A 60948-nucleotide genomic window follows, 5' to 3' on the forward strand; every position below is an offset into this window, starting at 1 on the left:
GTCCTCGATGGTATGGTCATGCAATTCGTGAAAACGAGAATTCACTTGCCAAGATTGGTCTGAACATCGAAGTCGATGGTAAACGATCAAAGGGCAGACCTAAACAACGGTGGCTTGATACGCTAGATGGGGATTTGAAAGCCGCGAGATTGCACCCAGATCAGGCATTCGATAGAGCCAAATAGCGAAGGCGATCACGACGAGCCGACCCCGCTTGTGAACGAGACAAAGGCTGAAGAAAAAGAAGAACTGATAACTTTAGTTTAGTTTAGTTAACTGGGGGGAGCCGCAGCTCCGAGCACTCAGGCCAATTAGGCCCATTGTACTATCCCCGTAGTTCCCTATTCAATGGCTTCCCGCCTACGGTATTCGCAGGCTTTAGCGAATCTGAGAACATTCTCCAGAGGCAGAGAGTGTGCAGATTCTTCATTGAAGAAAACCTTGCCAAGGTGTCTTCGTCTGAGATCTGAGGATGCCGGGCAGCTGCATAAAAAGTGCAGGGCCGTCTCCTCCTCCTTCTGACATTGGCTGCATACAGCCGAAACCACTACCCCAATCTTGTCCATATGGTAGTTTAAGGGGTAGTGTCCCGTCAAAAGCCCTACTAGGGTTTTCATGTTCGACTTCTTAAGAGACAACAAAAATGCCGCTCTAGTGGCCCTAGGTTCCTTCACAAGGATTTTCGCTTGCCGGCAAGAGTCTAAATTTTTCCACTCGGTTGTGTGAATCCTTGCAATTTCACCCTTCAGAGTAGACTTGACAGTAGATGGTCGGATTCCAAGAGCTGGTTCTGGCCCCACCATTGTGGATCCAGACTCTCGGCGAGCTAGTCTGTCAGCCTCCTCATTGCCGGCGATGTTAGAGTGCCCCGGCACCCACATCAGGAATGTTTCGTTCAGTCGGCCAAGTTTCAGCAGCACCTGACGACAACTCCACACCAACTTGCTTGATATGTTGTTGCCATTTAGTGCCGATAATGCCGCCCGACTGTCGGAACAGATTCGAATGGTGCGACCCCTCCATTTTTGTCGCAGACATTCTTCTGCTGCCAATGAAATGGCATATATCTCCGCCTGGAATATGGTCGTCATTTTTCCGAGAGGTCGGACCCGTTCTATAATCGGATTCTCCGAGAACACCCCAGCACCCGATCCATCCTCCATGACTGACCCGTCGGAACTGATAACAATAAAACATTTACTTTAAGTTCACAATTAAAACACATATTCCATTTTTCCATCAAAGATCGACAAATATGGTAAATGTGCAAAAAGCCAAACATTCGTACCTACAATGTTTATTACGCATGTATAATACAAAATACACTCGTAGTCAACAGTCCACCCAATATCACCGAATCAGTCGATGTTCAAATCGAATCGTACTTAGCACACGGCTTCTAGTTGAACTTAATTTGTAGCATGCGCATCGTGGCAATGACTTCGTACTGCGTAATATTTCACTTCAACTGAAACCATTCAACATCGTCGACGCCTATTTTAAGGCAGTTCGTCTCTTTTGTGACGACTCTTACTTTGTCCTTTTGTGAAAAGCGTACAAGTTAGGACAAGGCAAGTGAAATTCTGACCCTAAATAGAGTGTGTCAACTACACCTACTCTTATCGGGGTTCTAACATCTAACTTTTGCGCTGTAAGTGTCACCAATATTTTGAGAAAAGTACTCGTATAGCTCCTCAATATGCACAAAATCTATTGAGGCAATCATCATTATGAACGGCGTAATAACCGGTACCCTGTCTAGGCCTGTCCTAATAGGGAACTCCAGAAATCCCGGCTCTGGGCCGATATCCACTACTTCGATATCCCTAAAAGCTGCCTGGTGTCATGACTTACGCCATCGCTCCATGTCAGGCAGGATCTGCCTCATCTTCTTTTCATACCATAAATGTCGCCTTTATATACTTTCCGGGCTGGATCATTTCTCATCTATACGGATTAGGTGACCCGAACATCGCAATCTGTTGATCCGAATTTTATCCACAACCTGACGGTCATAGCATCGCTCATAGATTTTGTCGTTTTGTCGTTATGTAGGTTACGGAATCGTCTATCCTCATGTAGGGGGCCAAAAATTGTTCGGAGGATTCTTCTCTCGAACGCGGCCAATAGTTCGCGATTTTTCTTGCTAAGAACGGAGGTCTTCAAGGATTATATAAGGAGTGGCTAAACTGCGTGATATTCCCCTTTTGGGGGACAGATAATACCTTGTTGCCAATCGTCAGTCTTTGATTCGATGTTCCACAACTTGAGCATCAGTTAATGATTCGCTTGGTGTAATTGGTCGCATTCATATTTAACCAATTTGGCTGTAATTCCATCAACTTATGATTTTTAAGCCGATGAATTGCACGGACTGTTTCTTGCATGCTTGGCAGTGGCAGTATTTGTCCATATTCTTCAGTATCCAAGTCGCCGATATTTTGGTTGTTTAGCAGTTCATCAAAATAATCAGCCCATCGCCCCATCCCTCCACATCTCATCCATAGAAATAACACCAACAGCCTCGCATTGGACTGAAAACACAAAGCCGGACCCATCAAATGAGAAGGACAAATGATTTGCGCATTTTCTCATGGAACGTGTACTTCGTGCACAGATCAAAAGCAGTTCAGTAGCTAGCCCATATCCTGTCCCAGTTTAAGGCTGATGTCACAGCTTTACAAGGGATGCAGAGAGAGAGAGATTAAAAATGACCGGTTTCCTGGAGAAGAGCAACTATATGATATGTAACAATGGCTATCCAACAGTCCTAATCAGCCAAAAAATGAGACCTGCTATTACGAGCTTTGAAACTGCTAAGCATTTTGTGCTTCAGAGGTGAATTTCGAAATGTAACATTCGCGACCTATCAAGTAATCTGCCGAGTCGGAAAAGGGCACCGTCTACTAGGCCTCGAAGCATGCATCAAGGATGATAACAAAATTATACTTGGAGATTTAAACAGCCAAATATGGACGAAGCCTGTATTCCGACTATACGTCACCTCCCATAAATTACTAAAATTATCAATTTTAACGGACTATGTATTAGGAACCAGCAGTGCCACACGAAATGGTTGCTGGAGATATTTGGTTTGAGCGGAATAAGACTCAAAAACAAACGTGGTTCTCTCCAGACTTAACCACTTGGACCTTAACTTGGATGAATCATCAACAGATGATTTCCACAATCACCTGAAGAACATTATCATTGGTATGTCTTCAAATACATTTAGCTTCAGTGGCAAAACAAATTGGTTGGACTGATTTGTTTAGTATACGTTAGTAATGGAACAAAAGACGCGCAGAGATATGAAATGAACTCCGTCGAGCGGAAAAGTGACTTTTCAGCCAGAAAAAGGAAATTGGGGGAACCCATAGTTTGTGAATTCCAGAAATACAGGGGGTAATCTCACCAAGCGCGGAAGTTTCAGTAACAAATCGGCAGGGCAAAACCCATCCGTTGCCACTTCCGTCCCATAATCAACGCATACACTGATAACTGTTTCAAAGCCGACTCGGGCCATCGTTCGAAGCTTGTTCGAAGCTTTCTCAAACCAGAGCACACCAACGACATGACATAGACAACTGTTATCGAAGGCTTAGAACTTTTGAGTAACAATCGGGGTCACTTTCAATATGTTGTTCAGAACCATTTGTCTAAGGTCCATTATTCGGGGGAGCGCAAACAGATGTGATGGTCGTAGTCGGGCGAAGAAATCTTCCAAAATGTGAGCGATAACAAAAATGAATGGTATCTGCAACAGAATGCAGCCCTCTCGCTTTGAATTGCAAAATCCTCAGAAATTTTGCTTGGATGCAGCACGTGATATCTTGCGCTATCATACATACATATGCCGCTCTGGTAATAGCCGTTCTGGAATGCCCCTTCTCCGTGGTGCGTGGATGAATTTCCTGTTCACAAAATATTTCTCGAAGTCGATGAAGAACAGGTATAGCGGAGTTTAGGACTCCAAACAATGTTCCAAAATAATTCACAGACTGTTGATACATCCAAGCCTGCTCTCTGTCGATTAAGCTTTTGAAGTGTTCTCTAATGTATTGCAGGAAAGATTGATCAGATTCCTAGGATTTACTGATGACTGGAAGAAGCTGCTTTGCAGATACACCCGGAGCTGCCATAAACAGTTCCGTGAGGAGACCGTCAAGACCAGCGGCCTTGCCCTGTTTCAGCGTATTTAATGCAGATATGATTTCTCTTTTGTTTAGATTAGCAGCCCATATCCACATCCGATTAGTAGCCGCTTTATCCAAAGAGGTGGCATTCCACCAGATGTTATACAGTTGAGTACTGAGGAAAAATACTTTGGCCCCTTCTAACCTGACCGTCTACCATTAGCGTCTCACACATGGCCATGGAGATGACCACCTGCAAATTTTTGCCCAATGCGGCTCCGTTTCGGGTCGTGGCCAATAACTCCACTTGCACTGAAGAGAAGAGCTCTTCCAACGGAGGCCTAGTTCTCATGAATACATTCTGACGCGCTGTTCACTTTTTAAGATAGTTTTCCTTTTCGAAAGATAGCTAGGGCTCGTGATTGGGAGGGAGCTTCACAACCCTGTGAGAAGATGTGCAGGCAATGTGCATTAAGTAACGGTTTCGCTCGAAGCCGATGCTAGTTTTCTTATTTCATATATCCTGAAGATAATTCCTAAGGTTAATGTTTTTAAGGTTTTGTTTGCAAAAGAAAATCGGTTCAATGTCTGTCTGTCTATCCGTCTGTCTGTCACACGTACTTTTCTCAGAAACGGCTATACCGAGTCTTACGAAATTTGGTAAAAGGGTGGGAATTGTGGATCCCCAGACATACAGTGAGTTACATCTTTCTATGTTGAGAGTAAAGGCGTCTTCATACATGCAAAAGGGGTGTGTAAAATTTTTTTAGCGAATATAGTCACATTTGGTATCAAGTAAAAGGTCTCGATTAGTATGATACTTTTCGATGCCAGTCTTAATTTTGGCATACTTACAGTCTTAGTTTTGCCGACTGACAGTACGGTAAGCACTATGCTCGACCAATATACCACCAATGACGAGGCAGTGGAAGCTATAGGGCACCGCAAACCTATCACAGTAGTCGTCCGTGTTACGGTCCGTGTTCCCTCATCATATGTTCGGGAAAGATTACAAGGTGGGTGAAGTAATTTAAATTATCCATCAAGATCGCAATATCCTTTTTAAGAAGACTCTCCTGCACTGCGTTGAGTTGCTTATAGGAGCCCACATGGCAAGTCTCTATCCATCTACACTATTAATATGTTGTTCATCCTGGCTGGACTGGAATTTTGCAGTAAGTATTCTGTGTAGCCCCGATGGTCAAGACAAGAGGACACACTTAGCGTTTGCGGTGGGAATCAGGCGATGGATCTAGCAAGACGTTAAATGCACAGTCAGCAAATTAACTTTAATATATATACCTGTACATAACTTCTCACCCAGCGGTGCACTTAGATCGCCGTGGTAATTGTGACGCCATTACATAAAACATCCCAGAACATCATTGGCCCATATCAAAGACGCTTCACTCCAGGCAAATCAGCAACAGATCAGATTTTATCTCTGCGGCAAGCGATGGAAAACTGTTGGAATATGGACACAAGTTGCATCATTTATTCATTGACTTTAAAGCCGCCTATGATAGCATAATCAGGGTAAAACTGTACACGGTCACGAGAGAATTCGGTATCCCGACGAAATTAATAAGACTGACTAGGCTGGCCCTGACCAATGTGCGAGGCCAGATAAAAGCAGTAGGATCACATCATCGACATCAACAACGGTCTACGATAAGGGGGTGCACTATCATGCGTCCTCTTTAACCTGGCCCTTGAGAAAGTAATCCGTGATGCTGAGGTAAATGCAAGAGGTACGATCCTTTTTAAGTCCACCCAACTACTGGCCTATGCTGACGATATCGACATCATGGGAAGGACCACCCGAGATGTACAAACTGCCTTCATCCAGATCGAGCAGGCGGCAGTCGGTGCGAGATTTTGGGCTGCACATCAATGAAGGCAAGACAAGGTATATAGGACAACTTCACCACCAAAAACTAACCAACCAACAACATCAAACTGCACTTGTCAAACGGGAAGAATGAAGATAGGAGAATACAACTTTGAGACTGTTAATATTTTCTCCTAGCTAAGGTCGAAAATCACAACCGATAACAGCTACGATGATGAAATCCGCGCACGGTTGTTGTCAGCTAGCAGAGCCTGTTTCAGCTTACAAAACTTGTTTCGCTCGAAACGTCTCACCATAGGGTCAAAGCTCTTACTGTACAAGACAATGATCTTGGAGAATGTATTCCTCGGAGGCTTGAGTTTTTAGCAAAAAGAATTGCGAACTCTTGGTCGCGTTCGAGAGAAGAATCCTGCAACGAATTTTTGGCCCCCTACATGCGGATGGACGATTCCGTAGCCTACATAACTGAGAAATCTATGAGCGATACTACATAAAAATAAATTGTTTTTTAATCGGAAAAATCAGTGTTTTTATTTACAATATACAGAACGCGGAAGTTCTCTTGTCCTTTTCTCCCATTCGGCCCCGTACACATTTCGCGCGCAATCATCCCTTCAATTGCCGCATTTAACATGGGTGCAATTTTTTTTAATCTCAGCCACCACTTTCTATTCACTTTGCAAGTGATTGAATTTTCCACCTCCCGTGGAGGTAACACGCAAATGGAGGCAACCTAAATGCTCTCTTGAAAATGTATTTTTTTGCACATCCGGAACAGAAGTCCTGAATCTAGTGGTAATCACCGTTTAGTCGATTAAATTATATTCATGCTGGCAGTCTTTTCAAACTGAAGTTACTTTTTGGTAGGCTCCACAGTCGAATCTGACCTCTTAGTGCAGGTGCAGAGCAAGATGTTATTAGGGCCCCCGTTGGTATTCTTTTCACCCATCATGATCACAATGTTACGTTTAGGAGACCTGTGCTGTACTACATTTAATTGCTATTTTTATTGGAAGTCTCCATTGGTGCTTAGCACTGTACTATCGAGATGTTCCTCACTCAAGAATCTTGCAGTAAGTATCCTGCCAGAAACCGGCTAATCGGAGTAATGGAGTTGTGGTGGTCATCCAACATCGGATTGACTCTTACTTCTCAGGCTTACCGAAGTACAATAGTGCAAGGCCGCAAGAGGAAGGGGAGAGTCCAGAGTCCCATTATCTTACTTAAATCTGGAATGTCCAATCGGTAGCACTGGAAAGAATATCGAGAAAACCATTTGATTTCCTTATACGACAGCCAACTGTCGTAATCGATAAATCCATCCTCATCCATATCGCAACAAGTTTCTATTCCTTTTAATCGCCTCTTACGGCAAGCAGAGAATACTTTGATTGAATTCTTAATCCTCACCTCAGAGATTAACAACGGATGAGATTTATCCTCTTACTCCTTTAGATGCCTGGGTATCCCATGACCATTCTATAGAGAGTTTGTATCTCTAAAAGTGAAAAGTTAGACCAATTTTCAAATAAGTTGATCATAAGTATACAAACAGGCACTTTCAGATAGATTGATACTCAGACCAAGAGGCAGACAAGATAGATAGCCAAATAATTTTAATAAGATTCTGTTTTACAAGGAGTTTAAGGAATGATAAATCGTGGTCGAGGAAAAATTTGAAGTATATTTAAGTATATGTATATACTTATAAAAATCTTTCAACTCACAGATCACATTTAAAGGAAAAATGTTCAAAATATACACTACTTGTATTTGCACGTTATTGGAAATTCCTGTATAGGAGGAACGTCTTCTAAGTACATTCCAATATTCGAGAAAACCGCTCCAGGAGCTAGAAACGAGATTGTTGCAAATAATTTATTGATAATAGTCAAAGAACAACAAATAGTCTAGACCTGATTTGAAACCAACAAGCAGGTGCTCATGTGAGAATCATATATTCCGAAAGTCGATACCAAACAAACCATTCCCTAAATACCTGCCATATTTTATTTAGCCCCACACAACCCTTTTGCAGTTGCTCTACTTGTTTTTAACAATTTTCGAGATTCACTCCAATACTTGTGTATTCCGTACAACAAACATATACGTGAACATGCATATATGTACATGCGTACGCGTTACATGGCAATGGCAGGACGAACTCATCGCTTCAAGGATGTTGGAATACAGAAATGCTTCTACACGACTTCCTGCACAGTTACTGTATCTACAGTAGCAAGGTAGCGGAAGTTGAACCAGTTCGAAAGATAATAAATTTTCGACGAATTGAAAATGTCAGTAATGTTGCCTGAGAGCTTGTGCTTTCGCATTCAGAAATGGAAGCTATTAAAAATAAAGGATCCAAACCAATTTGCTTCCTGTGTATTGATATTAGTTCTGTCGCAAAAAGGGAACCTGAGATATGTCAGCGTCAGCCGCATCAAATCGACAGCTTCGATATTAAGAAAGTTTCAGAGGATTTAGATTTAATGGAAAAACGGTTTAGATACTTTTTTAAAGGAACTATCTCATTAGAGAGGGCAAAGATAAATGCAGATGAGCACAAGCATGACAAAGTGGACTTAATGAAACGCTAAGCCTGCTAGAATATCAATGCAAAAACGATGAAATAGCAAATGGAAATGCTCCTCTATTAAATTTTCAGTATAATTTTCAAACCTTTCTACATACGAAGGATGGATGATTTGGATTATACTGCGGGAACAATTAAGCCTCTTTCTGAATTTTACGGCCATTTCCTGGTGAAGTAATCCCCGGCGTCCTCATGACATTGCATTTCAGCTATACCCTGGACTAAATGGATGGCCAAGAAGTCACTGCCATTAGGATATCGACAGTATCCGAGCCAGACAAAAGTTTTAGCGAAGAAGGAGTAAAAGGACCGGCATAGTTACGATACTAACACGAGAAAGTGAAAATAGGGACGAGAACAAGAGCTATTGTAATACCCTGTGTAAAAGTGGTCATTATTAGTATTTTACGGAACGTTAACTTTCTTCCATTAGATCATTTTATCGTTATACAGAGGAACAGAAGGGACTCTGCCAGCTCAGCATCCTGTCAAAGTTCTATGACTATCGATTGGTATCGATTTATCGAAGTTTTCCCTGGCAGAAAGCTTTTGTCTGACATGGAACTGACTGAGGGTAAGTATGGTAAAAAGTGAGACTGCATTATTAAGTGCCAGGTCCACGCAGCTGATGTCGCAAATTGGACTCGGGAAAGTAGCTTCTAAAAGGAAATCTGGTTCAGGGTTTTCACATAAAATGTAAATAACAGTATATAAAGAAGCATAGTTTCCCCGGAATATGATTCGGAACATAAATTTCTATCCTTCAATTGAGATCAGAGATTTGTTTACTCTTACAAAAAAAAAGATAAAAAGTCTGCATCTCCTCGGTCTGTGCACCAAAATTGCTTAGTAATTATTACCTTTTACCTTGGTTACAAGAACCTCCAAGGCATAGTCAAATATATAACGCCAAAAACCAGACCTGACGATAAGAGAAGAGCACGGGGGTGCTTTACCCCAGAACCGCAGTTTTCCGAAGGATCTATAATAGAAACTTTAAGAAAATTAGATAAATACTTCAGTAATATAGATGGGACTCAGAGTGACTCAGATTTTCTACCCACGACCTCACATTTGAATGCTTCGCGAAAGTATGCAAAAAGGTACTAATCAGACCGTTCACGGGAACAGTTGTGGGGATACATAACTAGTGCAACACGATCTCAAATCGACGCTGTTAAAAGAAGGCAGAATTTACATTATTGTTAGTGCCAAATGCCCAGAGCTATTGGTAGATATAAGCTGTAATGGAAAAATAAAATTATTTCAGCCTCAGTTTCTAAAGAGTCGTTCAGGATTTGTATTCTCAGATCACTTCCTAAGCGAATGTTGTTTTCCATGAGCAATTAAGTGCGGTTCAAAAGAAGCTTCCTAAACGTGGCATTGTGATGCAACAGATCTGACAACACCTTGCTCAAGTATGTTAAGGGGTGCTACGGTCTTGGCGAATAAAACCGTAATGGTGGGAGGTTCGTGGATTTCTGCAGCTTCCACCGCCTCGACATTGGTGACACATTGTTCGAACATAGCGCCTGCCATAAGGTCAGTCGAGTTTCAACTGACCAACGCTTTATGAGCTATCAGATCGACCATTTCGCAATCAGCAGTGGATTTAAAAGTTGTCTTCGTGCGTAACAGGAGAGGCGCTGACATCGGCCTGGAAGGAGATCATCATCTGATGGTTGCTTACGTTCGCTTTCGTGTTGCGTCGTGTTGGCCGACAAGTAGGCCGCCCCAAGGACACTTGGCGTAGAACAGTAAAGGAGGACTTCGAGCGTCTCGGGAAACCGTGAAGCAAGGTGACGGGCATTTCAGGTAACCGCCAGCGATGGCACGTATTTGGGGTTATATATGACTTCTTTCGGTTGTTGACGTGAGCAGTTGGAAATATTGGTGCAGATCGGTTATGAACAAATCCGGTTTCTAATTATTGGTAGTTGATGGTACAAGCACTTCGCCGAGAAGCCGGAGAAATTGCCCGTAGACAAGGTGGCGACAGTGAATTCTAAATCCTCATTCCACGCAGAGCAAATGCAGCATGGAATAACGATTATGTCGAAGTCTTTCTTTAGACTTTCGAACGCTGCCACCTATATATGCCTGTCGGGTCAGTTGAATGAGATGAATCATTTCCTGACAGGCTGTGCAGTTGTCTTGATGTCTAGATAAGGCAGTCGGTGAAGAAAGTCAAAGGCTGCTCTTCTCAAAGCTGAAAGCTTCTTTGACCATTCAAGCATGTCCGTTGAGGTGTGTTATCACGGAAAATTCAGCTATCAGTTGGTGGTAAGCAATTTATTAAATGCTTTCCTTGGGTCTCATGGGCGGCAGATTGGCTGGAGGTGTCATTATAATATGCTTCACTGCACTTGTGTATTTCGGATTCAAAACTCTGAGCACCCGTCCATGCGGATGGTTTACAATGTGGGGGTGGCTTAGCGGAGATTCATCAGGGCTCCACACTAAAATAATCGTAGTGCAACTCACCATGACTGAGACATTCATGAGCAGAAAAACCCTTTCAAGACCCAATACGTGAGCGATAAGCAGTTCGGATGGACCCCTTTGGGTCATTCAAGACTTCTCTTAGAAAGCTTTTTCTCACATCGTCACATCCAAGATAACAGAACGACTTTTACGCCTAGTAAGTTCCAAAAGATGGCGAAGGATCAAGAATTTCTTGTTAAATTTACTAATTTTTTAGTTTAAAAACAAGCATAAATTAAAACACGTTAGCCGCAAGAGTGGGCGTGAAATTTTTAAGTACAAAGTTGGGCAGGTTGTGACCTTTGGCGCTTCGCTGGCTCCTGTGGTTCCTCCTCTTAGTGTTGGCAATGGGGTCAAGTAGTTCTGCGTCGGGGGTGAGTTCCTCTTCGGTCGTGGTGTAGTTGGATTTCCGTACCCATTCGCAACTCTGACACGTTTCTGCTCGTAGTGGGTTTACGAGAATTCTTCGCTGGGCCGCTCGTAAATTCATACCATACGATTCATGTCATACGACAACAACGTTGCAGGTGCCCCACTGCCATATCCCTTGTGGCCGGCGTAACTCGGAGGCCTGGCTCGGCCGTTTGGAGGCGCAGTTCATCCTAGAAGTATCACTACTGATGCCACGCGATTTAATAATCGCTCTGGGTGAGGAGTCGATTAGGCTCGCCGCCGACGTGCTTGAAGAATTTTCTTACACGAAGTTGAAGAGCATCCTCGTTAAACAACTGTCGGTAAGTGAGTCAATAAAGCTCCCCGAGCCAACTGCTATATGAGATCAAACAATTGGGAGGGGTCGGTGTAGAACTTCTGAAGTTGCTGTGATTGCAGCGACTCCTCGAGAGCACCGAGCCAATCTTAAAGTGCACGGACTCGTCTTTAGAAGTATTATAGAAAAGCGCCGATAAGTTTCATGAGGTGGATGCACGCCCTGTGGTCCGTGAGGAGCAGCTACCGAGAAAGCAGCTTCACGCTGCTTAACCATCTCCGAAACTTCAAGCAAGCGCCATTACGTAATTGACACAGGCGCAGACGTCACGTTCCTCACGGAATCATGGAATGACAAGTTGATCCCTCAACCACTCAGACTAATGGTGAAAAACCTTTTAACAATACACACTCGCGGGTACAGGTAAGTGGACGTAAGTATGATTCCTTAACGATCGTTTTCATGGCGTTTTGTTATAGCTGATATCGGCAGTTCCATATTATACGCAGACTTCCTGGGCCACTATGGATTGCTGGTGGATCTGTAGAACTGACATATTTTCTATGCAAGGTATTTTGAGACAATCAATAGCTGCTGGTTTTCTTCACTATACATGGTATCAAAGCCGAACGACGAAAGGAAATCATGTGGTGGTTACAGACGTCTGAATACTCAGACCATTCCAGACCGTTACTCCATACCACTCATTCGCGACTTTGCACACAATCTTGCTAACTGCCATGTTTTCACGGTCTTGGACTTCGCCAAGGCGTACCATCAAATCCTTATAGCACTCTTCGAGTTCGCAGACGGGCTCTTCGAGTTCACACGGATGCCTTTTGGTCGGTGCAATCCGATGCAAACTCTTCAGAGGTTCCCCCACTCTCTCCTGCGAAACCTTCATTTTTGATTTGTATACTTGGTTGATGTTTTCGTCGCCATTTCCTCTAAGTCTGAGTATTCGGAACATCTCGAACTTCTCAAAACCTCCTTCAGACCCGTCTTCTACTTAAAGTTGAAAAATGATTTCGCCTGAGCGAATCCACCCGGACCCAGGCAAGTTTCAGGCCATCCACAGACTTCCCGCAACCGAAAGCAAGAACTGCAAAAGTTTTTGAGCATGTTAAACTTCTATCGTCGTTTCTTGCCCAAGGCCGCCCAAAATTAAGCGATCCTCAACGCCTACTTGTCTTGCATGAAGACCAAAGACTCGCGCGTCATTACATAGTCCACTGAAACCACCCAGGCTTTTGAACTAGCCAAATCACAGCTGGCGTTCGCTATAATCCTGGTATTTCCTCACCTAGATACACCTCTAGCCGTATTCGTCGATGCCTCAGGCATCGCGGTAGGTGCCTTTCGGCTAAAGGTGAACCAATTCTGGCTGCCGTTGAGGTTTTTTTGCCAGGCAATTGAAGACAGCTTAACAGAACTACACCTCTTATGATCGTGAGCTGTCAGCTGCGTACATGGCAATAAAGTACTTCCACAGTGTTCGCGGACCACGAGCCTCTTACCCTCGTCAACTCCGGCACCTGAGCTTCATAAGCCAGTTTACTTCGGACATCCAACATGTGTCCGGTAAGGATAATGTAGTTGCAGACGTTTACTCACGCATTTCAGAAGTAAAATCCCTGCCACGGTAGATTTTTCGGCAATCGCCGAGGCATAGAATGATGACGCAGTGCTTCAGAGCCTCAGGGATAACTCCAAATACAAATTTGAAGAGTTTCCCCTTTTCCGCTCAACCGGAATAGTCTTCGAGACCGCTGAAAAGGGACCTAGGGCACTTTCCGCAAGGAAGTATTCCATGCATTCCCAGGCATTCCCACAACGAATCAGCTTTTCACTAGTAGATATTTTTGGCCATCAATGAATAAGGATGTTAACTTCTGGGCCAGCCAGTGCATCACGTGTCAAAAATGTAAAGTCAACATTTCCTCAGTCTACAAAGCGTTTTCACACAATCCACATGGACATTATTGGCTCCCTCACAATTATCGATAGGTTTACGCGGTAGCCTGAAGCAATACCTCTGGCCGACATTTCCGCACAATCATGTGCCGATGGCCTTTGTTATGAATGGATCTTTCGTTTTGGAGTTCCGGCTGAAGCCATTACTGACCAGGGAATGCAGTTCGAATCTACCTTGTTCTCGGAATTGAGCAAACTCCTGAGCTTCAAACGCCACCGTACGACTGCGTACCAACCGCAATCGAATGGGATGCTGGAACGCTGGCATAGGACACTGAAGCTCGTTATAGTAGCACACGATGACTCCTCGTGGTCGCAAGTCCTGCCTTTCGTTTTGCTTGACCTACGTACAGCCCATCGTGGAGAATTTGCCGCCAGTTCCGCCGAGTTGGTATACGGGGAGAAGTTGAGACTCCCCAGCAATTCGACGTTCGATACTACGTCAGTCCTTTCTACCACTGCGTTTTTGCGTTTGCTCCGGGGTACCGTGGCAAGATTTAAATCACCCCCGCCATCCCGTCATTCTTCGACGAGAGTTAACACCCCCAAGGACCGGATGTCTACACACACGTCTTGATTCGCGTGCATGCTTCGCGGAGGCCGTTGCATCCACCATATAAGGGTCCATATGAAGTGCTGAAGAGAGGGGAGCACTTCTTTAGGCTTTACGTTGGTGGCAGGCCAATAACGTCTCCGTGTCCAGGTTAAAGCCTTTTGTTTCCGGAGCTGGGGTATCGGGAGAAGGAGTGCACAGCGCGTAAGATTTGATCTGCGCCCCTAAGGTTGGCAGTTCAGGAGTCGAGTTTGTCCTAAAGCACGTTATCAGCTGCGGGTGGGGTACTGTGGAGGCAGAAGCTTATTAGCGAGGATTAGTCCGGGCTCCACACTATGCGAAATAGCCGCACTTTAATTGTGGACCCTACAGTACTATTTTTCCTGATGTTTCCTTTTGAAAACAGAGGACTGCTCAAGTAATTTGGCCATCGCACCATCAATTCTGACATTAAAGTTATACCACTTGTTCTTATATTAGAAAGCAAGTATATGAACATTTAACTTTCTCATATTTTTCATGATGCCATTGATAGAGAATTCCGAGCACATACATCTACTAACCTAGTAAAGCTTTTGAAAATATGCAACTCTTCTTCCAGCTTAATGTGATGATGTAACGTCTTCCCTTTAAGCTACTTCAAAAATAGATTGCTTGAACTTCATTGAAAAAGGTTACGTTATTACCACTACAGCAATCAACTTAAATTTTAACCATAAGCAACCGACAAGAAAGTGGTTTACTTCCCCGTGCTGCAACGTCGTCACATATATTTCATACTCCTGCGGCAGCTCTGTGGAAACACCGTCTCGTGCCTGACATGAAATTAATTAGATGTGATTTCCTGCTGACATTTACAAATAATCATAATTTTTTTCCAACAACACCGTGGATACATTCCGTACTCATCTCGGGAAGATAAAGCAAGAAGCAGGACAGAGAGGAAATAGTGTGATGTACTTTATGATAATTATGACAAAAACGATAAACTTTCGCACCTAATAGGCGTATCGCATGGCTGATGGAAATTAGTACTTAGCCTATGATGGTGGCGCAGAATTAGTCTGTTTTTACTGCCACAATATTTGCTTAATTATGCGTGTGAGTTTGAAATGAATTCATTTCTTTAAGTGGGTCAGAAATTATGATTGCTCATTGATCAGAAGGGTAATCTACGTTGAAGGAAGCCAAAGGACAGAATTGGGAGGAAAGTGCCTCTATATGAACATTATTCTCATTGGCCTCAGTGGCTGCTAACTGAAGGCAAGGAAGGAAGCAAGTGCCCAACTTCCGGTTGATAGAGTGCACACTTTTCCCTCTAATGGGAAAACTGTTCAGCTTTTTGGTGTCGCTTCATTGAAATGAATTCAGGGGATGTTTTGAGCAGAAAGCTTGCCTTTTTTAAAAAAAAACCTTTAATGATATTTGTGGTGAATGAAAATTTGTAAACTATCATCATATTTACTCTGTCGAAAGAGTTTTCCTCTTTCTTTATGAGTTTCGTGACATATTTGATATTACGTACAATTTGCAGACATTTTTTTTCATGAAATTTACCCAGTGCTGCAACGAAAAGAATAAAACTAATAAATAAAATTATATTGTGGTAATTTCATTCGTAGATAGAGACAGACAAATAGATAGACAAACAGACAGCCGGGAGCCACACAGTGCAGGAGGAGGAGGAAGACGGAGCCTTCGGTGGTTTTTCCTCCGGTAATAACAAAATTAAAAAAATTACTGGAAAAAATTATTTCTATTACAATCTCGTGAAACCCGATCCATTCCATATGCTGCAAGTTGAATGTTGCCTTCTTTTAATCGACTAACACTTGGCAATTGTTTTAGTCTGCTGGTTAAGGGGTTGAGAGTTGGAAACTAACTTTCCTTTATACTTCATCACCTGGAATGAGATCTCCTTTCTTACTGTCGCAATTTTAAGGGTTCTGTGGTTGTTTTCATTTTTCATATACGAAGGTGCGTCGTTGATCACCCGTAGTATCCGGGAATGGGCAACAACTCGATTAAGGTATGCACGCTGAACCACACAGCTAAATTCCGTAAGTCCATATTAGAATTGCGGTAGAAAAAGTGTTGGTAGCCAAGTCCCAGCTTAGAATTTTCATTTTGAAGCCGATACATATTGTTTGTTCTCAGCTTTTTAATTGCATTCGTCTCAATATGTTTTCTCCACGTTAACGGTCTACCCAGGTGCAAACCGAGATATTTTACCGCATTCTGAGGAGGGATTGTTATGCCATTGATTGCCGCCTTAGCGTAGTTTTGCCGCTGCAGGGTGAAGGTGAGGTGACAGCAGTTAGTTTCGCTCACCCGAATTATCCACTTTATAAACCACTTTTTAATTTGTCGTAGGTAGGTATATATACAGGGTGCGACAGCATAACTTCCTTTTTCCAAAACTCAATAGAAACTATTGTATGCATCGGAAAATATTTATTTATTTTTTATAATGTAGGTACATGTCTAAAGTTTTTATTTACATTGTTTTGAAGATCAAATCTGTTAGGTGACGTCCCCCATTCTCCATACATTGCGTAAACCGATTTCTGGCGTTTGTCATGACTCTTGTTAGCATAGCAGATATTATGTTGGCAATTTCTTCTTGGAAGTTGGTCTTCAAATCTTGTAGGGTTCTTGGACGGTTCACATAAACACGGGATTTCAAAATATCCCATTGAAAAAAATCACAAGGGGACAGATCGGGAGAGCGTGTCGGCCATTCCAAATCGCCTCTAATTGAGATTAGGCGCTCTGCAAAGTGTTCCCTCAAAACAGCCATCGATGCTCTTGAAGTGTGTGCTGTTGCACGGTCTTGTTGGAACCAAGTGCCCTCCAAATCCAAGTTTTCTAGCCGTGGGAAAAAAAAATTCTGTAGCATGTTTACATACCGGTCCGAATTCACTGTCACTGTAACCTCATTTTCCTCAAAAAACCAGGGACCAATAATTCCAGCTGAGGAAATTGCACACCACACTGTGACTTTGGGTGAATGCAAAGGCTTTTGATGCAATTCTCGAGGGTTGGTGTCAGCCCAGTAGCGCATGTTTTGTTTGTTAACCGACCCACACAAATGAAAATGGGCTTCATCGCTAAAAAAAAACAATAGCACCCTCGGGAACGACATCAAGAAGAAGCTCACACGCGTTCATCCGAGAATTGAAGTCACGTTCTGAAAATTCCTGCACTATCGCCATCCTATAGGGATGAAAATGAAGATCATCATGAAGAATTCTTCTCACAGAACGATCGGATAGTCCAAGGGCAGATGCGTGTTTGCGCGCAGAACGCTGTGGCGATCGCAACATTGACGCTCTCACTGCTTCAATGTTCTCAGGTGATCTAACGGGCCGAGGGACTCCAGTTCTTCCTTTTGTCGCACTTGCAGTTTGTCTCAATGTAGTGGCCCATGTAACAATTGATTTGCGATCTGGGACGGGAGCCAACGGGGCTAAATTAAAGCGATTCCGAAATGCACGCTGTGTTGCAATAACCGAACATTCGTTTGAAAAGTAAACCTCAACGACAAAGGCACGCTTCTCGCTATTCCAACGCATGATGGCGACTGAACCATGTCGGGACAAAACTTTACAGTATCCCCTCTTGAACGAGACCACTAGCGCTCCGCTAGGACATCAACTAACTGAATGGCGCGCATTTTAAAAAAGGAAGTTATGCTGCCGCACCCTGTATAACTTGATGATCGGTGTGAACACTTAAAATGGTTGTATCATCTGGAAACGTTGAGAGTATCAGGTTAGGATCTGTTGGTAAATCCGAGATATAAAAGGAAAATAGTGTCGGTCCAAGGACACTGGCTTGTGAGACTCCAGGTTGTATGTTGTACTCGTAAGACGTGAAACTTTTGTATTTCAATCTTTACTTCCTCCCATCGCTCCAAGAGGAAATATTTCAGAATTCTATCAAATTGCACTGAAAGCAGCTTTATTATTTTCATTATCACACTTTGCACAAGACTTGTGCCACTTCTAAAACCCACGCTGTGCAATCTAGTGCACTTCTTATCTCAAAGATGATGCTGTAAACTTGTTCGATTTCACCATGCTTCTCTTCAACGCCAGACTGTTGCTGAGGAATCACTTTGTTTTCCACTAGATACGGTGAGATTTTTGAAAATAGTAGGTTTTAAAACACCTTTAATAAGACTTATAGGCCTGTAGGATGGAACCTGCATTTGGTTCTTCCTATATTTAAGAATCATTGCAACTATTGAAGTTTTGGGGAAATTGACGGAACGTAGAATTGTGTTAAATATATGAGTCACGTTAGTGATTGCGATAGCTGAAAGCCCGAAATATTTTTGCAAGTCTTAACTCCGCCTGCGGTAAATGGCAGAGGAATATCTTTTTCAGGTGCTTTCAAATCTCGTCCCTTTTCAGAACCACTTTTTACCCTAACGGCTAATTGTCTTTTTAGGTCTGGAGATCTGAAAGTCTGCCACTGTTTTCTCAACTTGCGCTTTTGCGTAAAACAAAACCTAATTTAAATCGGTTTACTGTCTGTCCGTCTATTTGACTGTCTGAGGAGGTGGAAATCTTCAAAAGACACTGATCTGGACAGACCCAGAACGACTCCCTCCCTGCCATGTGGAGCCACCGTAAGGTATTACATCACGGGGCGGAGTCAGCTCACTCTAGCTTAGTCACCTTTCTTCCATACACGACGTAAGTGACCGCGCTTTTTTCCTCTCCTCTGCCTTTCGAAATTTATTTTGGATAGGTGAAATCATGGAGTTGACCGCATTCCAGTTCTTTCGTTGTGCTACCGATTTCGGCACCAGATTTTCTGATACCAGCACCTCTCCTAGAGTCTCTTCTAGATTCCTTTTTCCTTCCACAAATCTCGGACATTGGAAGAATACATGCTCTGGGTTTTCGAGGACTCCATCGCAATTTAGACAGTCGGGTGAGGTCTCCAATTTAAACCTATGCAGATATTGGCGATATCCTCCGTGGCCCATGATAAACTGGATGAGATTATAATTAATCTGACCGGCTCGTCTCTCCACTTTCTGAAAAGTGTTCACAGCACCTACGTTAGTCAAAACTATGTCCATGTGCGCAAAAGCTTCTAATAAACTGCGCCCCCTGGCATATGATTCTCTACTACCCCACTCAAGGGCCCGAGCGTTGAAATCACCAGCATTGACCTTTGGACTTCGTCTGCTTGCGTCGAGAACAAGATTATCAAGCATTTCCTCGAATCCAGACAGTGTTAGACTTGGCGAGGCGTAGCAGCTCTATACATATATATACACCACTTATGTTTGCTCATACAAAGCCACTGGCTGCGTAACTTGCCGTAAATTATATAGCCTATCGACCGCACCAGTCGCGCCACCAGTCGAATCTGTGACCCATATGCCACCGTGACGCTTTCTATACGGTTCACTTGTGATGACAATTTCCACTTCAGATTCGAACGTGGTCTGCTCAAGTACATCCTGGGCGACCCTGCAATGATTCAGGTTTATTTGAATAAACCTCATTGTCTCATTGCAGTGAGTGCCTTCCTAAATTCTGGACATTTACCACTTCCGTCAATATGCCGATTATCCTGTCCCTCTTTCACCTCGAACAATAGGCATTTGCGGTTCCTATTGCACTCCCTGGCAATATGGCCCCTCTTTAGTGAAGCTCCAATAACTTCTGCGTTGTCTCCGCTGGTACCCGTATTGTTTTTTTTTTTTTTTTTTGGGGGTAGGGTAGGTGAATGCATTTACGCACACAGTGTTGGACTCCCGATTCGGTACGTCATCGGACTACCAACTAAACACCTCCCCATCGTCAGAGAGCTAGCCTGAAACCGTTTGTCACATTACTTCGGGCCAGCCCCCGAACTCTTCCACTTTGCGGAGCCTTCAAATCAGGGAATTCCTTTCACCAACGGGAGGGGAGAGGAGGAAGGGAACTGTCAGTTCAAGGAACCCCCTGCCATCCGGCTCCTCCACCGGTCGAGTTCTATCTTCTTAGCAACGAGAAGGGCCCGAACGTAATGGACAACACGGTTCCAGCTATCAGAAGTCCACAGCATCTCTTCCACAATGTTGTCTGGAGAGAGATCCCCTGTGTTTAAATAGAGCTGCTGACGAACCCCATCCCACCTTCCACAAGAAAAAAAAGTATGGTGGGCATCGTCCACAACTCCATTGCAAAACACACAATCCGGAGAACGCGCCTTTCCAATCTTGTGCAGGTAAGACTGAAAATTTCCATGCCCACTTAAAAATTGGGTAAGGAAATAGTCAGTCTCACCATGCTTCCGATTCAGCCACGCACCTAAGTTGCCGATGAGCCGCGCAGTCCATCTGCCTCTAGTTTCATTTTGCCAAGAGAGCTGCCACTCGTCTAGAGTGTGTTGCCGTTCTTCGCGAGCAACCACCTCCCTTGGCTCATCTCCCTTGCGCTTGTATATGGCCTGACGCTCCCCAGCAAGAAGGGCAACGGGGATAACTCCCGCGATCACCATCACGGCCGGTTCAGAGACTGTGCGGTACGCAGACGCCACCCGTAAAGCTCCCCGTCTCTGTACTTGCGCGAGGCGTCTACGATATACCTCCTTGTTAAGAGCGCCAGCCCATACCTCTGCGCCGTAGAGCAGGGCAGACTGCGTTGAGCTCATCAGGAGACGTCGCCTACTAGACGTAGGACCCTCAATGTTTGCCATTAGCCTAATCAACGCCGAAACTCCAGCCGCAGCCTTGTTCGCTGCTGCTTGGATTTGCTCAGAAAAACTCATCTTTGAATCAAGAGTCAACCCGAGGTACTTTACCGCCGATTTTGACTCGATTATCGACTCGCCGAACGATATGGGACGCAGGGTCGGAATTCTCTTCTTAGTCAGGATGACTACTTCGGTTTTTTCCAGTGCAAGGTTAAAACCATGAGTAGTCATCCATCCGCCTACTCGTCGCATCAATATGCCGAGTCTGCTTTGCGCCTGTTCGACAGTGCGTCCAGCAACAAGCGCTGCGACATCATCTGCGTAGCCGACCAGGCGCGACTCTTCTGGCATGTCGAGTGTAAGCAGACTGTCATAGGTAGCGTTCCAGAGGTCCGGCCCTAGGATGGATCCCTGTGCTACCTCCGATGTGACCTCCATCCACCTTTGACCCTCTAATGTTTCATAGAGCAGGGAGCGGTTCCTCAGATAGTCCCTCAAAATCCGTAAGAGATAGTTCGGCACGTTGAAGGTATTCTCTAGTGTGCCTAGAATGTCTTTCCATCTTACGGAATTGAAGGCGTTTCTGACGTCAAGCGTAGAGTTCGGCGGCTATGTGCCTCTGCTCGTCGAACGGCGTCCACGACCTGCATGACAGCATCAATTGTCGATCTCCCTGCCCTAAAACCAAACTGCCGGGGAGATAAATCTCCGGCAGCGCGTATCGCTTCAGCGAGTCTACTTCTGATGAGCTTTTCGAGCACTTTCCCAGCAGTATCAAGCATACATAGTGGGCGGTATGAAGACGGCAGTTCGGGATCGCCTTTCCCTTTAGGGATCAGCGCAAGCCTCGCAACTTTCCAACGAGCAGGGAAAATGCCCTCTTTCAGACAAGCGTTGAATGCGCCGAGCAGTAGGTCTGGCCGGTGTTGGAATACCAGTTTGTACACCTCTGCTGGAATACCATCGGGTCCTGGCGCCTTCTTGTTTTTCATGGAGAGCACTGCCTGTTCCAACTCTTTTCCAGAGAAAATTGGACAGTCCTCTGCGCTCTCCGCGCTGACGTCACCATCCCATACGGGGTGTGCAGGGAAGAGTGCCCTCACAATGCGGTCCATCTGCTCGGCCTTAAGTGAACAGGGTTTCCGCAGAGCCCCGATTTTTCGGGTTACAAGTTTGTAACCGAGTCCCCACGGATCCCCATTCACCTCGTCGATCAGGTCTTGCCAGCAGCGAGCTTTGGTTTTGTTTATTGCGCTGCTGCGGAGTCTCCTTTTGGCTGATTTGTACTCCATCATTGTGGTACATGCCTCCTCCCGGTCGCCTAGACGTTGTGTTAAGCGGCGGAGCCTGCGACATTCCTTCCGGAGCTCTGCGATTTCCACTGTCCACCAATACATGGAAGGTTTGCCGCGCCTCGATGTCTTCCTGGGCATGGAGGCTCCGCAGAACGTCGTTATCAGGTTCATAACTGAATTTACGACGGTGTCAGCGGCGGCGCCACCGCCCCCAGGAGTACTCTTCTGCGTGGCCCCACCTGTTCCCAGAGTTTCGACAAACTTCCCGGTGTTCACTTTCGCGACGTTCCATACACAGAAAGATCGCTGGGGTGGCGCACACCGAGAGTTTGTGTCCACCACTTCGAAAGCAATGTATTGGTGGTCACTTGCCGAAAAATCTTCCAGAACTCGCCACCCGTCCACCAGCGACACCAGTGATTCCGATGCGAAGGTTACGTCTGGAATGCTTCCTTCGCAGCCCGGGCGCCGGAACGTTGGGGTGGATCCGGTGTTTAGAACTACCAGTCCTGTTCTCGCCGCCATTTCCAGAATTCGTTTCCCTCTGGAATCTGTGTGAGGCATGCCCCATTCAAGTGCCCTAGCATTGAAGTCACCTCCGACCAGGATCCGCCCATCCGTGCTTAAGATAGCGTCCTCCAAAGCCTCAAGCCTCCGACGAAAGTCCGGCATCGTCTCATTCGACGTAAGATAGACACTAAAAGACGTTATCCCTGAACACCGAATCCAGACAAAGCCGTCCCCTCGGCCTTGGGCAAGAACCCCCAGGAGGGTGCCGTCCCGAACCCAGATGGCAGCGGTACCTGATATGTCTGGGTGCCATGAAACTGGGCCCTTGTTTCGGTACTGCTCACTGATGAGTACTAAATCAGCTTTGGTCTCCGCAGCGAACTGCGCTAGCAACTCGTGAGCGGTTGCACTCCGGTGCATATTGATTTGTAGGATGCGAATCATGTTGACCGTATCCTAGCTCTTTCCAGTTCTGCTCTGAAAACTGGACACCGCCCCGATCCCGCAGTGTGCGCAATGCTCTCATCAGTCGCGCCACGGTCCCTGCATAGGATGCAGCTTTCCTTTTCATTGCAGCTGTTCGCTTTATGGCCATCCTGACCGCATTTACGGCATGTTGCCCTTCTGTCAGGTCCCCGACAGTTTGCAGATGTGTGCCCATAGTCCAAACATCTGTAACATTTGGTTGGGGCGGCCCGAATTCGTATCCTACACACTACCCAACCAATTCTTATTTTCTCGCTGTTTAGAAGCTTCCTCGCGTATTGCTCGGCAACTTCCACCACAGCGAGTTTTTGGCCTCGGGAGTTTGCGGGGGTGATACCAATCCGGACATTGGTTACCTCCGGGCATTCGCGTTTGATGGCCTCTTCTACCTCGTTCTTTTCCGTGAGACAGTCAAGGTCTCGGATTTCTAAAGCACACATGGGTTCCAGGCTAGAAACCAAAGCTTTTTCTCCTAGAAGCCCCTTGACTGCTTCACAGAACGTGACTTTATTTATAGTCTTCGAGCCTAGTTCGACTAAGACTCCACCACCCTTCGTTTTACGTATGGAAGACACCTCCGCTCCGTTGTCTTCGGGTTTGATTTTGTAACGGATTTCACTGAGGACTTCCGCAAAAGTCTTGCCTCCCGTCGGCTTAATAAGCAAAGCTGGCGGTCTAGTCCTCCTTCGTCTCCCCACCTTTTCTTTTGGCACTCCGTCCTTCGTGTCCGCCTTAGTTTTAGGCAGAGGTTTTTCTGATGGCGCGACGTGTTGTTGTCTTTTGATCCTCTTCGCCTTCTTCTTTTCAGCCCTGGAGAGTACCTGAGTGAAGTCTCCTTCAGATGTCCCTTCCTCCTTTCGTTTTTTACCAAGTTCGCTCTGCCCGTACCCGTATTGTGGCCGTTTGAGTACCGCCCTAAGCTTTTCGTAAACCCCCTCAGAGGATCCCGCTCTTTTTCACGTACTCGTTTATTGTGCCTTGATCCAATGGTAGTACGGTTAGGCGCCAAATGGGTCGCTTGTGACCTTGTTGGTACAGCGGGGCTCGGCATATCCTTAATATTCTTTTCCTCCATCTGCGATCTATTATAGAAGACTCTAATACCCCTCACCATATTCTTTATGGCTTGGTGCACGTTGTGCTTGTCCTTGATAAACTCGGACAGCTCAAATATTTTCACTTCAAGCTGGATGAAGTGCAATTCCTCCGGATTAGTACTCTCTTCTCTATAAGGCCCGACGTATTTACTCCTTTTATACGCTCCTTCAGTTTTGGCGTTTATTGGCCATGCCTGTACATTATCCTTTACCATCTTTGGCATTGGTGGAAATCTCATAGTTGACGAGCTTCTTTGAATGGATCCCTTTCTTGGTCCAGGAGCACCTCGGTAAGGTTGCACTTTGTTTGAATACCGCCTTCTCCAGATCCAAATCACTTGTAGCATTATATGCCAAGGTGACCAAGTTTTCCACTACCGACGCATTGCGGTCGAGGGAAATCAACGACCGGGAGCCCGCTTGCTCACCCCCAAAAGCCGCCGGTACTGGGTTCCGAGCACCGGCACCGAAAAGTTTCCTCCTGCTCTCGTCTTCTAGGGTGGTTTTATGTTCTGGGTATCCTTCCCATAGCCATTTTGGTCCACGTACCAGAAATGAGCAAACACTAGCCCACAGTCAGAAAAGAAAGTGCATGAAAACATATTTCCACTGGGATTGCGCCTAATGGGATATCTGGCAACTCGTCACAGGTTTGTCTGTCTGTCTGTCTGTCTGTCTGTCCATCACACGTATTTTTCTTGAAGACGGTTATGGAGATTCACACCAAAGTTGGTAGAAAGGTGGGAACTGTGAACGCTCGCGCATACAGTGAGTCACATAACTCTACATCGAATTTAAGGGGGGTTCATGCAAAAGGGAAGTGAACATTTTTTTTCATCAAATATAGTCATATGGGGTATCCAATGAATGTTTTCGATTAGTACTTTGCGATTCCGGTCTCGAAAGAGAGCATGTCTTTAACGGGCCCATTCGCAGAAAAAAATCAAGAGGTCGTCACTATACGGTGCCTAGGCTCCGAAATACCCTCCATACCGATATCTGTTTAAATAAAGTTAATAATAGTATATTACTATAATTTCTAGTAGTAGCAGTAGTTATAATTGGTCAAAGTTGCCGCTTCTTTGCAAATCCAATATTGAATGTGGATATTCGCACATATATGTATTACGTGCTACGTACTAGTGGCACAAATGTACACTCAAATATCTTTATAAAGGAAATACACAAAACCTTTCATACCTGAAGCGTCCAGCTTCCGGTTTCCCGACTTGTTTGAAGATTGAAGATACATGAACTTGGGGTAGAAACTTGTGCAGGCGCGGTTGTTATTTCGTTGAATTTCAGCAGGGCATTTTCTATTTGTTCAAGACGCGAACTCTTAGCCGCGTTAGAGAGAAGAATCCTCTGAAGAATTTTTGGCCCCCTACATGAAGATGGACGATTCCGTAGCCTATATAACGACGAAATCTATGAGCAATGCCATGACCGTATCCATTGCGGATAAAATCCGGCTCAATAGGTTACGGTGGGCGCGTCACTTAATCCGTATAGATAAGGATGATCCAGCCCGGAAAGTCTATAAGGGCAATACCTATGGTAGAAAAAGAAGACGAGGCAGACCCTGCCTGAGATGGAGCGATGGCGTAGGTCAGGACGTCAGACAACCAGAACTCCAAGGATATGATACTTCTACGTCAACTTGAAGGCGAGATGTATTCCTAAATCGAGATGTTGGGGGTTCCGTTTCTGATAAGGTGCGTAGCGTGTCGCTGCCTATCTAACGTTCCTAGTGAACGTAACTAGGGCAGTTTTCCAAGCATGAGGCTCTAACTGCGAATTATCTGCACAGACGGTCATGCAGCTCTGTAAACTTCAAGGTCGGCTCAGAAGAGTTAGTCTCTTCGCAAAAATGTCTCCACCATGGTTGTTTAACCAACATTATGCACTTCTTTACAGCTTCCTGAGTTTCTTTGAACCGCCAGCCAGCGCATGGCTTAATAAAATTTTAGGGCTCGGTTGGGGAATAGCTTTGGTATTCTCCTCGCTTTTGCCAATTCCGAATTCTGCCATGATGAATTACTATCGTTTGGAATATTAAGTTCACAGTTTTCTTCAAAAACTTCTTTCTTACTAGTTATGAGCACCTAGTTTTTCTCTCGATTCAAGCAATGGATTTGATGCGTCTCCCGGAGAACGTAACTGTAGCGCTCAGTTCTATTCGGTATGTCAACCAGCCTGTTTTCTGTGGTTTCCGAAATGGAATGGTTGGAGAGAGCGTGATATCTTTTGACACTCTTCACTCTTCAACAAAAGCCGCCATCGCAGGGGATGCCATCGTGATGTCGATGGCCTCTCGCTTAACCACATTGAAAAAGGTGGGTTCATTACCGAAGTTGGAGATCTGCAGTTTGGTACTTACCAGATATTCTGATAGTCCCAATTCTCTCGTGTGTATGTTAGAACTTCCGTAGCACATCCTGTATTACCCCCATACTTTTCCTTTTTACATATTGGATAGCTCTACCGAATGTTCCACTAAGAGTTTGGTCATCCCATGGGGAAATTAAGTAGAAAAAAAAAGAATTCCCTTACCTTCCTACCAGCTCATAGGTCGTTAACACAGGAAGATTTTTAATACCACCCCTCAGGAGCGGGGTATATTACTTCCATAAGTATACAACGTATATCAGTAGTTGCAACCTGTGATTTCCTCTCCAGTAGCCAGCGGTATATCTTGTATGAAGTATTTAAATGTCTCGTAGTTATCGAGTGGTTGGTGGAGTGGTCACTTTCCAATGCTACATATTTATATGGGAAATATCGCACCCCGGAGACCCCACACTTAGCTTACTCGGAGGTCATTTGGCTGAAGTCGATTTTGCCGGAAACATTGTTTTGTCGGAAGTCAGTTTGCTTGGAGACAGTTTTCTGCACGGAAATATATTTTCCCGTGGGTAAGACCTCAGTTTCAGCAGATCGCGCCGACTCGAGGTCTAGTTCAAAAATGCTTACAGAAGAAACCCCGTTCGGATTGTCTCCAATTCGATTAGTCCTCAGTTGAATGTGTGGAGAATCTGAGTGAATTGTTGTTTGGCTGCCGTGGCCTTTGTTTTAGCGGGGAAGCCGAGCACTTTTTTCAAAGACAGGGCTAGTGACTGTCACATCTTAAGCCCCTGGGACCATTCAGCACTCGGCACGGTAGCACACCTTGGCTTGTTGCATTGATTATCGATTAGCTTCAGGTTTTTCGTCTGGTTTCCTAGATAATCTTTTTTAACAAGCCTCTTCACCATGGCAGGCTAGGGAATCGTCGTGACAGCTCGAATACCTAAAATGGTATACGACAGAAAACACAAAGGAAAAACACCACTTGGAAAATCGATGAAACGCGTTGTGGTGGTGAAGATAGCGCATCGCTGCTCACTGTTCACTCCTTAGTGGAATATAGAATATATCAATATTATCACACTTAATACTGTGCAAGTGATAAGGTCGCAGCAGCGAGACAAACATAAGACTAACGCAGGCACTCATGATGACTGAAATTCGAACCGAGAGCCGCGAGATTGGAAGGCTGATGCTCTATCACCTCAACCATCGCTCCCTCGCACGTCGCACTGCTTGGATTGAGAAACTGGAGGACGCTATCAAAGGATCGATTCTAATCCCTGAGGAGTATCGGATGCAGTACGTAGTGCAGAAACCGACAACAGCGTTGCGCAAAACTGTAACTTAGTGGTCCTAGGCTCTTGTCATCGGACTATGATTTATACCCTTTGTCACTAAAATGATGCAGAGATGAGCAGATACCTATGTTCAGAAATGAATGTGATTTTCTGTTTTGATATAAAATAATTATGGACAGTTTCGGAGTTACCAAATATAAAAGGAAAAAATACAATCGAACAGTAAAGCTGACCCTAATTTTTCTCTTATGATAACTGTCCCATTTGGTGGTAATACGATTACGTTGCTTTTAAACATTTCTCACAATCAACCTCGGTGCTTTTTCACCAATTTTCAGTTCCACATCCATTATTGCTACGAAATAAAGTACGTAGACATCGAAAGTGTGGAAATGTGTCACCAAACCACAAATTTAATTTGGTAAATTCGTCCAGCAAAAACAACATAAAAGGTACAGGAAAATTTGTAATTTAAATGAGCATTAACCAAGGATGTGCCTTTCACCCTTTCGTCTGCCGTTTTTGGTATTCGGCATGGCCAGCATTTTACGGAAGCATTCTTAAATTGGACTGGCAACCGAAACAGTCGACATTCATTGGAAAATCGATTTATACATTTTTCAAAATTGGTTTATTCAATTATTCCAGAATTTAAAATGTTTCAGTTGATTTTGTAGCATATTTTCCATTGAAAAGCAATTTCATTTATTGCTGGACGAAAACGGGATGTCAGCTTGTGAACACATTGCTGGGGGATGGACATGCTACCATTCATATGGACATATGTATATAGACATACATTTTAACATGTTACAGTCAAATGTATCTGCATATAAGTGTGCTGTCATGGCTGAGGCACGAATCCCTTCCAAACGCGGTATCGGATTCGCCAACGCAAATTTAATTAAATTATAGAATAATTTGTTATTATTGGTCAATTATTTTGTAATGGATTTATTATGTGGTTCTATGCACGCTAGTCGATTTATTGGACATTTGCTCCTGAATTCCAATTAAAATAAGCCTAGATGTGCCGATTATTGTTTTGTTGATGAAAATTGGATTTCCACTAATAAACTGTATACGATATTATTGGTGATTGGATTTCGAGTTTTCAATTTGAATATTTCAAAGATTATTATCACCCGAGGTTACCAGGGAAATCAGTAAATATGACCAAAATATATTTTTCTGCTTCCAGGATATGACAGATCTTTTGACATTGCATACATGTATTTAATTAAACTCCCACCGATATTAAAAATCAACTGACATTCATACACACCAATAACGGGTTGGTTTCATTTGAGGTTGTAATATTTAAGCAGACTGAATCGAAAAATTACAGGCGAAAATTTCGAATGTTTACCATAAGAGCGTTATTTTCAGAATCCGTGGGGTAATCCATGCAGCATGTGTTGGCTTTGCCCTTACAGAGCAGAACGATAAAACTCAACTTAATTTCATTCCCACTTTTCAGAGAAAACAGCTTTGATAGACATAGTACTGGAAGTGCATCCACTGACATTAAATTCGACACCACTGTTAGTCGAAACAAAGCGTGCTAGATATACAAACGGTTTAACCGTACAGTGGCTTGTCAGATTAAAAACTTTCCCGGTACGAAAGAAATCGTCGAGGTGTTTGATGGAAAATGAAAGCAAGGACATCATGCCATATAGAAAACCATCTCTAAGAAGTAGAAAGTGGTAAGTAAATGAAACCTTGCCGAAGTTCGCTTTGAACTTCCAACATCGGAGCGGGTTGGACATCCAAGAAACTTGAGAAGCAAATGTTTGAAGAAATGCTATTGCAAGAGGCAATGTCTGTGGGAAAGGCAGAAGGAAAAGTGGCACAGGTTGCTGAAAGGATACAGAAAGGCTGTGACGCTGCCATGCCACGCCACACAGTATTCAACAAACGAATGTCCAACTTCTGGTGAAAGGCCGAAATTGAAGAGCTTGAAGACACAGCCCACGGAGAGGGAATCGACCCTAGTGTGGGGAATTACACAACCGATATAAAAAGGCGAGAAAAGAACTGGAAGCAGCCACCTCTAGAAGTATAAATGGACACTTCAAGTATCCCCATGGGGACATGCATTAATCAAGGGTAAACGTTCCCCACCAATAACCAACCCTGATTTTCTGCGGGATATAATTAGCACTTTCTTTCCATAAGTTGTAAATGAATCTAACCTACCAATCTTCAATGAAATTCACGAGGTAACTACATGATAAGTCCAACATCAGGCTTAGATGACATTCCGAATAAAGCGCTGACAGCGGCCGTCAAAACAGTAAAAAAGTGGTTTGCTGAAATATTTGTCACTTGCTTCAAAGAAGGGATTTTTCTGGAATAATCATAATAACAGAAGCCCCGAAGCCAAGTAAGCCTTAGAGCCATCTTTCACCTTATATGTCTATATGCCTTTTAAACGGCATCGGCGAAATTTTCAAACCGGGCATCTACAATAGACTCATACCGATTACTGAAAGGGAGGGCGGTCTTCAAATAGATAATATGCACTTGAAAGGCAAAGATATACTGTAAATGCGATCAGTACCATGACAAAAATTGGGGCAAAACTATCTTGCGAAATAGTTACTCTCGATGTGAGAAATACGTTCAATACTGCAAAATCATCATCATCAACGGCGCAACAACCGGTATCCGGTCTAGGCCTACCTTAATAAGGAACTCCACACATCCCGGTTTTGCGCCGAGGCCCACCAACTCGATATCCCTATCTGGCACCCTGACCTACGCCATCGCTCCATCTTAGGCAAGGTCTGCCTCGTCTTCTTTTTCTACCATAGATATTGCTCTTATAGACTTTCTGGGCTGGATCGTCCTCATCCGTACAGATTAAGTGACCCACCCACCGTAATCTATTGAGCCGGATTTTGTGCAGTAAGAGATTTGACCCTATGGTGAGACGTTTCGAGCGGAACAGTTTTTGTAAGCTGAAATAGACTCTGTTGGCTGACAACAACCGTGCGCGGATTTCTTCATCGTAGCTGCTATCGCTTGTGATTTTCGACCCTAGATAGGAGAAATTATCAACGGTCTCAAAGTTGTATTCTTCTATTCTTATTCTTCCTGTTTGCCCAGTGCGGTCTGATGTTGTCGGCTGGCTGGTTTTCAATGCTGACGTTGCCACTATATACTTTGTCTTGCCTTCATTGATATGCAGCCCAAGATCTCGCGACGACTACCGCCTGCTCGATCTGGATGAAGGTAGTTTGTACATCTCGGGTGGTTCTTCCCATTATGTTGATATCGTCAGCATAGGCCAGTAGTTGGGTGGATTTAAAGAGGATCGTACCTCTTGCATTTACCTCAGCATCACGGATCAGTTTCTCGAGGGCCAGGTTAAAGAGGACGCATGATAGGGCATCCCCTCGTCGTAGACCGTTGTTGATGTCGAATGGTCTTGAGAGTGATCCTACTGCTTTTATCTGGCCTCGCACATTGGTCAGGGTCCGCCTAATCAGTCTTATCAATTTCGTCGGGATACCGAGTTCTCTCATGGCCGTGTACAGTTTTACCCTGGCTATGCTATCATAGGCGGCTTTAAAGTCGATGAATAGATGGTGGCAGTTCCTGAGGTGGTTTTGTAGAATTGGTCTCAGCAGACAAAGTAGTTCTCATTCATGCAGAGAGCTGTTAATTTTGCGGAGACTTTCGCCTTTTCCCTCTCGTTCATTTCCACGCATTGTTCCGTTAGCCAATCCTCGAGTTTCCAAATGGCTTCTTTGGTTGGTATGCTTAGATATAAGGATTTTATATCGAATGATATCAGACAATCGCTTTCCTCCAGGTTTTTATGTGCAACAAGTCTCTCTACTAGCTTCATGCTGTTTTTTACTGAATACTTGCTGTGATAATTTCCGATGGTGCTTATTTCTTTCATAAGCCACTTTGCGATTTTATAGGTTGGAGAGTTGGTGACCGCTATGATCTCTCGTGTCTCATTACCTTGCTTGTGGATTTTTGGCTGGATCCTCATTCTCGATAAAGACGGGTTTGGCATCCTCAAGACTGCAATGTTTTCTAATGTTTTCCTACTTTCGTTGAGCGCCTTTTGTACCCTTTTTATGAATTCGGGAAGGGGATTGTTTCTCAACTTGAAAAATTCCCATTTTTCAGTTTTTTTTCTAGGGCACTGTTGTATTCGTTCTTATCTATTATTACAATCGCGTTTCCTTTGTCGGCTTTCGTGTAGAAAACATCCTTTTCTCTTAATTTCTTAACTATCGGGTTATATCGATATGTTCTTCCACTTGTTGTTCTCTTGTCTAGAATGTCCCCCACTTCTTTACGAACGATTTCCTTTGATTCGGAGTCTAGATGCCGAATGGCGGTGTGAGATTCTCTTTTAAACATTTTTTCAGGAATCTAATATCTTCGATTGTCACCGCAATATTTTTCTTCGCCTTTAAGAGTTGATTAAAGACGGACGTAGACTTGGTTGTTCATACTAAGTTGAAAATAATGTCCATGTTTTTTTTGTATATTCTCATATATTAAACTGAAATTATATCCGGATGGCTCAAGTGGTTAGAGCGCTGGGCTGTCGTATAGGAAGGCCCATGTTCAGATCTCACTGGTGGCAGAAAGTTGCTATCGTGACTGGATGTCACTCAGTCGACTCAGACTGTGAATGAGTACCTGAGTCAAATCAGGGTAATAATCTCGGGCGAGCGCAATGCTGACCACATTGCCTCCTACAGTGTACTGTAGTGTCCCGTTATGGTCTTGAATGAAGTGCTCTAACACACTTTAAGGTCCTGATCCAATATGGATTGTTACGCCAACGATTATTATTATAAACTAAATTGCTAAAATTCATGACTTTTTCTTGATTTTTTCGGAATGCAATAGTAAATTTGGATGTTTATCTAGTTCTAGTTGGAATCTTTCTATACTATATCTCAGTAGAGTAGATCTCCACAAAAAGGAAGTATAACAAGGTATACCAACAAAGAAAAAATAATACCAAAGAAAGGATTTCATAGTTTGCAGTATAGGTAACTTCATTTGTTTTATTGCAATTAGCTGAAATTTAAATTTTTGGTAATCCTAACTCTGTGCAATCAGAAATGTACTCAAACGAAGCTGTCGGAGCTTGGTATGTACGCCCGAAGCTGTCGAGATAAGTGAAATGATTTCATAAACCAAACACAGACAACAAATTATGGTAAAATTTCACTTCATTTGCTCCAACATACCCGTCATGGCAGAGATTAATTCTTTTGAAATATTCATTTTATTCTTACAGAAAATAAGCATAGAATTTTATCATAATACATGCAGAAAGGAGATTTAATCTTCGTACTCAAATCTCATCCCACCTGAGTGTCAGTGCTCTGCCGGCAAAACCCTGGTCTGCTGCTTTTGAAACGAACACACATAAGTTTCGTTAAAATAATTTCTCTTTTGTGTTCTAATGTTGTTGCAAGAACATCCGCCTGCAAAACTTTCAACTATGTACAATGTGAGGAGTACCAGAACCCACAAAGGGGTTTGATGTAGAAAGCCTTATACATGCCTCTCCTGCTTCGCCATTTTCTTCCGAATACCAACCCGCATATTACACTGCAGACTGAGATTTCATGTTTTTATTAAATTTCCGGTTCTGTTTGTAATCATACTAGAATCCCGGTATCTACTCGTTCCACGAACATTTAGCGGAACGTCACCACTCAACAGATTTTCGAAAGTTAGCTTTATTTTCCGTTTCAGAAGAAGACCGTTTCTATATAATGAACCACTTGAAACTATATCTTCAAGTAAGCATTACTACCCTATACAATTCATAACGGGGGGGGGAGGGAGGTGGGGGGTCTTTAATGTACTTCGCATAAAACTTCTCCTCCCCTGTAGACTAAAAACCATGCATTATTCGCAGTTAGTCAATTTACCTTATTGCATTTAGTTCTGTATTTCTCATTAGGATATTTTTATTTTATTTTATTTATACTAACACTAAAAATTTACTTTAGAATAGTATAGAGAGCTAGTATAGAAAGCTTTCCCTCAACGAATCCAGAATTTCCGCCCACTTAAACTATTCATAATTTCAACCCTTTCAGTTTGTGCTTCAGGATTAATATTTGAAGATTAAACTGGATACGCTACCTTCTATGTATAATACAAGTAGAACTGCTTGTCATTGTCAATTGAGCCGCAAACATAAATTCATAATTATGTAACTTTAGCTGCCTTTGTTACAACTAAAAGACCAAAAAAAATTTGCCTTCATGATAAAGATGTAGATTGCACTCAAATAGTTGCACCTATTTCCAGAATGCGCTGCCTCAGTTGGAAAAAAATAGTATGAAAAGTAGGAAAATTAACTCCGCTTAATACGAACCTTTATTAATATAAACGTATTGACTCTCACAACGAATCTCCTTTAAGTTAAATATCAAAGATTCTTTGTAAATGTTGAAAATTATCCATACCTGAAGCTTACATGGAAACTACCTGTAAACTTGCAAATAAATAATTTATTTATAAAAGAAAACAAATCAGAAAACCAGAAGTTCCACTCTTCGGGTGTAAACGGTTTTGTGATTTTCTTACGTGATTAAAATTCCATTAGAAAATTGCGAGGAATTCAAAATATTGCTTCTTATATGTCTAAACCGCTAGATAAATATATGTAATTCAACTATTCACCCCTTTGTCGAACGTAAGGCAGCTTTCAATGAGACTGTGCTTCCACTTCGCTATCTTCATAATTCCTTTTTGTATGGGTGTGAAAATTTTCAAAAGACCCTGGCCTGGACACCCCAGAGAGTGGGTTTTGTACCCACTAAAACCACCCCAGACTCCCCCCCCCCCCCGCCTCGTGGAACCACCAGAAGGTATTACATAACGGACCGGAGTTAGCTCACTTTAGCTATTTTTCCATTTTTTTTTGCGTGACGTTCGTAACCGCGCCTTTCACACCACTTTCGCTTTTCGCAGTTTGCTCTGGATTGATGCTTGATGATTGATGATCGCATCCTAATCCTACTGCAATGTAAGTATTTTCCTCACTGCATTTTCCGGTATCAGTGCCTCACCTAAAATTTTCTCTAGGTTTCTCCTCTCGTCCCTAAATCTCGGACATTGAAAAAATATGTGCTTTGGGTTCTCGGGGACTCCCTCGCAGTTTGGACAATTGGGCGAATTGTCCAATGTGAACCTGTAGAGGTACTGGCGATATCCCACATGCGTCGTCAGAAACTGGGCGCCCATATAATTCATCTCCCCCATGTTGTCTTCCTTGTTGGCGGCGATCATCCTGTGTGTCCACTGCTCCTTTCCTGAATGATCCCAACACTCCTGCCATATATTTACAGATCTCTCCTTTTCGGCGTTTTTCGTCTGCGACAATGGAGAGACTGACTTCAGATTTTATATATTCGCCATCTCATCTACCTAGATGACAATTGACATCTTTCCGGAGATGGCGAATGCAGCCCCATCCGAGGCGGTTCTGATTGCAGAACACATTCTTAGGGCTGTCCTCCTATAGACTCCACTTAGTTTATGAGCATTACATGATATGCAAGATGCCTTTCCGCGATCAAGGGTGACATAAAGCAAGGTTAAGCTCACCACCCTGGCAATAAGTAGCCTACAAGTATACCGTCGCCCTCCCACGTTCCGAATTTTCCTTGCCAGGGTCGTACTCGCCGTGGATCCTTTATCACAAGCAACTTCGTATCTATCATCACTCCCAAGTATTTGATGGTCGGCTTGGAAGTGATGACGTGATTGCCGATTCTGATTCGGGACTAATTTCAGTTCCGGTGCTTTGTGATGAGGACCGCTTCCGTTTTTTCCTCCGCAAGTATCAGTCCAGCGTCCTCTACCCAGGCTTTAACACCACGGATTGCTTCACGAGAGTATAACTCAGCATCATCTAGTTGCTTTGGGGCTACAACCAATGCTTTATTATCGGCGTAACCCATCACCTCCGGAACTGGAAAGCTAAGTACATCATTGTACATGATGTTCCACATTAGTGGGCCCAGTCCGAAGCTCTGCGCGACACCCGCGGAAATACGGTACCCTCTGGGTTTATCATCGGTGTCATACCAGAGCGTCTGTTTCCGCAGGTAGCTATAAACATCAGCTGTGAGGTAGGTGGGAACACCAATCCTCGCCAGGCAGTTTCATATAAGGTTCCATTTGCTCAATTAAAATGCATTTCTCACGTCCAGGGTCACCAGCACGCATCACTTGCTGATACATCTCCTTCCGAAAATTTGCATTTTCGACCAAGCCAGTAACCATTTTAATGGCATAAATGATTGATCTAGCTCTAGGGAACCCAAACTGTTGATCTGAAAGGTCTTCTTGGCTATCGACGATTGGAAATAATCTGTTGCAAATTATTTGCTCCCACATTATTCTCCACAGTGTCTAGAAGACATATGGGTCTATAGGAGGATGGTTCACCTGGACGCTTACTAGCCTTAGGCAACAGCTTCTGTCGTTTCTATTCCATAGGGAATATCCCCTTGGACATGCACGGTTAGAACAATTTAGCGGTCTGGATTTTAGAGCGAGGCTTTTCGATATGCCGTCTAGGCTCGAAGCTTTGCGGTCACCTATTCTACTGCAGATCTTCAACAGCTTGTCTGTGATTACTGTGGGAATTGCAGTTATATTCAGAGATCTCTCTGTGTCAGACCGCCTCTCTTGCTGGGGGAATGAGGGTGGCCTAGTCACACTTCCAAGAAGCTTCCCTCGGCCAATGCTTTTTCAGACCAGTCTGATGCCCTTCTCCTAGGTATCCTGTTTCTCTGGCCTGTGGCTCCCTCCTCAGTTCAAAGATGATGAGGCCGTTATTGGTGTAATCCTCGCTAATGTGCCAGGACATACCACGTACCAATGCAGGGCTGATAAAAGTCAGGTCTTGGTATGAGAAAGACCTCCTTTGCGAAAGTTGTTAGTATCACGTGCATTGGCCAAAACTAAATTCAGTTGGGCACTACTCTCTGGTTCCCTCCTCGAGGGCCAAAGGATTGAAGTCACCGGCAATCACCTTTAGGATTCATCCCCTTGCATAAAGAACAAGGTTGTCTACCCTGTCTTCAAATTCAGACAATGTGAGATTGGGTGCAGTGTAGCAGATTTTACGGTATACATGTAAAATTTACTTCATCGAACAAACAAAATTGAAATTAATTAATTAATCTTCATTTATTAAAAACAAACAACATGGCATTAATAAAAAGGAAAATGCTGAAAGAAATGACGCAGGACTCTTTTCCTCCATTCCTTCTCCGCTTTTCAAGCAAGTGGGACGACCAAACTTTATCACTTATTTGCAGAACTTACGTTTGGTGACCGCGAGTCAAAAAAAACTACTTCCCGAAATGAAGCAATTGGATGGTGACGAAGTCGGCACCGAACCGCTATGCTCTGCAGAGACTTCCGGAGAGCACAGCCACCGTGTCTAAATTAACAAAGGCAGACGGTACTTTGCATTGGGAAAGGTGGATTAGATAACAGTCTAGATCCCCTTCCGGAAAGAAGCAATACGGTAGTAGGTCATCAAGACCCCCCTAACCCTTGGGCATTTTCATAACTTCATTGGTTCACCGAAAACGCCGTAAAATGTAGCAGCCCCTGTACTTTCTCGGCTAGGCTTTTGAGTAGGCTCAGCTACCTTGTTGATACAGGCGCAGAAGTCTCCAGCAAATTCCTTGTCAATCCGCACATATGGCATAAGTGTAGGACTTCCAATGAGCGTTTTCTTTGCACTTCATTAGAGTGAAAGTCAGACACCATTCGTCACTATGGATTGCTAACGGGTTTACATAACAGGTCCCTCATTAATCCCACGACCTCTCTTGGGTTATCAGGAAGAATCTCAGCTTGCACACCCAACACCCTATCGTTTTTTTAGATGTCGCTGACCCGCGTATTCGCGTACTTCTTCAAAAATACCGCAAAGTCACAACCGAACATAATGTTGAGCACCACATCAACATCTTCCCCATATTTTCTAAGGTGCATCCATTACCACCACAGAAGTTCTGTTTAGTGGAAAAAGTTCGAAGAATGTTTGAGCCAGGGTATTTACAGACCTTAAGACAGCTGTTGGTCTTCGCCATTTATGTGATCTTTAAAGACGTCTAAGTGACCAGATGATTCTAGATCAATGTCCCATTTTTCTTATCTATGATTTTGTACATTTGTCAGGCATATCATTAAATCCCTGCGGTAGTGGAGATGAAGATGTTGCGTTGGACTAGTGGCGTAACACGCTTTGATCACATCCGAAATGAGGATATCCGCGATCGTTATGGAATTGTACCGATCGTGGGAAAATTGCGTGATAGGCGTCTTCGATGGTATGGTCATGCAATTCGCGCTAACGAGAATTCATTTGCCAAGATTAGTCTGAACATCGAAGTCGATGGTAAACGACTAAAAGGCAGCCCGAAAGAACGGTGGCTTGATACGCTGGGTGGGGATCTAAAAGCCTCGAGATTGCATCTAGATCAGGCATTTGATAGAGCCAAATGGCGAAACCGATTACGACGAGCTGACCTAGAATAGTTTTGGACTGTGCAATGCCGAGGCAAATTCCGTAAAGAAAATCACCAGAAATTTGCTGCAAGTCTCGCGAAGCTGGTATGCGGGGAAAACCTAAGACCCCACAGTGACTCTGCAGTCTTCGTGTGCTAATACTACTAAAAACACAGTGCAAAAGCTGAAGCCGCCATCACCGAAACCACACGAAAAACTTAGCCGACGTACCCCGGGACCTCGACCACTGCACGCATATGCGATTTAGGATGGACGCTCTCAGGAGACCACTGCAGCCACCAATAAGACCCCTTAAAGGTCTTTTACTGAGGTGCACAAGTTTTTAGACTCGAAGGTCAGAGGCACGAAGGTCTGTATTCTCACAAAGAAGGGCTGTGGCGCCGAGCTGAGGGAACGATGCACCTGGTTCCTTTCTAAAACCGCCTTTGGTTTGAGCTGGAGCTGGAGCGTTGTAGCTGAGCATGATCTGGCCGAAGTTTCCTGCGTTTGAATAGTCATCTTTCTCGGGTAATCCCAGAATAGTCATCTTTTCCAAGTAGAAAGACTATCTTAGCCTTCTGCCAAGTGGTAGGCCTTGATTCAATATGGATTATTGCGATTATTAAAAGCTAAGCGCATAGCCCATAACAAGACATGATCGAAAAATATTTGTTGCTCTAGGTGCTCTTTACCCTCCTTGAGCACCGTTGGATGGAAGCCATCCACTTAAGGTACTCAAAAGGCAATATAAAAGCTCCTACTTTTTCATTGGTAACCACTGCTCTCCTAGTGTACCAATTCCCATTGTAACATTATTGCCTTGAATGGTTTGTAAAAACGCCCAACTCTCGATCACTCACTTCTGTCTTCAGTTTTTAACTTCCAAGTTCATACTGACTCAATTCGAGAGTTCGTGGAAATTCAATCCAGTTTTCTGAGAACACCCAGTTTGGCCGGCTTATCCTCTTTAAAAATGCTGCACAGTTTCGATATCTCTCCTTCGTTTTTTAGTTGCTTACAGTAAAAGAGTCTCATTTGGAAAGCTATTAAGTCTGCGAATGTTTGAAGTTTATACAAGATTCACCAGGGAACGCTTTTCCACGTCGGGTAATAAAACAAGCCTCCTCAAAGCAATTTAAACGTCTAGAGCCTCTAGAAAGCAATTTAAACTGTCGGTGCTCAACCAGGTTTCCCTGCTGATTGAGTCTTAAGCACTAAGCGGCGAGCCCTCCAAAATGCGCGCCTCGACCATGATTTAATTGCTCATAGTCGCGGTTGGATTCGAAGTTGGTGACTACTTGCCACTTGCTTCCGTAACAACTACTACAGGCTACTCCACTAAAGCAAACTGGTATTCGAGCGGCTCGTAATGTACAATACAATGATCTTTTCAGCCCTAATGCATACCTCGGGGACTTAGATTCTTAAAAGAAAAATTGCGAACCCTTAGCCGCGTGCGAGAAGAGCATCCTTCCACCAATTTTGGCCACTTACAGGAGCGTGGACGGGTCGAAGACTAAGGAATGATGAAATCTATGGACTATATCATGACTGACTGGTTAAATCTACTGAATAGGCTGCAGTGAGGGGTTCACCTAGCCCTAATATCGGTGAAGATTGAATAGGATATTTTTTTCCCATGAAAAGGAATTACATGAAACAAAATATAGAAAATGTTCCATCTCTTCTCTATTGGCGGATTAAATCTGAGTCCTTTTTATCTATAATACAGACGTTTACTAAAACCGAATTGTTATAGTACAGAAGATAATGGCAATTTTTTTAAAAAGTAGGTTGACCTCATGGTGTAAGAGGTGAAATCATTTAAAGCCACTTTCTACTGACCGTTATATAAAACTGCAAAGATATTGGTCTTTCTTCGATCAACAACAATTTTATTTTAACAAATCTTACAAGTAATAAATTCCAACAATAATATAATTTTAATATCTCCATAGTTAAAGCAATTTATCTACTTAAAACAATAGATAGGAAACTATGTATGAAATAATCACAGCCATTAGTGTCTCTGAGGAACGAATACTCTCACTTCCAGACCTTGCATTAAAGGAAGCCTCTTTTATTTGCTTTATGCACAATTTGTTCAGATGCATTGTTGGACCAAAGCATCCTGCATAGCTCAGAACATAAGCAATATAATTTTGCTCAAACACTCCTCGAATTAAGTGGGCGCCAGGACCATACGCATACACTGGGACATCCTCACCCCCATGAGTTTCATCTTTCAAAGGAAATGCAGCCAAGTGCCGATAGTTCGGCGCATCCCTTTCTTTCGCATCAATATTTTGTACACTAACCCAAGTTCCGAAATTTCCTGTCGACTTATTTGCTGAACCATCTAATCTGTGATAATGGAATCCAGGACCATTTGCATATGTTATCGTTTCGTAAGGAACAACATTATCTTTGTTGCCAAAGCCAAGGATATCGTTCCCACGTTTCGGGTAGCCATTGAGAGTCATTGCATGAGAATGATCAGCAGTTACAACGATTAACGTTTCGTCAGATTCTGTTCTTTTCATAGCTAACGAAATAGCCTCATCCATTTCTAGGAGTTCTTCGAGAGCAGCCTTTGCGTAATTTTGATGATGTGCTTGATCTATTCTCCCGCCTTCTACTACCAGAACAAATCCTCTTGATTCTGGTCGGATCAGAACGTCGAGCGCTTTGTCTACCATAACTGGAAGTGAAGGTTCACGGTCTACCTGCCGGCCAACTTTAAATGTGATATGATTATTTGAGAAAATTCCCATAAGATGATCAGTTTCCTTTGCGTCCATAGAGAGAAGATCGTTTTTGTTCAAAGCGAGCACTCTGTTTGGGCTCAAATCTAACCACTCATCTGTCAAATTTCGCCCATCGCGTCTACTACAAACATTTTCCGAAGGACCCTTGAATAATTCATTTGGGGGTTCTTCTTCAATTGCGCCTAGTGGGGATTTTCCGCCTCCCAATATTACGTTTAAACGTCTGCCAGGTAAATCTTCCACAAGCTGTCTGCCAATATCTTTGTAAATACCAGTACTTTCTTCAGGAATCTCCCCATCGCATTCCCAATCACGGTCGTGAATATTTGAGTAAAGCGATGCTGGGGTAGCGTGCGTTATCCGAGTAGTAGTAACTATTCCAGTGCGTTTGCCAACACTCTGCGCCCAGTCCAAGAGCGAAGTTAGCCTTCCTCTCTCAGAGTTTTTAGGGTGAGTTGTATTGTCCATTCCTAGTACTCCGTACCTTGTTTTAACACCACAGAAAATAGCTGTGGCTGTACCGGCTGAATCGGGAACTTGTTTGTCAACGTTATAGGTCTGAAAATATCAGATGAGAATATTTTCAATTTACTTACACCCGACAATTTTGAATCACATTCAAAAATTATATACTGAAAGCTTGAATTTTTTCCCTTCTATTTACAGAACAAAAGGAAGAACTTACCTTAGCTAATCCAGTGTATGGAAAATCATCAAAAACTAAAGAAGCTTCCTCTCCTGACCCCCCATTGGTTTGTCCTTTGTAGATTCTTCCAGCTGTAATAGTCGTCATACCCATACCATCGCCAATAAAAACAATAATGTTTTTGGCAAGTACATCGGTTTTAGGGCCAAGGGAGGTGGCTAAAATTTTCTTTAAATGGTTTTCTCCCTGCTCTCGCCAAAAATGCATATCTGTTGGGGGAAAATAAATAGAATGAGAATATTTGGTGATATTCAAACTAACTAAATAAAGAAACTAAATAAATGTAAATGTATGTATGTATGTAAACGTAAAATAAATATTAGAAAACTTGTAAATTATTTGTTATGAATACGTAGGTAATAGTAAGTACTATATGTATATATTTATAAGCTCCGGTAAAAAATCCAGCTATTTTCATCGCATCATGCAGGAGCCGTATATTAATGACCAAGTTAATCGGAAATTATGGAGGGGTACCTAACATCTGCCGAAGAAAATTTGAAGCACTATTAAACAAGTCGGAAAACCGCAAGTTGGACGCTTCAGTTAAGAAAGGTTTTCTGTATTTCTTTCATAAAAACATTTAAGTGAACATTTGTCCCATTAGCAACTAGCACGTAATATATGCATATGTGAGAATATCTACTTTGGCGTGATCATCATCATCATCAACGGCGCAACAACCGGTATCCGATGTAGGTCTGCCTTAATAAGGAACTGCCTCGTCTTCTTTTTCTACCATAGATATTGCCCTCATACACTTTCCGGGCTGGATCATCCACATCCATACGGATTAAATGACCCGCCCACCGTAACATAGCCGGATTTTATCCACAACCTGACGGTCATGGTATCGCTCATAGATTTCGTCGTTATGTAGGCTACGGAATCGTCCATGCTTATGTAGTGGGCCAAAAATTCTTCGGAGGATTCTACTCTCGAACGCGGCCCAGAGTTCGCAATTCCGATGTGGGGGATGATTTTAAAGAAGATCGTACCTCTTGCATTTACCTCAGCATCACGGACCACTTTCTCGACGGCCAGGTTAAGGAGGACACATGGTAGGACATCCCCTTGTCGTAGACCATTGTTGATGTCAAATGGTCTTCAGAATGATCCCGCTGCTTTTATCTGTTCTCGCACATTAGTCAGGGTCAGCGGAGTCAGTCTTATCAATTTCGTCGGGATACCGAATTATCTCATGGCCGTGTACAGGTTTACCCTGGCTATACTATCATAGGCGGCTTTAAAGTCGATGAGCAGATGGTGCAACTGTTGTTTATATTCCAACAGTTTTTCCATCACTTGCCGCACAGAGAAAATCTGATCAGTTGCTGACTTGCCTGGGGTGAAGCCACTTTGGTATGGGCCAATGATGTTCTGGGCGTATGGGGCTATCCGGCCTAGGAAGATAGAGGAGAATATCTCAGCAGCGTGATACCTCTATAATTGCTGCACTGTGTTATATCTCCCTTTTTATGTATGAGACTGGTAATGCCTCGTCAGGCATTGATTCGCTGTCCCATACCTTGAGCACAAGTTGATGAACCACTTGGTGTAACTGGTCGCCTCCATATTTAACCAATTCGGCTGTAATTCCATCGGCTCCTGGCGACTTATGATTTTAAGCCGATGAATTGCACGAACTGTTTCTCCTATACTTGGTGGTGGCAGTATTTGTCCATCGTCCTCAGTTGGCGAGAGCTCCAACTCGCCGATGTTCTAGTTGTTCAGTAGCTCATCAAAGTACTCAACCCATCGCTCCAATATGCCCATTCTGTCGGAAATCAGATTCCCCTCTTTGTCTCGGCAGGATGAACATCGTGGTGTATAAGGCTTCATCCTGCTGACTTGTAGGTAAAACTTTCGCGCCTGGTGCGGTTGCTCCCTGTACTTTGCTAGTTCATAGTCTTGTTGGTTCTGCCAGGCTTTAGAAAAATGTCAGGCGATGACGGCTTTACAGTTTCTTACCAGGGCAGAGGCAAATCGTCAGGCGGGCCTCACCTCTGCCCTGGGAGCGACGTGACCGAGATGGCTCCCAGATGTTAAATGCTCCTTTATATAATTCGCAAAACCCAACATGACTACGAATTGTATTGAGCGCAAATTCGCCTTATTGATTTTACGAAAGTTTACTCACGGCTCGGATTGGAACGAGCATACTGATCTACGGCTGAGATCCTGTCGACACCACCAACTAGCTGTGGAAGGAGATGAAAATCGACAGTCCGACGGAGAGCGACGAACCCCTTAGGAAACAGATAATGCTGAGAGCAAAGGTAGATAAATTTTAAACACTCGAAGTGCGCGTAAGCCAGCTAATCTGGTGGTCTTCCATCTAAAGGAGGACTTTGAAGTCGCATTATTTCAGGAACCCAGGATTCTCAGAACTAATAAAGTGCTCTAAAACAAATTTTACAATTTATTTTACGGCATAAGCGACACTTAGGGGAAAGATCTATAGCTTTTATCCTCGCCAGGTGCAAACTTTCACGCCGTTCGTGTTCGAGACGTGAATTCCTGCAATCAGCGCAGAAGAAATCAACATGAATTCGTTGAGCTACACATGCAATACAAGAACGCGAGGAAAAAATTGCAAGTAGCTATCACGCAAGCAAGCAAATCCCAACATTTCAAGCGGATGTGTACTGAAGTTGACTCTGATCCATAGGGTGGCACCTACAGGTCTGTAATGTCGTCACTGAAAGGCATGCGCTCCTCACCGATTACCTGTCCTAAATTACTAGAAAACAAAATGCACAATATCTTCCCAGAGGATGTGAACTATACAAATCTGCCTAAAGTACATGTTAACCCCGGCGAAATTCCTGTAGTGGTAGAAGAGGAAATTCTAAATGCAGGGAGGAAATTCACTGGAAATAAGACCCCAGAGCCAGATGAAATCCCGAATATCGCCCTGAAAGTGGCAGCCAGGACAGCACCAGGTATGTTTGCCCAAGTTTTTACAGCATGCCTTAGAGAAGGAGAATTCCTTGAACAATGGAAGCTGCTAAAGTTGATACTTATTCCGAAGCCAGGTGAACTATTGGGTGACCCCTCCTCATATCGACCGATATGTGAACAACATCAGGAGAATTAGCATATGTACTGGCAGGGACAATCCCCAGACTTCTTGGCGAATGATGGTATCTATAACAAAATGTATGCAATCGGAGAGTCTTTTGTCTATATGTTCATAACGGATTTGCAAGAAAGGAATTTGTTAATAAACTAGTAATTATGAAGAACACTGTTAGGATCATGATGTTTATGTTCAACATCTTGACTTAATTTAAATTATTTCGACTATTTAACTATTATTACAAACAATTGCCAAAAAAAATATCTCATTATGCGGCCATCTGATATTTGCATAATTTTTTAGTACCCAAATTCTGCTCTAAATGAATTTACATATTCTCACTTTGACAAACTTCTACTGCGATAGGTAATCTTGACGACAATGAACCTAATATATACTCAGATTTGTTAGCACTTCATATATTCATCGTATAGCGTCAAATATTATCATATTCTGTACTAACACTTTCCATAATTAATGTTACATCAGGTACTTTTATTTGATTAATTTAAGTATTTTTTAATAGACAGGAGGATTATTTATTGGCCTTCAAATCAGCCGCCACTATTGTTTGAATATAACATTTTTATTTAAAGAAGGGAAGTAATGTTTCATCTAAAACATAAACAATGTTGTGCAGTAATTAACTACTTTGTTAGTTAGTAGAACAGTATTTAAATAAATTATTAATTAACTACTGATGAATTATTTAATAACGCATAACACACCAATGCATTTGATTATGTTTTGCACTACGGTACCGCACTGGTCAACTCGAAGAAGAATAAGGATAGGAGAATACAACTTTGAGACCGTTGACAATTTCTCCTATCTAAGGTCGAAAATCACAACCGATAAAAACTACGATGATGAAATCCGCGCACGGTTGTTGTCAGCCAACAGAGCCTATTTCAGCTTACAAAGACTGTTCCGCTCGAAACGTCTTGCCATAGGGTCAAAGCTCTTACTGTACAAGACTATGATCTTGCCAGTCCTCGTGTATTCCTCGGAAACTTGGGTTCTTAGCAAGAAAAATTGCGAACTCTTGACCGAGTTCGAGAGAAGAATCCTCCGAAGAATTTTTGGCCCCCTACATGAGGATGGACGATTCCGTAGCCTACACAATGACGAAATCTATGTTTGTGGATAAAATCCGGCTCAATAGGTTACGGTGGGCGGGTCACTTAATCCATATGGATGAGGATGATCCCACCCGGAAAGTCTATAAGGGCAATATCTATGGTAGAAAAAGAAGACGAGGCAGACCCTGCCTAAGATGGAGCGATAGCGTAGGTCAGGACGCCAGACAGCTTCTAGGGATATCGAATTGGTGGACCTCGGCGCAAAACCGGGATGTCTGGAGTTCCTTATTAAGGCAGGCCTAGACCGGATACCGGTTGTTGCGCCGTTGATGATGATGATATAGGTGATTGAATTTTTTTAAGTACAGAATATGAAATTATGTAAAATTGTCTATTATACTTTTTTTTTTAAATTTAAATAATAATAATATAATAATATTTAATATTTAAATAATAATGTATGTATACAGTGTAGTACAGTGAGTACTACGTTTTTGTGGGGGCGATGGATTACAATGCAATATTTTCTTCATACATTTCATAAATTTCTCCCAGGAATATTGTGATGTATCAAATAAAGGTTGTCGATTATTATCTTTTAAAACATGTCCTAGATTTAAGTTCAGTGTTGAAACTCTTTAAGTATAAATTTAAAGTGAACTAAGACTCGCTCTTAAAAATTACCCAATAGAAAAACGACCATAATTTCTCTTTATGAAATTAGAGCCCCAGTAAAAAATTATTTCCAATCACATACGATATTCGAACCTTTGGTGAAAATTTTGTTGTCACTACTAAAGTTACGTATGGCAAAATGATGCTTTTGTAGGAATTCACTGCATACTAAGGCAGTAGTTTCCTAAGATCTGCTACTTCCACTTATACCGAAATCCCAGGGAATCTGAAGTCATTCTCAGAGATTATGAGGAGGGACTTATCATTAAGATTCCGAAGAAAAAAGCAAATCATAATCGACTTACGGCGCCTTTACATTTTCACCACTGTATGAAAATGTGTAGTGTTGACCACAGTAGATCTACTATAGGCAGTACCCTTACAAAAATGACCCCACTTGCAAATGTGCTTGCAGAAGCTTATCTGTGCACATCAGAGACGCTAAACAAGGAAAAGGCATAATCTTCGTCAAATCGTTTTGGTAAGAGAGAGATCGGTGAGCTTTTGCTATTCTGGTACTACGGCGTGCTTACCCATATAGCAAAAAGTTGTTTGACATATTCACTTTTACATAAGCAAAAACTTGCCAATCTCACCAATGCATTGGCAAGTCCGGGCGGTATGTCAAACACAGCTGATCGGATTTTCGTTACATCTCGCTCATGCTCAAGGGCAAAACAATTTGAAATCGTGTGTACTCGCACTGATTTCCCCCCTTGAGGGGCAAGGGGGAGTGAGGTAGCTGTCTAGTATCTAACTGTGGTGTTGACCATATTGGACTTCTCGCTGAGTTCGGACTTTCACTCAAATTTGAGCTCCCATGTGCGGGTGGTAGAATCTTACGGAAAGTGTTATATTGTTGTGAAGTTTTAAATTAAGTTGTCATCTTGTGTTATTATTTGTAAAAATTGAGTATTCAGATTTATAAGCCAACCAGCGATTTTGCTACGCTTATCTGAAAAGTTATGGCAAATACCACAAAACAATTTTCAAAATAAAACTAGGCAATCTGTGAGCATTTGTGAAACCGGACTGACTGGTGTTTCACGTCCAACATGTGTGAAGTTACTGGCTGGTATATTTTGAAAGCTAATGTAACCTCCTTAAGGAAAATAGGCGAAAACTTACAGTTCACTACAGTAGCTTCAGTCACGCTGCTCAGAGGGCAAAGGTGAGGCAGCGTCTGACGATTTGCCTCGACCCTGGTAAGAAACCGTAATGACGGCACCTAATATTTTGAAAATTTGGGTGCTAAGCCCTAAACGAGGGGTCCGTGTACCAAAACAAGAGGGAGTAAGTTGCTCCTCATTTGGTCCGGCCCGGCATCAAGTTTATGCGGACTTAGGACGCCGAAATCCAACTATTGTTAATAAAATTATAGAAGGTCAAAATTGTGTATTTCGTGTCAATTTCTCGCACTCTAAAACGTGTACGACGACAACTCATATGAACTGCCGGGTTGGAGTTGGAGGTACACATATGAAGGAATATTTTGAATTTTCAGGTATGTCTGAATGGGTGTGTGTACATAGGAAATCTTTCACACAAGACGAACATAAAACTTTTATAACTGGATCATCCAGCTTCCAATTTTCCGACTTGTTTTTTTCTGCAGGGAGTTGTATCTAGCCAAGCTCTGTTGGCAATGTAAGTCCGAATGAATCATTTAGTTATGCCCCTTTCTCCTCCTTCTACCCTTCATAGAAATTACTATCTTCTTCATTAATCCCAACTTGGTAGCCGTCTCATGAGGTCGGGACGGCCGACCGTGCCACATTCTCATGGACACCAAAAAAGAGAGTACTATGATGACATAATGGAGACAGGTATTAACGATGACTTGAAACAAGTGTAGAAGAAAGAGTTCGTGCAATTCATCGGCATCAAAATCATAAGTCACCAGGAGCCTATGGAATTACAGCCGAATTACTTAAATATAGAGGCTACCAATTACAACAAGTGGTTCATCAACTTGTGCTCAAGGTGTGGGATAGCGAATCAATGCCTGATGATTGCCAAAGAGGCATTATCTGTCTCATACATAAAAAGGGAGATATAACACAGTGCAGCAATTATAGAGGTATCACGTTGCTGAGATATTCTTCTCTGTCTTGCCAGGCCAGATAGCCCCATACGCCCAGAACATCATTGGCCCATACCAAAGAAGCTTCACCCCAGGCAAATCAGCAACAGATGATTTTCTCTCTGCAGCAAGCGATAGAAAAACTGTTGAATATGGACGACAGTTGCACCATCTGTTTATCGACTTTAAAGCCGCCTATGATAGCATAGCCGGGGTAAAACTGTACACGACCATGAGAGAATTCGGTATCCCGACGAAATTGATAAGACTGACTACGCTGACCCTGGCCAATGTGCGTGGCCAGATAAAAGCAGCAGGATCACCCTCCAGACCATTCGACATAAACAACGGTCTACGACATGGGGATGTCCGATCATGCATCCTGTTTACGATGGCCCTCGAGAAAGTGATCCGTGATGCTGAGGTAAATGCAAGAGGTACAATCCTCTTTAAGTCCACCCAACTACTGGCCTATGCTGACGATATCGACATCATGGGAAGAACCAGTACAACTACAACGGTCATCCAGATCGAGCAGGCGGCGATAGGCGCGCGAGATCTTGGGCTGCACATCAATGCAGGCAAGACAAAATATATGGTTGCAACGTCAGCACCGAAGGCGAACCAACCAACAACCCCAAACCGCATTGGTCAACCAGGAAGAATAAGGATAGGAGAATACATTTTGAGACCGTTGACAATTTCTCCTATCTATGGTCGAAAATCACAACCGATAACAGCTACGATGATGAAATCCGCGCACGGTTGTTGGCTACCTACAGAGTCAATTTTAGCTTACAAAAACTGTTCCGCTCGAAACGTCTCACCATAGGGTCAGAGCTCTTACTGTACAAGACAATGATCTTGCCAGTTCTCATGTATTCCTCGGAGACTTGGGTTCTCAGTAAGAAACATTGTGAACTCTTGGCCTCGTTCGAGAGAAGGATTGTCCGAAAAATTTTTGGTCCCCTATATGAGGATGGACGATTCCATAGCCTACACAATGACGAAATCTATGAGCGATACCATGACCGTCCGGTTGTGGATAAAATCCGGCTGAATAGGTTACGGTGGGCGGGTCACTTAATCCGTATGGATGAGGATGATCCCACCCGGAAAGTCTATAAGGGCAATATCTATGGCAGAAAAAGAATACGAGGCAGACCCTGCCTGAGATGGAGCGATGGCGTCAGGACGCCAGACAGCTTCTAGGGATATCGAATTGGTGGAGTTCGGCGCAAAACCGGGATGTCTGGAGTTCCTTATTAAGGCAGGCCTAGACCGGATACCGGCTGTTGCACCGTTGATGATGCTGATGAAACTTTTCAGAAGCTACGGCGGTATCTTTCCTTATAGCAATACAGAGGTAACGTAAGCCCAGTGTACTACTCAACTTGACGCTGGTATTGAGATTTCTGCATTTCCAAATCTTAGACAAAACAACGAACTGAATCCTGCTCTGTTAATATCTTGGTTATGCATTGACATCCTCGCTCTTCTGCTCAATAACATAGACAGGAAGAGTGTGAGGAAGCCTTGGTTTAGTTGTTGAAGAATTATGTAACTTACTGTATTCGCGAGCGTTCACAGTTCCCACATTTCCACCAAAATTGGTGTTAATCGCTATAACCGTCTACAACAATAATACGTGTGAGAGACAGACAGTAGACGGATTTTAATAAGGTTTTGTTTTAGACAAAACCTTAAAAAGAGCTCCATATGAACTAGTCTTTGAATGAAAAAAGAGACTACTACACCGTTATTTCAAGAGTTATAGCAGCCGAGGTAGAAAATGAAGAAAATCATTAGCTGAAGCTTGTGACATACGAGGATTAAATGAAAAATTTTACCGATAACAAACGGTAGGAACTCCAATAAAGCACTGAGCTTGAATTTGATCAAGTGACATATTATATTAGTTAGTAGTTATCAATCATAATTGTTAATTGCTTGTCTAGTTAACTGCTATCTTTCAATTAGCAAAAACTTAAGTAATAACTAGTAATTAAAAAGATAATTGCCAATGTTCGACTAATAACTACATCAGTATCTGAGACCAAATAATGAATAGAATCTTTGATTGACGGAACTTTATCAATAAAAATGATCTTCATAAAGGCGGACATAATAATGAGATGATATAACACAGTGCCTTTGTCATCTGGTGACGTTGCATATATTTCCTATATTCTTCATATAAAGTCTAAAATCTTCATATGGGAAGCGGCTGATATGCCGCGTAATTGAATAGCCACATTAATTGTAGTTTCTAGAATGCAAATTTTTCCAAAGTGGTAAAGAACAAGTAGGAAAGAAGTAATTACGCAAAAATTCTCAATTTGCGATTCAAATCCATAGAGCTCAATCAAAGAGCTGATGGCGATCCATCGACTGGAGTATCTATTGGACGCGGGGGAAATTATAAGTGCTTTTTTGGCAAAGCAATGTTTCGACGGGAAAATTAATCAATTTTACTATTTGAGGAAAAAGGATAGTTTTTACATCTTTGTAACCAGGTTTCATTCATTCCCTATTTGTATTTTTCGTGTTGTAGATGCACTTACAATTAAAACTATATTTCATAAAAATACAATGAGGTATCTCAAATATTTCAAGTACATGTGTACAAACGAACAGAGAACGCAAACATCATTCAGATTGCTTTTATTATTATAGCGCTTTAGGCCTATGACGATGTTGTCGTCATTGCCAGAATATCAATTTACTTGTATTCTCTAACTTGAAAAATTTTCCAAGTCAACTCTGTACTCCAACATATGATAACCGCTCGAACCTCTTCCAATTTGCAGAGGTATCTCAATAGCTTAACAATGCTAGCAAAATATGAGTACGTCGATGAATTCATTTAAGTCATACTTAAATTAGTCTAACAATATGTAGATCCAGAATGTAAACAAGCGCAGTTTCTATTGCCACTTGAAATACCTCCTGAGTTAGTTATGATAACAAAACCTCAACGAAAAGCACGCGATTTTCGAAAAAAGTGAGATTTTCTTTCTTATGAAAATGCACCGGTGAAGAGAACATACAATATGACTTTTTTTCAGAAATAGTGACTGACGGTTTCGTTCAGAGCAGAGCCTCACCAGTGCAATTATTAGACATTCGTAAATATGAAATGAGTCTGAATTACATTGTGCCATAAACCCCGGGTTTACGCATAAGTTAGACGAAACCGAGACAATTTTGATTCAAGGATGAGAGCGAGGCAGATGATAAGACACTGTTACACGAATCGCAATTTCTTCCCAAAATGATTAAGTAAAGTTCTTTATCAAACGGATGGGACACAGGACTCTTTCAATCTCAAAAAAATGTCAAGTCTTTTTCCGGGAAACGAAAAGTGGGAAAGAACGGGTTTTAGTTACTTTTATCCTTTCTCCATCGATCGTCATATCCACTTATATTTCATTAAAGTTGGATGGAACATGTAATAAAGGAATGAAGCAGAGTCTATATAAATTCTTTCAATTTTGAGTTAACCATACCATCGAAGACGCCTCCGTCGCAATTTTTCCATGATCGGTTCAACTCCATATCGATTGTGGATATACTCAATTTTGGATGTGATCGTGGCACCTTAGGTATCAAGTCCAACGCAATATTTTTATCTCCATTACCACAAGACGGCGTTCATTGTGCTTTCTGGTCAATCACTACTCAAAACCATAGAGGGTAGCAGGGCGGATGGCGCTTCGGAAAATTTTGAAATTAAGATGTTCGTTGATACTTCCTTCACAAAGAACGTCAGTTGTGGAACGCCACTTCATCCAAGTTGCAGAAATGCGTGAAGCAACTTTATAACGCCGTTCTCCAACAGCTGACAGCCCTTATCCGAGATATTAAAGCCCACAGTTCTTGGTAGGTTACTGCCACTGACAGTGATAGTGCCTCTTTCATCGGGGTCGGTCATCAAAAATAATGTTTAATTTCGATTCAGTGTGTGTCAGACCGTGTTACATGAGGCGATTATCCCTTTTTTGAACAAGTTGAGAGATCAGCTTTATTATGAGACGTGAGGAAAATATAATTTGCATAAAGCAGTGTATAGGACGCTGGACGTTGGATGTCCCGTGTGACAGCGTCCATAATAAAAACAAAGAGGAATTGTGAGAGGGCGCTTCCTTGATGAACTCCGACAGAGGTAGGAAGCGGTTTTGATACACCCACAATATTTCAAAAGTTAATTTTCTGATCGTGGTAGTGCAATTCAATCCGTAGCTCACGCTCAACGTCAAATCTGCAAATCCGGGAATGCTGTGTAAAGAGGCGTGTGCGCTGCGCCAGTAGTTTCACAGTTCTTTACAAACCCGCCTTGACGATGGTTGATGAATCGCTTATCGGTGACCCCGAAGGACGGTGACGCAAAGTGCGTGTGCCCGCAAAATCGACTACAACCTTGCCACCCTCAATTTTATTTTTCCTCTTCAGCCTTTCTCCCGTTCAGAGGCGGTATCGGCTCATCTTTGTCAGTTGCGCCATTTTGCTCTTTCATGTGGCGGATTTAGATGGAATCATCTAGCTGAGCAAGCCAACATTGATTTGGCTGGTTGGTTGCTTCCTTTCGACTGCGTTGTTTAGACCAATCTTAGCAAGTGAGTTTTTATCAGCGCGAATTAAATATCCACACCATCGGTGCAGCTCTGTATCAATCACGGCCCGCTACCGTCATTGCGTGTTCCAAACCCTTTTGCACCATGGCACCTGTTCCTGTGTGCCGTTTCACCCACACATCAGCAGGCACGTTTTAGAGTTTTGTGCCGAGAAGTTGTGATAAGGCGCCTTTTTCGGTATCAGGTCGACCTGTATGGGATGAATAGTGCAGTCAACGGACATAATAGTGAGCCTAATCAACCTTCCCTCAAATTGCCCGACTTCTTTATGGCATCACGGAAACTCTCCGAGATGGCGATGCGAACATAATATTGAGAATATGGGCTACGACGTTTTAAGTCGTAAATTTTGATAGTACACCATTGAATTTCTTGTAGAGCCCAAATATCAATGCGTATTTTTCGAAGGGCCCTTGGAAGTTCGTCGGTTTTTCAGTGTAGACACTTGTTGTTTTTGCTCGGATTAGTTTACCTACGTCCTGACGCCGTACGTGTATTAAGAATCCTTGGTCATTTCAATATTGAAGTTCAACCAAATACCTTTCTAGTGAGTGGTAATATGATAAAATGTTTTGCCTGCTTACATTTAATTGGTGATTATGACACCGCTTGTTAAATTAGCTTTACATGAGCGTGCGGCAGAATTGTGCGGTGCCCTAAAATGATTATGCGGCACTTCATAGCTATACTCTCTTCATAAAATGCGGCTTTTGGTATGGAGCACATCAACTCTGCTAGTAAATGCTGTTGTTATGTTAGATGAAAAACGAACGTTAGTATTTGGCATATTAGCTTGAAGCCAACACACCATCTGTGAAAACCAATTCTGTTTAAAAGCCACAGATGAAACTCTACGGCCACAATATACAGCGACAAACCCGGCAACGAAAAGGATACAACGTCGTGTTTGAAGAAATAAATAGAACATTATGCACCTGCGCGTACCAGGTAAATACCGTAATATCAGCCTAATTCACGTTCACGTCTCTATTGAGAACTCTATCCCTGATGACGAGCAACCTTTTTTGGAGGAGTAGAACGAACCCCCGAAATTTTTCCATTGGAATGACATTAAAATTCTGCATTCTACAACCCTGGAACTCATAGAGAGGATTATCGGGAGCTCCAACGGGCTAAAAACCATTTCGCAGACAGGAAGAAGAAGTTTTATAAACACGACTAATCTGTGAAATCGGTAAACATTGAACATAGCCGCATTTCAGGCAAATGTCATCTACAACCAAATGGACGTGTTATAACGATGTAATGTGATGGATTGCTTAATAGTTGTCCCACAGAGTTGAAGGCCCTGATTTCATATCGCAAACTGGACGACATAATACTGATACTACCCCTAACCATCAAATATCGAACAATCCACATATTAAAAAATTACATTTACGTCATGAAGCTAATAAAATATAGTGACAACCAGCTTCATCAACTAGCGTTGAAGTCAATTTTTTACTGACAATTTCGCTCATCAAGGAACAAGTAAATTCATCAAACCTTTGCCCTGCGGAGCACCGCGGTCGAAAGGGGCCACACAGGATAGAGGTGAGGCAGCGCCTGGGAAGTTAATTCGTCTGTGAACTACCCTGTTTCTAGTTAAATTGCTTCTTGCCACGGAAACAAAGGAACTACTCTATCCGTATACCGGAAAAGATATTAGTGCCGAAGCTATGAGCCAACGAAAGAACAACAAATTGTGTACTTCTAGGATCAACTTAAGGCGGGTTTTCCGGTGAATTTCTAAAACGTGGTAATATATTATTACTAACTTTATTTGTGCAGATATTGCGCTGGGATGTATTTTGAGGCCTAGGTATCTTGTAGGTGTATCACGGTGATTTTTTTTTTTCAATTTTTTCCATCGGAAAGGTTCTAAGAATGAGAACTATTTCACACACACATTTTGAGCCTTGCCTCGAGTAAATCGAGTGTGAGAGACAATTTTAATATGGTTTCTTTTCATACAAATAGCTTAAAGAAGGGCATCACCGTATATAGCAATGGTACAAGCATACTATTGTTAGATGTATTTGTCCCTATTCTTCCCTTCCTTTTTATTTCATTGGCTTCAGATCCACTTACCCAAGCTCATGAGGAAATTCGACATTCCAAAAAAATCAATTAAAGTGATTAGGCTTACTATGACCACTCGACGAGACCAAATAAAATCGCCGTCTACAACATCCGTGTCGAGCGGGATGGGATTGAGACATGAATTACTGTGTAGCCACAATAAAATAGCGCGCCTATTATTATTACAACTAGGAGATATCTGAAATCCCTTCGAAAAAATGATCAGAAACATCAAAGAAAATCCTGCCAAACCACGTTAACAGTTTCCGCCAACAGATTCCAAATATGTACTAGAATACTTTGCATGTCCAAAATGAACCTCAAAGTTTAGAAAAAAAAAAACTTTTATCAAGAGTCCTTAACATTTGAAAACTCGCCAGATGGTGGCTTATTGTTAATTTCAAAGTGAAACCTTTCACCACCTTGTTAACGGGCTCGTCTCGGTTACATCGGGTTCACCACTTTTTGTTGGCTTGACCCGCGTACAGTCAAGAAATACTTTAATTACTGTCTAGCGCATCTAGCCACCGTTGCTTCGGTCGGCCTATATCGGTGTTTAAGTCTGTGGATTATGTGATTATATCGTTGAAGATGAAGCTTTCAAACGACCGCATGTATAGGTGCTGCTGGGACTCTGCATTCCTGCCCACAGATGATCTTAATGCACTTCTAAACCTCCCTCCTAGTTCCCCACATTCTTTTGACGGAGGTTCACCACCTGCGCCAAGAAGGATTTGCCTTGGGAGAAGTCTTGTGCCAGATGTGTGCGAATACCTACGACGGTCTGAACAGGGAACTGATCCATAAGGGACTCCGCATAGCCTACAATTCACATTGTCGAAACTCTGGAGTAGAAGCATAGACCCTAAGGCACTTCGTTTGCAATTACAGAGCTCTAGCTAGAGCCTAAAGAAACCATTCTTTGGACCTCAGAGGGATCTCTAGATGCAAGTTGGTAGAGCTGCTGTCCCCCGTGAGGGGTTACACAGGAGTTTCGGTTAAAGGAGTTTGTGGCATCAAAACAACACACCACAACGCTAATTAGGCTTCCCGGAGCGGCCGCTGATATGTACTTGCCATACCATTGAAGTTATTTCACCACCATTGACTGAAAGTACCGATCCGATATACTTAAGTCACTTAGTACTAGGCGGTCGTCGAAAAGTATGTTTTATTCAGTTTCAGCCACAGAATGGTGATTATTCCATTCTTGAACGAGTTGTTCCAGTACAGCTTTATTGTGTGCACGCTGCATAGTGGATATCTAGTACGACAGTGCCCATAACATAAACAAAGAGGAAAACAGTGAAGAATGCATGGCCAACCCGACAAAACTAGAAAAACATTCTAAAGTTACAGCCTGAATGATGCTGTTTTCCTTAGCAGAATGGTCATTTAACGTAAGATTCACATATTGATACAAATGCAAGATATTGGAATTGGTTACGACTGTTGTTGCAGGTCTTCTTTAACCTTCATGTCAATCTCTAAGTGTCATCAAAGTATTCGCTCTGAAACAATATCCAAAGGGGAGCATCGTTACCGTATGTCTCAGAAATTCGTGGACATGTTGAAATGAAAGCATAATAAGGACGATAAGTTCATTACTGGCTATGATGCCCAGTAGAACCTAGAATCCTGGAGTAACCAATAGCAGCGTCATCTAAAATAAATGGTACTGAATAGTAGGGGAGCAGCGCAGGTTCCTTGGCATATTCTTAGGTGTGCGAAAACACATCGTCAAGAATCGTATGTGCAAATGAGACGCTAGGTCCTATATTTTTTTGTTGTTGTTCTTTTTCCTGTTAGGGCATCAACAATTCAAAAGTATTAGGTTGCATATGAAATGGCCGATTTGCCAATCAAGTGAAATTAGTTGCGATTTTGGTGTATCAAACCACCACCAGTTGGCCCTGTTGGTGTCGGATAGTGAATTATAAATACTCCTACATTTAATCAAGGAGTCATTTTAGTTTTGACCATCGTTGTGATAACAGTGAATGATAAGGAAAAAAGGATGGAAAATAGCCAAAAAGTATACTTTTTCTGTATAAGTTCACACTCGGTCATAAAGCATCGGAAGCGACCAAGAACATTAATAGCGCATTTGGAGCTGATACGGTAAGCGCACGAACTACACGACGGTGGTTCGAAAAATTCCGGTCAGGCGAAGCAAACCTGCAAAATGAGCCACATGGACATCCAGGACCATCGATTGATAACGACGAGCTGCGTGTGTTAGGTGAATCCGACACACGTCAGTCTATGAGGAACATTGCAGAGAAACTGGGCGTATACTATTCGACAGTTTCCCGGCACTTGCAACAACTTGGAAAGGTGAAAAAGTTCGACAAATGGGTACCACAAGCCCTTACGGAGCAAAACGTGGCGCTTCGAATGGATATTTGCAGTTCTTTACTCTCCCGCAACAGAAGCAACCCCTTTTTGCGCAGAATAGTGACATGTGATGAAAACTGGAACCGATCAGCGCCACCGAAGCATATACCCAAACCGAGCCCCCATCCGAAGAAGGTAATGGTGACTGTTTGGTGGTCTACAGTTGGGGTTATCTACAATTTTTTTGGCACCTGGAGAAACGATAAATGCACAGAAATACTGTACCCAACTCGAGGAAATGCACCAAAAATTGAGTAGTCAACGGCCGAGATTGGTCAACACAGTTGGTGTGATACTCCTTCATGGCAATGCACGACCACATGTATCCAAAAAACGGTTCAAACCGCTGAACGACTTGCAGTATGAGACTCGGCCTCATCCACGATATTCACCGGACCTTTCGTGAACCGACTACCACTTTTTTAAGCATTTGGATCATTTTTGACGTAAAGACAATTTAGGAACGAAGAGGCTGTCAAAATTGCCTTCAACGAATTTATCAACGCCCGACAGTTGGACTTCTACGAAACTGGCATACATGCTCTTGAATCTAGTTGGAAGAAGTATTTTGAATCGACTGGCACCTATTTTGATTAAATAAATAAATTTTTGTAAGCTTTACAGTCGTTTCAAATTTTAGTACCAAAACGGCCATTTCATTTGCAACAACCTAAGAGTTAAGTACAGTCACTAGTGGTTTGTAGATGGGTTTCGATTAACCTCCTCCATTGGGAATTGCGAATCTGTAGTATTTAAAACTTGGGTCCTTGAATGTATGCCACTGTATCATTTAAAGTACGGAAAAAGGAGGCAGAGTTCAACATCCTTGAAAGTTTCACTGACTTAAAATTGGGTGTTGGGCATAGTTTCACTGTTCAGATATTATCATTATAATATAGAATGTAGACTAACAAAATCTTAAGCGGGCTTCTAGCTCTATTCACAACAATCCGACTAACCTGAATCGAATTGGAAAGAAATCTGTATTCACTATTACAGATATCATGTTAGAGAATACCCAATAAAAAATCTGACAATTTTATTTCTCCACTTTAACGAATTTACTGTTACCGCTAATCAATGATTATGAAATTATATTCGTACCTTCCGTCCTTTTGACTCTGTTTATGAACGATTTGCAAAGTGAGTGATTTGGTAACAAACTACTGATTATAAATAGGATCAACACCTTTAGGGTCATGATATTTGTCTTCAACATCTTGATTTAATTCAAATTATTTTGACTATTTTAATTACTATCACAAACAAATGCACAAACAAAAAATCACTTTATGCAGCCATCTGATATTTGCACGATCTTTTAGTAAACGAATTCTGCTCCGAATGAACTTATTCTCACTTTGACAGACTTCTACTGTGATATTAGATTCTTGACGGCTAAGAACCCAACATCTGCCTAGATTTGTTAGCACTTCAATTTATATATTCATCGTATCGTGACGAATATTATCATAGTCGACATTTACATTTCAGTTATCTTTTTTTAATTAATGTCACATCAGCTACTTTTATTTACTTAATTTAGGTATGCTTTTAATCGAAACAAAAATAGACAGAATTCTTGTTTATTCATCTCCAAATCAACCGCCACTATTATTTGAATATTTTTATCTAAACTGGAGAAATAATGTTACATCTATGTGGGAAGGTACGTGCCACTGTTACGGAGTAGCTGGAAATAAAAATATCTGCTTTCAAAGAGAGGAGTGTTAAACAGATTTATCTATTCTGTAGCACAAAATTTAATTGCATCACCACCTGACATTCGTTAATATATCTCTGTTATCACGTTTCATTCACTTACTGTTTGTACTTTCCGTACTGTAGGCATACCTACAATCCGTGTACAACTGGTACTATATATCTTATGAATACAATGAGGTGATCTCAAATATTTCAAGTACATGCACACAAAAGATGCAGTGGGTTAAACTGAACTGAGAACACAAATATCATTCACATAATTTTTATCATTGTGGCGCTCTAGACTTACGACGACCTTTTCATCATTTTGCAGAACATTAATGCATTCTCCTGCTTAGAAAATTTTCCGAGTCTTCTACGTATTGCAACATATGAAAGCTACACGAACCTGCTTCAATTTACAGGGTCCATCAATAGCTCAACAATGCTTGCAAAATACGAGTACGTTGGTGGAGCCATTTAAGTCATACTCAAATTAGTCTAACAATACCCAGTTTCAGAACGTAAATAAGCACAGTTTCTATTGCCTATTAGCTATGATACAAAGCCTCTACAAGGAAGATGTAGTATTCTGAGAAAATAAGATTTATTACTTTTATGAAAACCCATTTATTGAGTACATAAAAAAATGTAAGTTATGCATCGGAAAGTAGGAAGTAGAAAAAAAGATTTTGGTTACTATTACCCTTTCTTGATTGCCCCCAATCCCTTTCAATGGGATGGAATGTTTATATACAAATTGCGCAGAATTAAAGGTTGTACCCTAATCATCCTAGAGAAAAGTAAATAAAACGGAGACGAAATAAATATCAGTTTCGAAGTTCATATGGCAATATCTATATAAACTCTTCATTTTTGTGACTTCTACAGTATATTCTTCATAAGTGAGTCTTCTACGACATACCCAATTTGCTTCCCAATCATTAAGCTTTCATCATTTGTAAAAAGAAATTTACGTTAAACTTTGACCCATCTTTAGGAAACATTAACTGATAAGGATCGCAATATTAGTATGATTGTTGCAGACTAGTAGATTGTTAGCATCCTTTTGCTTTGATTCTTCTTCTTTTTCTTCAGCCCCCCAGCCCCTTTCATCGTTGTCAAAAAATCAAAGATGGTGAGAAAACA

At 42.5% G+C, this 60948-nt stretch overlaps 1 protein-coding gene across 1 annotated transcript; it reads right to left on the minus strand.

The window, feature by feature from the left end:
- Positions 1–40454: 40454 nt before the first annotated feature.
- Positions 40455–60023, minus strand: LOC119652750 (alkaline phosphatase 4). Its single transcript, XM_038057049.1, has 3 exons — positions 59200–60023; positions 42037–42266; positions 40455–41909 (listed from the first exon to the last, which is right to left on the minus strand). Exons 1-3 carry the CDS (start codon positions 59312–59314, stop codon positions 40560–40562), a joined length of 1695 nt encoding a protein of 564 aa, XP_037912977.1. The 5' UTR covers positions 59315–60023; the 3' UTR covers positions 40455–40559.
- Between the last annotated feature and the right edge of the window lie 925 nt (positions 60024–60948).

The sequence above is a fragment of the Hermetia illucens genome, chromosome 3, assembly GCF_905115235.1.
Source record: "Hermetia illucens chromosome 3, iHerIll2.2.curated.20191125, whole genome shotgun sequence".
NCBI lineage: Eukaryota > Metazoa > Arthropoda > Insecta > Diptera > Stratiomyidae > Hermetia > Hermetia illucens.

Bases quoted from the DNA above. Each gene is read 5' to 3' on its own strand.
- LOC119652750 (XM_038057049.1), bottom strand. From the start codon at position 59,314: ATGTTGAAGACAAATATCATGACCCTAAAGGTGTTGATCCTATTTATA. The intron at 42,267-59,199 runs GTACGAATATAA...TTCCCCCAACAG, and splicing joins CAGAGTCAAAAGGACGGAAG to ATATGCATTTTTGGCGAGAG. The intron at 41,910-42,036 runs GTAAGTTCTTCC...TGATATTTTCAG, and splicing joins CATACACTGGATTAGCTAAG to ACCTATAACGTTGACAAACA.